Genomic DNA, 72,089 nt, shown 5'->3' with positions numbered 1-72,089 from the left:
TCACTTGCAGCAGAAGGAAAGTTAACTGTAGATCTTGAGTGGATGAAGAACAGGAGGAAACCAAGACATGCAGAAGAACCCAAAGAAATGAACGAGTTCTCACGTCCACACCCTGAGACTGGAACATCAGACCGGTACTCATTGTATGACAGATTTCATTAAAAAAAACAGAGGCGACCTGAAGAGAAACTACGCAGCCTAAAGCTGATCCCAGACCTGAGATCTCTGATTAATTCTGCAGCAGCAGAACAAATAAACAGAGAGCTTTCTTCAAGCTGCTACTCACTGTGCCAAATGAAGGACATCCACTACATGTTCTCACTACATCTGTATTTTCACCTCCACAATGAAAGACTCAATATCTCCTTCATGAAGGAAATGGAAAAACAGAACACATCAGAGGCCATGCGTATCGGATTAAATGGCAAACTGATATGTGGCAGAACAGGTAAGAATTGGCACTTACCTCTGGTTTTAAAGACAAGGCATGTTTGAGCTGTCTTAACTAAAAATGACTTGCACTTACCAGAGATGGAAAGTCTGCGACTTGGACTCGAGTCTGCACTTAAGTCGCAAATGACTTGCGACTTGACTTGGACTCACAAACAATTGATCTGAGACTTGACTCGAGACTTGACATGGACTTGAGGACTGAGACTTGTGGAAAAAATGCAAGTCTTTTGGCACGGCATTCCCGATTACGTTCTCTATTTACTACCACACGACAGCACAAAGCACCACCTTTTACAATTCATTCATTCACAAATACGTGCTGCAGCAGCGAATATCACAAAACATTTCACCAAGCCAGCGCGCTTGACGCATCTGAAGGCACGCAAATTCATCACCCATTAGAAAACTGCTGTTAAATAAATTGGCAACAAATAGTAACAATTTAGTCAAGCCTTACCTTACAAAACTCTCATTTATTTTGAAAAGCAATCAATTCATCAAAAGGGAAGCTGCTGTGTTGCACAGCAGTAGAGGCTTGCTTGCGGTCCATTTTCAGGAAGTACACATTTCCATGTCTTTTTCATGTTTTTCCCCAAAGTAGGCATGCTAACACATGCATATAATCCAGATTTACAGAGTTAATTTGCATCTGGATTGCAAAAACACTTTCATACGCAATTTATGACCCTATCCAACTCATTTCTACAAACGAGACCCGCAGATGGAAATGTTGTTCTTTGTGTTGTTTACTGTAACACTTGTCTATACACAGGTTCTGTTACCACCAGCGCTCACTGGAAGACTACATTATCCAGCATTGCTTGAGATCTACAGCAAACTACAGCAACTCAAATAGCTCAAAATACACAACTCTTTTCCCCCCTTGTGGTGGTTCCAAATGGTATAATTGTGTACGAAGTTGGAAAGTAATAATGATTTAAGTTGTATTTTGTGTGCTTTATTATGCAATTTTAAAGTAAAAGTAATCCGTTTTAATAGTTAAAAACACTGTTAATTATAACAACTAGCTGAAAAAAATATGACTTGAAACTTGACTTGGACCGCAGGGACTTTTGAACATGTCTGGCACTTACAGATCTTAAAATATGTCAGTGCCATTGTTTTGTCTCAACATCACACCAGTTATGTTTTTTTCTAAGGCATTTTTCCTCTTCAAGGCATTTTTTTTAATAAAATCTGCTTGATTATCATTATTTAACAAAGACCTAGTCCTGGCTTAAGTTAAGCCCTATCTGCGAAACTGGGCCATTATGCAACTATTTCAAATTAATTACAGAAATACACACAAGAAAAACTGTCCAGAAGTCCTTAGGATACAGCAATAGTTTTCAGTGTCAATGTTACCAATTAATAAACAAAATAAGGTAACAAGTGTGCTGGTTACCACATCTGAACAGTAATACTAATAATATATACTTTCAATAGGAATATAAAAATATTAACACAACTTTTCCATCATTAGGACAAAATCTCACATCTCTATTCTGTTGAGAAGAGATAGTGCAATGCCATTGCTAGAATCTCTCACTACACCTCATTGGAACTACGTGACCTGAAAGTCTTTGCCCACCTGATCTCTTGAAAGACACCAGTATGAATTTGATGCCATGGCTACCCGATAATGTAAGTGCCAATTATGCTTACAAAATGTTTGTATTATTAGGTTAATTTAATTAACTGTCACATAACATGCAATGTATAACTTTAATGTAAATATTGCAATACACATCATAACACATATTGAATACATTTTCCTACAATGCATCTTCTTATTGTGCTTTAAAGGCTGTAAACCGTCGGCTGCAAAAATTGCAGCAGAGACCCGAGATGTAAGTAATTGCTTCAGAACATATACTTTTTTTTATGCTAATTGTCACTGTAATTTTCATAAACATGCAAACAAGAATTATGAGCAATGGGATGTAGTAGATTTCTTTTATGCTAAATGTAATTTTGTTCTATCCTCAGGTTATAGCTTATAGCATTGCGTGGTACAGAGACTGACTTGCTTCAAGAACAATTTCAGATTCACATTTGAAAATTCTTGATGTACTGTACAATTTTTAAAACAAAATGTATTAAAGCTATCCTGTTTCTACATCCCATGAATGCATCTAATGACACAGGATAATATGTTCCCTATTTTAATGATTTCAGAATGATGCACAGAAAATACTGTTTGCAAGAATTATTGGTGGTCAGGCACCAGAGAGAGAATGCCACTTCATTCTTTGGGTTAGTACAACTCGGGCAGTGATAATTACATAAGGAAGAAATTAGATAGTAGAGAGAAGCCAACATTTTACATTTGTGAGTGTTTTGAATTGGATCATTATTGAATTTCTTGTACAGGTTTTTGACTAGACAGAAAAAGAAATAAGAATGTACGACAACACAGCACAACAATAACATTTCACCGTCAGACATGGACATTAATTAACATTTATATAATACATACTATGATGAGACTTTAATCAAAATCTGTTTACAAGTAAAGACAGTACATTATTGTACCGAACCCATAGCTGGAGGCGGATTAGAATCCATGTTACAGAGGTACTTTGCCAAAGAACAATAAACTGATCAAACAATCCAAGACGACAGGGGAAAGACGAGGCAAAGTCCAGGCAAGTTTCAGAAACACAACTAGGCAGCCAGACAGCAAACAAAATCCAAACGATAGACAAAGAGAAAATCCTACAAACAGGCAAGAGGGTCAAAACAGTAAAGACAGTAGCAAAAGAAAACTGGAATAAACTGGCAATACTTTGCAATGTGTTCTTCTTCTTCATCTTGTAGGGTTTAATGGTGGTTGACAAGCCAACTTATGGTGTATTACTGCCACCAATTGGACTGGAGTGTGAAGCATCAATGTGAGAAAAAATAAATAAAAATTACGCCATGTGATTTAAATTCTACTATCCAATCCTGTTATCTTTAGATACCCAAGTATTTCTCTCTGTATACTTGATTGTCCTGAGGCACAACTTAAAATATTTTATATATTGAAGAAATTGACTAAACCTATACCTTTTAATTTCTTAAAAAAACACTTATCTTCCCCTGACAAATCCTGCACAATGTAAAATGACATGCTCAATAGTCTCTGCTTCACTACATGATGTACATAATCCAGTTTGAGGTTTCCCTATTGTAATCAATGAATGATTTAAACCAGAATGTCCAATACTGAGTCTTGAAATAAATGTCTTCTTTCCTACTATTAAAACATTCCTTTACCAACTTCTTTTTGATTTTTTTTTTTCAAATATATTTTATTAAAGGAAGAACAGTGACATGTTACATATAGATAAAATGAACAATTTTCCTTTTGATTTTACAATTTTCCCCTTACCCTCAACCCACCCCAGACCATTTTAAAAACAAAACAAAAAAAAAAAAATCTCAAAAGTTCTGATATTACAAACATCGAGGAAATTTACCTGGTTTTTTGTCCATTGTGTCTGATTGTTTGTTTGTTCAAAAGTGCATAGCTTTTTGAATTTTATATAGATGCCCTTCATTTTCCTGTCCCCCACTTCTTGCCACTTTTTATTCATGTGTTCTTATTACTTTTATTTCTACTCTACTCAGTGGAATTTGCATTTCAACAGTCCTATGCTGTAATGCCTGTTTAGCCAGTTTATCGACTATTTCATTACCCTGTACTCCCACATGTACAGATAGCAGATTTATAAGCATGTCTTGTTATTGACTGTCCACTTACTAAACTATTTAATGCTGACAGAGAGTGCAATGTGTTCAGTGAAGCACATGGCTTATAAAGCTACAAACAGGAAGTGTCACTAGAACTCAGTTTTAGCTCCCTCTGGTGGAGGGATGAACCGTTCATGGGCTGAGGTGTTACAATTATACAATCCTCTTCACATTTTCGTAGGTTGCAGAGATGGAAGCAAAAGATTTCAACATGTCTTCAGAGTTACTCCACACTGAAAGGCTGATTCACCTTTGAGCTTACCATGCCTCCTGTTTGGTTCAAATATACAAACTGAGGTTAAACAGTCTCAAGCTCTTAATTGAATAATAGTGGCTTTTTCTCTAATACACTGTAAAAAAAAAAAAAAAAACTTAAACATTTTTTTTTTAATTAATTGATAATTACAAATTGGCCCAATAAATGACTTCCAAATAATTATCCCCATGTAAAAAGATGCATTGGACTAATCATAGCTTAAGGTCTTCAAAAAATGTTTTCATGTATATTTAATTGTGCTCAGTCAATTTATGAAGTGGAAGTGAAAAATCCATGTTGGATGAACAAGTCCTACGTCCAGAAAACTGTAATAATATATTATACCTAATGGTACGCCTACGCAAAATGCGCCTGAGGAAACCCGTTCATATGGAGATTTCAAATTTCGAATGCACAGGAGAGCGAGCAGAGCCAAACCAGCCGGTGCTGAAAACCAAAACAAACATTCCCAAGAGAATAGAGATATTCATAGCCACAAGACATTGGGGAGTATTGAGCACTGAAAATAAGTTTTGCTTCATGACCCGCGATGAAGTTTAAAAAACATTTTGTATAATCACAAGTTCATATGCATTCATTGGTTTACATGAGTGTGTTCTCGGTTACCACATAATACCAAATGGTAGTCAATAGTTTTATTTTCCTCATGTCTTATATGTCTAAAATAATAAGTAATAAGTAAATGAAGTCATTTGTGTGATATGTGCGCCATGCGACCGTTGAACACGGTGCTGTTAGATTGCCGCTAGCCTCTTTCAGGGCTTATTGCCTCTTAACATCAAACACATCAAGCTCGTGATTTTCTTATTCGTCCATTCATTCGTCTCATCCTCATTCTATAATGAAGAACTTCTGTTCTGTCACTTGCCAGATGTGATGCAGGGGAACTTTTTCATTAATGCTAGTTTTTATTTTTATTTGCAGGTTTTTAGCCTATGCAGTGCTGCGTTTTCTTCACCACATTAAAGGATTAGTTCACTTTTAAATAAACTGATAATTTACTCACCCCCATGTCATCCAAGATGTCCGTGTCTTTCTTTCTGCAGACGAAAAGAAATTAAGTTTGAGGAAATTATTCCAGGGGTTTCCTCCATATAATCCACTTCAATGGGCCCCAAACGGTTCAAGGTCCAAATGACAGTCTCAGTACAGCTTCAAAGGGCTTTAAACAATACCAAACTATGAATAAGGGTTTCATCTAGCGAAACGATCAGTTTCTGCGAGAAACCGAGCTGTATTTATGCTATTATTTTACCTCTTATCAGACGAACGTGATTATCTCTGAGCTCAACCATAACTTCCGCTAAGTGAGGTCAAATACGAGCGTGGTCATAGAATTATCGATCATAGATGCCTCATTAGCGCCTGCACGGATCAGTAGAATGAGGCATCTACGATCGATATATCTATGACCACGATCATGGTACCCATAGGAAAAATGTGTTGTTCATCTGTTGTTCAATCTCATCTCTTGAGATCAATTTGAGCTTCTCATATTCATATCATTCTGTGATCATTTGTTTCTGAGTTACTTCTCCTAAGGGTCCCTTAGGAGCAAGACATAAGCTAAAAAGAGACAAGACACCAGTAAGACAAAGGAGGTTAAATTGAGAAAACCATTTGAGCAATACTTGAGAAGTGTGATAAACAGCGGAGATCTCATAATTGTATACCCCTGATCTCAATTATGTCTTGGTTATTTGAAAGAGAATTAAAGAGAATAACATGAGATGAATCCGAGACTTTTATGAGACAAATCTGAGAATTATGAGCCTTAAAAGAGATCTTATTATTGTGTGTCCAACGTCTCTTCCATCTCTTGATTATTTCTCTTTAATGTCTTACTGAAGCTATATATGAAAATGATATCTGAGGTATATTTGAGAAATACAAGAACAAATTGAGAATGCAATTTAAAGATTAATTATCTTTATCAATTAGAAATAACTGTAAAAACAATACTCAATATTGAAAAGTTGAAAACTGTATTTGTGTAACACCAGTACAACACTTCAAGACCAAAAACACTGACCAGCAAGTGGAACATGGGATACGTGGAACAACAATGTTAGGCTCACACATGAAAAGTATGGTGGCCTGGAGGTGCAAACCAACATGAAAATATTACAGGGTTTGGTTAGAATGCTAACTATAGTAAGGCACACTTGTACCAACTCAGCTCACTCCTCAGATGTAGGTGCAAGAGTGTGGGGACATCACTAGTACAGTACATCACTTCCAGATTGTAAAAATAAAACACTGACTAGCACATGGAACAATAATGTTTGGGTCACACTTTTACAGAGCTTGAGACCAATTTAAATTTTAGAAAACATTTTTAAATATCATAAAACAAATTACATTACCACAACACATTTACAAGTCCTGAAACAAATTTAAATTTCAGAAAACAAATTACCAAGAACACGGTCCCGTTGCCTACTACTACTAACTATATTAACATATTACCATGAAAATTAATAAGAAAACTAAAAGAAGGGGTAGAGAGAGAGAGATAGCGGTCCACATAGGACAGGCTATATCAGTGGCCTACTCCTTGGAGCCTGCTCTGGCCCTACATTTGTTCACAAAGGCTTTCTTGAGGTTGGCCTCCTCAATTGGTTCCCAGTCCGGTAGAGTTGCACATCTCAGGACATAAGCTGTAAGACAAGAGCATTAAAATCTGTCATGAGTAATTTGACAAAAAAAAAATACCACATAGACCATATACAACTGCACTTCAGGTTAAAAGGAAATAACACCGTGAGACGTCCATTTCAGTTCAGAGAATTGCAAATCAGCAAGTAAGATTTTTTTGGCCAATCATGAATATAAATAAAACAACAGTGTTATCCTTAAAGGTGCTATAAAGTGATACTGGATAAAACTTCATTTCTGGTTTTAAACTTCTAATCTGACAGTTTAGTCAGACAACTCTGAAATAAGAACAAATAATTTATAAGCATTGCAAGCTGAAGCACAGCATCCTTGAGCATGGATGCAGCAGGTTTGGCATCAGGCTCTGACTCAGTAATTTGTTCCCTGAATGATCTGCTTTGCAAGACATTACAGGGAATGAAGCAGACCCCCTGCAGGGGATCATGAAGACAGAGCTCAAAGGTGGATGCTGGGGAGGAGGTGGGTTTGCAAAACCTAATCAGTCCCTCCAGTATTTTGCGATGTCGCGAACGCAAGTATTAATGCAAATTCAACAAATCCCTGTGAATTCAGTGCGATTTGCAATTTGGACCAATCACCGCAACGTTTCTGCAACTTTGACCAATCATTGCGGTCTCCTGCAAAGGGCGTTGTCATACGTCAGCAAACTCACTTCCTTGTTTTGTTCAGAAGACGCCGCAGACATGTATGTGTGCTACCAATGTCTCACATTTGCCTACAAAAATAACAGCAAAAGGCGGTGAAAAACAGTATCCAGGGGGCTATTGCACAAAAGTAGAATTTAACAAATCCAGGATAACTGAAAAAGCGAGGCTTGACCAAGTCTAGTATGTGCATCTTGGCTTGGTCACAACTTTAAATAGTAATAGTGCTTAACTGAACATCAATTATGCACCTATTGTATTTTAATACAGGCTGATAACAATAAGATAAAACTACTGCTGAGTGAACAGAAAAGGCCCCAGGATTAATAAATCCTGGCTGTTAGCCTGGTCTGGAGCAGGCTAGCTGCAGAGAATAAATCTCCATGGTAACTAAGGTGCCTCTGCTTTTGTGCAAACAAGTCAAGATTAAATTCATCCAGGATAACTGGAAAATCCCAGCTTAATCCCTTATCCTAGTTTTGTGCAATACCCCCCAGGTGTTCTTTACGAAAGCAGGGGTAAACTGTTTTGAAAGATGTGCAATATAGTTGTCAAACATAAACAGAAATCGACAATTAAAAAACACTTTGCCACGACTAAATATACACGGAGAATTCAGTGTGGGGGTTAAATAGCCCGCCCTATTTGGATGAGGAGGGCATGTGACTGATCAGCTGATCAGCATGGGCGCAGCTTGAGTTGTCTGCCAGAAATAGTTTCGCAAACTTTGCATCAATCATTGCTACACTGTCATGATTGGATATAATCATTCCCACTACCCTGGCCTAAAAACACACAGAGCCTAATTTTGAAAAAACTTACTTAGGATTCCGTCAACTTTTTTACGGTCAAGGACCTGCTTTCCTTCCTTTCCTGAGGGGTTGTTGCCAGGGCGACCAAAGGGCACTGCATTTTGACACTCCTCAACAGTGAAGAAATGATCAAAAAGTGCATGAAACAGACGTATGCAATTTGGTTTTGATGTGACGCCACAGTGACGCTTATCTGGTTATCTTTGGCGATTAGGGCATCCAGGACATGCACACTTATGCACCATTTAAAAAAAATATAGCATTACAAACAATGTAGAACAGCTTGTTTACAGCGTGTGTCTCCCTCAGACTACAAACGAAGCTCTGTCGCACCAGATAACACGTCACAGCGTCTTACGTCAGCAGCGTCATTGTGGCGTCGTGAAACAAAGCCGGAAGAGAAGACAATGCTTAATAAAGTCTTAGTTTTTGTTATTGTTATTTTTGGACCAAAATGTATTGTCGACGCTTCAAAAGAGTCTAACTAACCAAATGATGTCACATATGGACTACTTTGATGATGTTTTCATTACCTTTCTGGACGTGGACAGCAAAGTGTGCTTACACTTACATTCAAAGAACTGAAAGCCCTCGGACTAAATCTAAAATATCTTAAACTTTGTTCCGAGGATGAACGGAGGTCTTACGGGTGTGGAACAACATTGGGGTGAGTCATTAATGGAAGAAATTTCATTTTTGGGTGAACTAACCCTTTAAGATGAGAACTTGTGAGGCTGAAAACAAATGTTTGGCCCAGGAGATTGGTGTTTGAGTATTTAAACAAATTTGGTGACCATACTGCATTTTAACATGTTATACTATATACATATTGATTGAGCCATCATATAAATATGCATCTTTTTCCTCTGCAGAACATGCATCCAGATGTCAAGACACTGCAATGGATTCAGTGTGACATTTGTAATAATTGGCTGCACTATGACTGTGCTGGCATCAATCCAGCAATGGTCCCAAAGGACATGCCATTCAGCTGTGGATGTGACATTGAAAAGTCATATCCTTATGAGAAGCATGCAGTTTACATTTTCAAACAAACTTCATTCACTATATTACAAATACCTGTACATTGAATGCATTTGCAACCCTCCCGTTTCTTTTTACAGAACACGATCAGTGTTGAAGCAGGGATTGGTGGTGAACCTAGTAATGGCAGATCAGGACATTATGGTAAACAAGATGAATACATCACATCAATAACTGAATAAATGTATCCAGTCTCTGTGACATTCACATGCATGATTGTTGGACGTTTTTGGAAGTGAACAATTCGAAAAATATGATATACTTGTTACACTTGTATAAAAATACTGCATGATTTTTTTCAAAAAGTTTTTATAACTTATTTTGAATTAACCATTTCCTTCACATTGTAGGAACTACACAATGGTTTGACAAGTGACACAATAAGATCTGTTTTTGCATCCAACATTTCCCCCAAGCTGAAGATGACACTTAATGAAAGGATTTCTGTTTTTGATGAACAACAGGTAAAACAATTTTGTACTAAACAAACAAAAAAATAAGTAACTTTTGTAGAAAAACAACAAACATGAACATATTTACTAGCATTTGGAAATAAGCTACACCTATATATATAACCAATATACTGTAACAATGTTGAATGCAATGCCTTTTGCCAACAAACAGACTTTGATAGAGTTCAAAGAGTCACACAGATGGACATGACAGAATTAATAATTCATCCTACATTTTGGAAGTTCTAACTCCTGAGGTACATTTTTTGTTTACTTAAAAACGCACATAGGGCAATACAAAATTAAATGCATTTTAAATGGTCATCCTTCTTGGTCTTTCAAAGGTAACCCTCTTAATCTTAAAAAAGACAGAAGGCTTCCACAGATTACAGGCAGAAATTACTATGCGAATAAAGGTAATTTTTTTAAATTCCCCTTTTCCTGATTTTAGTATTCGCTCTAGGCATATGTATTCTATGTGTTTTATAAATCATTTTTACAGCGCATCCACAGATTCTGAACCTAAATGGTTTTGATGACAAAGGGATGCCTCCTGTTGCTGTGCCAGGACTTTCTTCTATGTGCCTCCTTCCCTGTTAAAGCCTTTTGAGTTTGCTTTGATGTCACAATGTGTAGCCGTACCTACCTTCCAATCATATTTTTGCCAGTGTTGCAGTGTTTTTGTCTCCAAAAGGTGTCTGAGCCCTGTATACAAAATAAATAAATAATTAATAACTAAAGCTGTTTTAATGTTGTTAAATAACACAAACATTTAAAGAAATGTTTTTTTATAATGCCTGTATAAATCTTATTAACTCACCAAACTAGTACTTAAAAAGGTCCTTAAAGGGTAACTTCAGTGATTTAGCATTAAGCTTTGTATCAGTAGAAACCCCGTAGTATATTTGAATTATGGTACTTTCCCCCCTCATATCCCCCTGAGACGAGAGAATTATGCATTTTAATTCTGGAAAAAATCCTCCGATGATGCAAATATCGTCATTTTGCGTCATCTGAGAATTTTTTTCTCCCCCACAGGGGAGGGATCTCACTCACAGAATGTAAATGTGCTCGGTTTGGCCTCGGGCATTCATAACGGAGCGGTGCAGAGCAAAGTGAGTGTTTCAACTTTTCAATGAATTCCTATGAAAGTTAACTTCCATATGCGATCTGAAAACGTGCCAGACTGGACACGCACCGAGAATGACTGTCGCACTTACCTCAGCTCTGCTCAGATCTTACTTCGTTCTCGTGATGAATGAAATCTGACTCCTGCTGTGTTTGTCCCGTGACTTTCATTCGGCTCACTCACACTTTATTGAAAAGACACGTTCAGTTTTTAATTGTAGTGTTTATTCTCTAACTGGACAAAATTATTGTATTATTATGAAGATCAAAACGATGTTGGGAGTGGCCTCGTAGGGCAGCGAAGCAAGTGCATTCTGGGAGTTGTTGTCTTTCATCCACATGAGACAAAAATAAATGTTCTGTCTTTTCTCGGTCTAGAAGGCACCAAATTCAAAAATAATTGTACATTTCTACTACATAAATGACACAGAATGTTTAAATACACATTCATCTTCCCAGCGCTGAAGTGCCCCTTTAAACAATATTTCACATATTTATTTACTCACCTTGGCTATGGCATGTTCTTTAACAGCTGTGCCCAGATCTGAAGGGCTTGTTTACATTAAAAAATTTGCATAGTACACTACTGAATGCCAAAGTTGCAAGTTAAATGAGATGTTTTTAAGAATTTTTTTTTTATTGTAATTAGTCGATCGATTAATCGATAAATTAGTTTATAAAAATAGTCATTAGATACAGCCCTAGTTAATAGTAGGGTAGAGGTCTACACGGGTCCAAAAATTCGTCTGATCTCCCCCTGCCACGCAAAGATTTTACTCCCTCTCTGCGGTTGTATCGGGGTAGTTTTACGAGTACGTCAGTACGAGTATATGAGCACAGTGTCGAACAGAAACCAAGTGGTATCGGTGCATCCCTAATTTTAAATACACTTGCAAAACTAGATAATTTATCTTACATCCTCCTTTAGAACATTTGGCCTAGATAAATGCATACTTAAATCCCACTATTACAAATAGTGAACATTGTGATGATATAAAAGACAAGCGTTTCACTGAAATGTGAGTAATCATTGAGATATTGTAACTTTAACAACTGCAATGCAACAACCCATGTTATGCAGTAAGATTAGCAGTTTTGCCAATTATGCTAATCAGATCAAAATCGGGAAAAAAAAGACAGCTCACCAAGATAGACAGATAAGTCGTTCTCTGAGTAGGAGAAATAACGCTTTTCTTGGCGTTGAGTCTCAACCCGAGAGAAACTAGATGAGCTAGCACGATGTCTCTGTGCTGAAGCACCATCTCTCGCGATTGTGCTAGTATTAACCAATCGTCGATGTAATTCAAAATGCGGATGCCTTGGAGTCGCAATGGAGCCAGTGTGGCATCCATGCATTTTGTGCGGGGTGATGAGGCTAGGCAGAGTGGAAGAACCAAAAATTGGTCAGCTTCGCCCCTGAAAGCGAACCTCAGGAACTTCCTGTTGTTGCCTGCTTCCTGTGATCCCCATATTCTTGTGACAGCCCGTGAATAGTGATTCTGTGTGTCCCATGTGTTGTGTGTACAGGCTGGTGTACCGTATTTCTGTGTTTGGGTAGTTAGTGTAGGTCAGGTAGTGCGTTGAAGATGTGAAGACTCTTTTGTTTTATAATTTCTTTTGGCAGTTAGGTTAGAGACTGGGCTAGTCCGGGATATTAACATAATATGCCCGAATTATAGTAGAGAATCCATATATGCAGATGTTGACATTTCTGGTTGTTGGTGTCTACGTTTCAGGGCACATGTAGGTTGTATTGGGTGGTGATTTAGTGTAAATATGACAACATTTAATTTAAAAGCATTTGTGCTCAATCCCAGTTGGGAACAAATTGAGAAGTGTAGGAAGGTTAGTTGCGAGTTAGTCACTATCAGTTGTTGTGTAAAAGCAGGCGTTAAAAAAGGAGATTAACCTCTTAACAAGCGCCCCATTTTTTAGGAATTCTTTGAAAACGATATACCCAAATGAAAATGTCTGCAGCTCTTAAACCCTATGGTCTATATTCATAAACCTGGTCTTATTTTAAACTAGACACTTGAAATATTGCTACCCAAGAGTCATAATAACTCAAAGTAATTTGGGAACAGAGTAATATACATGTAAATATACATGTACACTGTTAGACATTTATAAGAGATTTTACAGTAACTTACTGGCAACACTGTTGCCAGTAAGTTACTGTATTTGAGATTTACAGTACAAGAACCGCATTTCAGTTTACAGTAACTACATGTTACTGTAATTTTGTAATACAGTACCGTTACTGTAAACCTTGGTTAACAGTGCATTAATCCTAATCCTATTCAATCATTAATACTTACTGAATTACATTAATTCTTACATTAATCTATCCTACAGAAGTAATCCAAACAGACAATTATTATGAAATATAAAATTCTTTATTTAAAACATTTTAAGTGCTTTAACTTAAACATTTAAATGTGTGGAAAAAGTTCACTTTAAAACATCCTCGAATCAAATCTTATTTTCAGAAAATCATGTATAAAAGTAATCAGATTGCATTCAATATCACTTATTATTTAAATTTACATTTATGCATTTGGCAGACGACTTGCATTGCATTCAAGATACACATTTTACATTTTGTCAGTTCTTGCTTTCCCTGGGAATTGAACCCATGACCTTGCTAGTGCCACACACTATTGTTTGAGCTACAATTTTAAAAACTCTGCAGAAAATAGTTGGTAGAATACTGTAAATAGTTGGTTGAAGAATACTGTAACTTTGGTGCAAAATACACATATACATGAATAAAATATAAACAAAGAGCAAATTAATTCTGAAACAAGTTATCACAACACAACACAACACAACACAAACACAAGTTTCATGTCTGTACCGATCTGTGCCATCTTCCACATTGGATGATTTCAAACAGGAACCAGGATTCTGCTCCATTATGGCAAGAAGTCCCTCTAGATAAGAATGATATGAAGTTAGTCATACAATTTGAGTATACACAAACTTTTTACACTGTTGGAATTTAATAAAAAATAATAATCCCATTACAATTCATCATAATGGTAAAATACTATTTTATAGACAGTTAACACTTTGAGGTGCACCTAGCTCAACGTATGCTGTCTAGTCTAATCCAGTCCTGCAATGCCTTCATGAAGATGTGAAATGAAATGTTCAGTTTTTTTTTAGCTGGTGATTCAATGTAATGAATATTTTGAAGAATGTACTTTGTAGTGATGCTGAACCTGATTGCATATTAGAGAGGTGTCTGTTATTTAGCTTAACAAAATTGATATTGAGTAAAAAACTAAAGAAAACTGTCAGTACATAATAGTAGCAGCAGCACAAACTACATGCTCCAAAAAAGTAATATTACTAAATCACCTCAACATGATTTCACAAACTATTTAATCAAAAACAACAATGTAACCTTTTATTGCAGGATGGATTACATGTATACTGCATTAGCTTTAGTAAGGTATCCTCAAACTTAATGCTGCATTCACACGGGGCGCCGGCGTTAACGCTTCTCATTTACTTTGAATGGTTGACGTCATGCGTTGCTGAACTGAATTGTGGGTTCCGTCGCGTCGCTTTACTCACGTTGCAAGCAGCAGAAGTTGAAAGGTGTGTTGGACATCAGCTGTGGCCGGATGCAACCAATCGGCGAGAGTAGCCACATGCAGGCGAGGAGGAGCTGCAAACACAGACGTGAAGTCGGACACTTTCTGCTTCCCGCAGTGACGCTCGCGCGGTGTTTGCACACTTTATCAGCTGAAGTGAAATAAATGCAATATTTGTCAATACACAGATGTTTCAGAGACATTTTTTGTCATGTAATACTTTATGCACTGATTAATACAGCGTGTGTTTGTACAAGAATAAAGTTAACATACAAGCCTAAACTATCAATGAAGTGGGGGTCTACATTTTTCATCTATTTTATTTTGATAAACATGACAATATAACAACGCAACTACATGAAAAGAGGTTTAACTGTTATAAAAAACAGATTTGTGCACATTAGAGGAACTGAAGGTTTTAGAATAAACACGAAACACAAGTGATCGCTGTCATGCGGAGAATCTGGCCAATCGTGGAACAGCTGTGTCATCATCAAAGTCTGTGCAGTCGCTCTAGAGAAACTGCACCGGCTGTATTAACCGACTGCTCTCGAATCGCTCTCGAATCGCTCTCGCGGTGCTTTGATGCCATACGTCACTGTCACGTGGCGTCGGCGCTGTGTCAGGTCAGACAAAATTTCTAACCGGCATGACGCCCTGTGTGAATGCAGCGTAAGTGTCTGTGTACATTACATATCCTATTAAAAAAGTGTCTCACCTAGTCCAAGTTTTTCCATTCAAACTCCATTAGGTGGCGAAGGAAGGATGACACTCTGTTGTTGATTACAGTTGTCTTCCTGTTCACAACTTCCCCGGTCTTCCGACTCACTCCGGTTTAGGTGGTGCATCTTGTTCCCACCTCTGGGTTTTTCCTCACGAAAAAAACTTAAAGCAAGAGAAAATTAAGAGAATAAAGATATTTTAAATTTCATCACCCTTAGTGCCTTTGCTTTAAATGTTTTTGGTAACACTTTAGAATAATGGTCTGTCATTAAACGGATAGTTCACACAAAAAAAAAAAAGTAAATTCTGTCATTTACTCGCCCTGTAGTTCTAAACCTTTTAAAGAATGTTTGTAACCAGATAATTTTGAGGCACCATTCACTTCCATAGTAGGAAAAAATTACTATAGAAGTGAATGGTGCCTCAATCTGTTAGGTTACAAACATTCTTCATCTTCTTTTGTGTTCAGAAATGTATTCAGGTTTGCACTTGAGCAACATTATTCTAAAGTTTTGCCATGTTTTTTTCATAAATTATATTTCATCTGCCAAAATCATCCAAAAATTGTCCAGGACTGCTTAAATTCCAGAAAATAAAATTATAATCTGTCAGTCCTGGACAAACACAGTCTTGGATTATTTTAGTATAATATAATTTATGAAAAAAAAAAACATGGTACATGGCTAGTTACAGCTAAAAAGAGGTGGAAAAACTAAATAATTTTGTGATTCAGTTAAACAGACCCGACTAAAACATACAAGAAAAACTTTGAATTATCAGTAATATGTGGAGAAACAAAGAGGAGTAACGTTACTTACCGTTGTATGAGTTCCAGTGTCGCACAGCACAGGCAGGCTCCTGGTATTCTTATCTAAAATGTTAAATAAATAATGTCAATCCAAATGTAAACTTTGCTTGTTAACGACATTATTTTTTGCAACTAGTGGCCAACGTTAATTTACTAACTAACGTCGTCCTAATGTACGCTTAATATGCTCGATAAACAACATCTTCATTGTATTGGTAAAGTTAATTCAATAAACTCACTAACGTTAAGTCTTTTTAAAAATAAAACGTTAGGTTTATGTTACCTCAGTTTTAGTACCAAAGCTGAAGCAAATGATAACCTAACGTTATGTAAAGTATGTTGTCCGGGCCGTGAGCTCTCTCCTCGGGCAGTAACGTTACACACGACGCTGGCTGCACTGGTTCTTAATCTAATTCAATAAACTCATTTTTTTAAAAAGAAAACGTTAGGTTTACCTCAGTTTTTAGCAGCAAAGTTTAAGGCGAGACACTACAGGTGAATAGGGATTTTTTTTTAATTACAAGATATCACTGTGAAACTTCTCCAGTTTATTACTGGCATAAACATAAGAAAAAAATGTATTACAAGTTTTGTGTAAATTAATGTTTTAATATGCAAATGAGGCCTTATATACTTAAATATACGCTCATTTGCATACTTTTCCAAAAACAAAATCTGGAAATTGGAAAGGACCATGTTTAAAATTATTGGTTCTATTTGTTGACATGTTAGATGAGAGGGCTTTTACAGAGGGGATTCTGGATATCTTATTTTGTGCTTTAGTAAATTAGAGAATACTGACAATAGCCTTAAAAAATCAATTTTCGCCATGTTTTTTGGAGTTAAAGGACCTATAACTCAGGATTGGAATGATATATCAACAAATCCCTCTGTAAAAGCCTTCAGAATATAGTTCAGCATAAGACTGCTAAAGTTGGTGCTTGTAGGTGCTCTTGAAGTGGATATATCTGACTCTGAGTGTGAGAAAAAACTAATTCTGAGAAAACGGCCTTTAAAGTTTTATACTGTATAACTGCATACATTTCTATAAAACCCCCAACCTACAAACAAAATATATATTCAGTTAATTAATATCAGTAGTGTATAATATTTAAAACACGTGGAAATTGATAAATGAATAAATTATTAATAGCAATAGCTATTAGAGAACTACCTTAAGAGAACTACCTTAACAAACACCAGTCACAAAAACTGCAGACGAACTGTCCCTGTTTGTTGCATATGTCCATCTATAACTATTTGAATCTAATTCTGACGGGGTTTCGTCGTCTAATCTGTTGTTGTTTACTTTCTTTTTACTTGCTCTTGCTACTTGGTCTTTTCTGTGAGCGTTTATGAGCCGATTTCAGCGTTGTCTGCACTTTCTCTCAAGCAGAGAATACACAAGCAAGCGGCAGCGCGTGAGAAATTCACATCGACCAATCAGATGTGGTGTTCGGCTGCAAACTTTCGCGGTTGGTTAGTTCTACAAAGGAAATGTCCATATTTGGATTAGACAGTGCTGTGTGTGAGACTGCGAGCTTTATAATGAGACCAAGCATGACATGTTTCTGTGAATGGAGACGGCACGAGAGATCGCGCTAGAATAACGTTTGATGATTTCGGGTAGAAATCTAAAGGCGCACGGTGACAAAATATAATGAAATAACCAACTTAATGTGTAATGTTGACATTTTTTTTATTTTGACATGAAAGCTTACATGTTAAGGGAGCAAACTGGCCCAAAATCTCAAAATTGACCACTGCATGAAAAAACGATGTTTTCACCTGCCGTGTCTCGCCTTAAGCAAATGATAACCTAACGTTATAAAGTATGTTGTCCGGGCCGTGAGCTCTCTCCTCGGGCAGTAACGTTACACACGACGCTGGCTGCACTGGTTCCTAATCTAATTCAATATACTCATTTTTTAAAAATAAAACGTTAGGTTTACCTCAGTTTTAGCAGCAAATTTTAAGCAAATGATAACCTAACGTTATGTAAAGTATGTTGTCCGGACTGTGAGCTCTCTCCTCGGGCAAAACTTACAACGCTGCACCGGTTCCTAATCTAATTCAATAAATTCATAAAACGTTAGGTTTACCTCAGTTTTTAGCACCAATGCTGACAAGCTAAAATTGGGGTGCAGACAACCGCGGATAGTACAAATCACACTTACCTTGCTTGTTTGCCGTTCTCACGGGGGATGAAAAAATCTTCGCAGGGTGTCCGGACACAGCTCATATGTTCTCTGGAACCGTGAGCTCTCTCCTCGGGTGAAACTTTCAACGCTGCACTGATGGTTCCTAATATAAATCTCAAGCAAATCCTGTCGATCCCAATTGTGCCAAATAGGCCGTTGTGGTAAATACAGTATTATACTTTATTTTTTAAAAATACAGGAAATCACTGTATATGGTGTTTGACGTCATAGAAAATACCCATGATGCAACGGGAATTACAGTTATTTACTGTAAAGAGAATTTACAGTATTATACTGGGTGATATATAGTAAATAACTGTACAAATTACAGAAATGTCTAACAGTGTAAGTGACTCACGTTTTTTGTTTTTTGTTTTCACTTAGGGAAAAAAATATTATAATTTAATGTTAAGAGCCTGAAAATAACTTAAATATAAAACTGAATGTCTAATCATGTCATGATTCAAATATGAGGATGATTCTCTCAGTAATGTAGCTTCTGTGAGCTTTTATGTCAAGAAAAGTCTAGGCGTCATTTCAAAAAGGCCATTTATTTCAGAACATTTGCTATTGTAAAGAGTAGTTTTTCATTCAAATAAATCTGCAATAAACTGCAATATACTACTAATTATAATGGATAAACAGTTACTGAAAAACTAAAGCAACTATTTACAGAGATTACAAAGTGTAAAAAACTCATTTAGCTGATGGGAAGCGTCAGTGAGAGACAGCGCGCTCCACTGCAGTTGCGCCATGGAGAACGCGCAGCCAGCGCAAAAACAGTATTCACCAAAGCCTACTTACGCAAACTGCGCAAGATAATGCCTTTTGATTGGTTACTAAGTCCATCAATCAAACCTTTGTTGGAAAGGCATTGGCTGGGCACCGAGTGCCTTTATCCAACGAAAACCATGGGCGCAATGATTGACAGCTCACTAAGCCTGTAAGGCACTTCCTCTATATGATGCATCCCAGAAGAGACTCTGATTGAAGGAGAGAGACGGGGGAGGGTTTAAAATACGTGGGAGAAGCTATTCTAGCAGGGGGAGTTTGCCAGACACGGAATAGAATCGATATTTCATTGAAAATGGACATGATTGATCATGCTAACTCAAAACTCTCTTGCAAACAACGGAGGATTTTTAGTTTTTTCCCTATTTTTTCGTTGTTTTGGATTAAAAAGTGGGATGCATTTTGAAGAATGGACTCTTACACAGAGATGTATGCGGGTGTTTATTGGATTCGTCCGATCTGATCTGAACGACAGGAGATGAAAGATGAGTAACGCTGATATTATGCTAATGTTTACATGGACGGTCCTTTAGCGTTTCATTTAACCCTTTCCTCTCTGGTGTATTTATTGCAAAAACAAGTTCAGAACATGAATCTTGAGTGTTTTAGCTTTCAAATGATGCATAGTTTGTGATAGTTGATTGAATATTTTGTATAAAACAAAAGTAAATAAAAGTACACACCCCCCCACTTCCGTCAACCCCCCCGTCCACGATCCGATGCGGGTTAAGAAGATAAAAAGCGGGTTGTAGATCATTTGTTGGAGCTAAATGTTCTGGACTGAGGTGGCGATGATGGTGGTGTGGGTTTAAGACAACTCTGTGCTGATGTGCAGCCTGGCATCCCTGCGAGTGAGCGAGGCGAAGGGCAGATGGAAGTTTTGGCTGAGACTGAGCCCGAGGTTAAAGCTGCTCTTCCGCACTTTGAATCCATTCTCTCCTATTTCCTCTGGGTCCAGAGCAAGGTTATTATAGTTTTGCATTTTTCATTAGTTTTTATTTTTATTTCATTTTGAATTTTTGTTTTCAAATTCAGTTTAGTTTGAATTAGTTTTTAAAGTGGGTTTGCTAGTTTAAGTTTAGTTTTTATTAGTTTTAGTGTTATTTTGAGTCTTTTTTTGCAATTTGGGTTATTTGTCAGGGGCAAGATTCAAAAAGGTCAGAAAAAGTATTGTGTAATAATAACTCAACAAAAACATCATACAATTTTAGAAAATATTCATTCAAAAACAAAACCAGTACATAAAATGTACATATGGGCACAAATACGTAAACAGTCACAACACTCCACAGTGCAAAATGTGTAAGTGACGTGTGCCAGTAAAAAACCTAAAGAGCCAACAGACTTTTAAAAAAAAAAGTTGTGTGTGTGTGCCGTGGGTGTGTGCGTGAGTGAGTGTGCATGGGTGAGAAAGAGAGAGATGGCTTTACTTCAGTCTACAGTACACATTTAACACCCTATACAAAACACCCCATTGAAATTCCTTTACCTCTTGCAAAATCCACACGCCGTATCAAAAATGTACACATCTTCTATACAGAATTCACACCCTGTACAAATACCACAGCTGTACAATTTTCACACCCTATACTAAATTTACCCTATACAATAGCCTTCTCATCTGGACTGAAGCCGCAAACATTCAGTGTAAGAGTAAACACATGACATAACATTATTTCATATTTGAATCACAGCTTATATAGTGTTTTGACATCGACAACCCAAGTGCATTTTACCTCAAGCTTGCGACTAGTTAACTTTCTAAAGTAGCAATCGCTTCTCGGGTCAACATTAACACACCGACAAAATTATATTCAGAATTAAAAATATTTGTATACCACTTTTTAATGTGTGATTGTGTAAAGGTGTTCACGAGATACCAACCTTTCGCGAACTTGCTTTCACTCGTTCTCATGGAGACGGCTGTGTGCACGGAGGGGAGGGGCTGTGTGTGTGTGTGTGTGTGTGTGTGTGTGTGTGTGTGTGTGTGTGTGTGTGTGTGTGTGTGCGTGCTGCGAGAGAGACACGTGAGTGAGAGACGCAGGGAAAGGAAATGCAGCTGAACGTTATTTGCTCTATGAAAGACATTGACAAAGACGAAAACTAAGGACATTTAATCTATAATTTAATTTTATTTTAGTTTGTTTTGCCAAACTCACATTACAGTTTTGGTTAGTTATCGTTTTTTTTATAATGCCTCGTTTTTATTTTTATTTCAGTTAACGACAATGTTTTTTCCCACCTAGTTTTCGTTTTTTCGTTCGTTTTCATTAACGATTATAACCTTGGTCCAGAGAAGATGTATGGCTGAAAGTACGTCTGGCCCGGCTGCAAATGGAAGCGCAGGATAAGATGCAGACGCGGTAAGCAGAGTTTGATCTGGGGTTGCAGGTTCACAGAATGGAAGTAGAGGCAGATAAACAGGTAAAACTGCGACAGCTTGAGCTGGAAGCGGCGAAGGCTACTGCCAGAGCAGCTGTGCAGCCGAGCCCTGTCCTATGTTTCCCCGTCGTCTAACCCACCTCCCCTTGCCTTTGATGTCAGTCGACATGTACCTCTTGTGCCTCAATTCAGAGAAGCTGAGATTCGTATTTTGGCTCCTTTGAGCACCTTGTCTCCGCTCTTAAGTGGCCGAAAGAGGTCTGGGCCCTTATTCTTCAATGCAAATTAGTGGGAAAGGCTCAGAAAGTGTGTGCTACCCTGTCATTAGAAGAGCGTTTTCAATATGAGACCATAAAGTTGGCAGTCCTCCGTGCTTATAAACTCGACCCCGAAGCCTATAGAGAGCGATTCAGGAATCACAAGAAAAACGGCCATCAAACATTCGTTCAATTTGCATTCGAAAAATGTTATATGATATGTGTCAGGTAAATGATTTCAGCTCATTGAGGGAATTGTTGTTATAAGAGGAGTTTAAACCATGTTTGCCTGAAAGAGTGGTAGTTTATCTGAATGAACAGAAGGTGTCCGCGGTGTCTCAAGCAGCCATGCTGGCAGATTAGTTTGTTTTAACGCACAAGAATGTATTTGCACCTGAGCATACTGAAAAGCGTTTGTCTGGCGTGCCGTCTCAGTCATAGCCCTCTCGTCCAAAACCTATCCCACCATCACTTAAAAGTGAACGTGAATGTTTTTATACATTGTGCACACGCAGGATTCACTCTGTATTAAATATACTAGTTTAGGGGCGAGTTCCAACCGTTGTATTTCTGCGTTTGGGTAGTTAGTGTAGGTTTTGTTCTCTTTTGTTTTATAATTTCTTTTGGAAGTTAGGTTAGAGACTGGGCCATAAGTTAGCGTTGAGGGTTTTTTTTAATAACTTTTCATTTGGAAGCCGTCCACGTTCCTTCTCCAATTATCTCGCTTTGTCTCACCTTTTGTGGCTTTTGGTTGACATTTGTTCTTTTAATTTGTTTCATCATGTGTGTAAATATATTACTATTATTCACCTTTCTTTTTTTCTGTAAATAAACACATTTGGCAATTCAGTTTAGTGTTGTCTCCGTGCCTTTGCACCTCATCTGGTTGTGTTATATGCCTGTAGATATGGGACTCTCTTAAATTAATGTTACTCCCCTTTACCCCTTTATTTGACCATCTTAGGAGTCGTAACATCCGCAAATGGAAGAAGTTTGAAACCACCAGGACTCTTCCTAGAGCTGCCCGCCCGGCCAAACTGAGCGATCGGGGGAGAAGGGCCTTCGTCAGGAAGGTGACCAAGAACCCGATGGTCACTCTGACAGAGCTCCAGCGTTTCTCTGTGGAGAGAGGAGAACCTTCCAGAAGAACAACCATCTCTGCAGCTCTCCATCAGGCCTGTGTGGTAGAGTGGACAGACGACACACAACATCCCGTCTGGAGTTTGCTAAAAGGCACCTGAAGGACTGTCAGACCATGATAAACAAAATTCTCTGGTCTGAAGAAACAAAGATTGAACTCTTTGCCTGAATGGCAAGCGTAATTTCTGGAGTAAACCAGGCTCTTCTCATCACCTGGCCAATCCCATCCCTACAGTGAAGCATGGTGGTGGCAGCATCATGCTGTGGGGATGTTTTTCAGTGGCAGGAACTGGGGGACTAGTCAGGATCGAGGGAAAAATGAATGCAGAAATGTACAGAAACATCCTTGATGAAAACCTGCTCCAGAGCACTCTAGACCTCAGACTGGAGTTAAGGTTCATCTTCCAACAGGACAACGACCCTAAGCACACAGCCAAGATAACAAGGGAGTGGCTACAAAGTTTTGGCATCAAACTCAAAAAGACTTGAGGCTGTAATTGGTGCCAAAGGTGCTTCAACAAAGTATTGAGCAAAGGCTGTGAAGACTTACAAACGTGATTTTTGGCGTTGTGTATTTTTAATAAATTAGCAAAGATTTAAAACAAACTTCTTTCACGTTGCCATTATGGGGTATTGTTTGTAGAATTGACCCCCCCCCCCCCCCCCCCCCCTTAGTTACTGTTGCTAACTTGGACAAACAAAAAGAGTTGCTAACTCTCTTACAATGACAGCTGTCAGTGTGAAAACCAAGTTGTTTTTGGACACAGAATATAGCAGACCCCCTCTGATTGATGGCCAAACTTAACTGCTGGTTTATGAAGTTTATTGCATCCTTTTCCCCCAAAAAAAATCACAGTAAGAGTTGAATAAACAAAGCATAAGAAGTGCGCATTTATGTCACATTCATAAACTCTCTCTCTACGTTACATTATCATTAACATGAAACTGAAAACAACTCCGATAAGCTGCGAATGCAAGCTCTCCCTTTCCCTACCCGTATTGCGACGTAGACTACAATACCAATCAAAATAGGAGTCCCAACATCTTTTGTAAGACATAATGCAGACCTTAAACATATCTAAACAGAAATGTAAAAAATTAGAAGATAAATCACAACAAAGTCTGTGACACAGAAGGACCACCTCTCGTCGAGGAACATTCAAGTGGGACTTAAATATGCCATTGAGGGATATATAAAATATTTTTAAATAAATATGGTGGGAGATTAATTTGGAAGCGAGGGTTTATCACAATGCAAACGGGAGAAGCCTCATGTAACGCTCGTCACGATCGCAGATGATCAATATCCAGGATCAACACTGTTCATGTACCGCAGGGAAAGGTTAAATTTATTTACCTATAACCATCTTAATATGGAGAAATGCAGACCTTCGTTTATGTGTTTTTGACCTACACTGTTAACGTTACAGGACGGCAGAATAGTTATTTATTTCGGTTTGTATGTTAGTGTGACGGAGCGGTACAATTAAGAAACCAACCTTTTACCAGTAAAGAAATCCGACTACGCCACCCTAGAATTTAACTCTAGGGAACAATGCTCAAAACCCAAAAATGGAGTACATTAAGCACACAGGTTCGGTTCCCTCATAGAAGTAAGCAGGAGACGTGGGTGGAGTATAAAAAATACAAAATATTTATTAATGCAAAAATGTTTTTAAAAGTAGACACTAAAAGGTCAGAGAAACAGCATGAGACCCCACTTTAAATGGAGGAAAGCAACATTACAAAAAGAATAAATGTGGGCAATGACAAAATCAATTTTAAATATGAAAACAAAATAAAGTAAATATCAGCAGGGCTGAGGCTCCCATCCAGCGGGAACAAAATGAGGTCTGGTTGTACAAGAGCACACTTTCACGCACATACACCAAGGTGCACTCAGATCACACACTACCACACACTCGAAGTGGTACACAGCACGCAATAAGGACCCACCACCAGAAGGAAGATCCGTTCACCCGTGGGACCCCCAGCTCCTGCAGACAAACAAAAATAGTAAATAACTATAACAAATTCACAAGTAAACACAATTAGCTCCACATACAATATAAACAAATGATAATAACTGATGAAGCAAAAACAAAAGTATTAATATCACATGAAACAAAGAAAAACACTAAAGGAATCAAATAAATTCAGGAGAAATTACAAAAGCAACTTGAAGTCAGATGTAAACAGAAAACAAATCAAGTTGCGTCAATAAAGGAAAAACAACACAAAATAGACAACACAATATTTCTGTGTTGTCTGCAAAAGAAAAATCACCCACAAAAAAATATAAAGGAAACAGAAACTAATCAAAAGAAAAGAAACAAAAAAGAACAATTATTTTCCCTCAATAAGAGGAGATCGTCATATTCTCCAGGCTGATCTCAAACCAAAAGCAGCCACTACACAGTCGGAACCAAACGAACAGTCCCCCTTGTGGCGTCTGCACAACAGTAGGCTATACACAGCAGGACTGCAGGAATGTGAGCCAAACGTCCGCAGCGCAAAGCGGAAGACAGCAGCAACACAGCAAATCCGATATAATATGATACAATTACGGGAGGAACAGAGAGTGAACGAGAGGGAGAACCCTATAACGAACACAAAGAAAGACGTTACGAGTAATGAAACTTGCCCTTCATGACTTACATTTTTCTAATTACATTTAAACACTTACCGTCAAGGTGTCACCACAATAGTAAATATACAGGCACAGGTCTATTAATCAGCCCCGCGATCACAATGGGGTACAGGAAACCATACCTAGACAGCATGCGGTAATGTCAACAGCACAACAACGATAGTGCAATATGCGTTCATTCAAATGCACACACACATACCTGAGAGGCAATCGGTCACTAGACCCACTAAAGCAGCGCCGGAAACACACTGACACCCGGACAAACGACACTGTAACATTACGAAAAAAATGCTTTAACAGACCAACCAGTTTTAAAATTACTCCCATTACAGCACTGCACGCTTACCTGTAACCACCGTAAACACGGGCACAAAAGGGGAAAGTCGGACGTGACGCACCACGGCCAACAACAAACCAGCCCTTATATCACGGATACTGATTGCTGATAGGCAAATCCGGCTGTCAATCACCTAATCTCATTACATTCCACCCCCAGTTTCTGCAACGTCGCCCCGACGGTGACCTACACTGCAGCCACCTTCAGAACTTAATTCCACGGCCGAAACAGGGTACCAACTGTACTACCAACTATGCGAGACACTGAACCAGCACCTACTGCTCGAGGGAGGTGGTGCATGTTAGGGTGGTGACCAGCAGTTCTCCTCCCAGTTCTTCTCACTCCACTCTCAACCACCTCCAATGGATTTGGAGGCAATGCAACCGGCTGCAAACCCACCTCAACCTCCGGACCATCTGTTAACCTACAGGCTTCTACAGATAGCGCACCACCAGATGTCTGAGGGACAGAGTGAACAACAGCATCCTGTGGCCGCAACCGACCTCTATCTTGTGGTGTCTCTGGCACCAAGACAAACAAATCCTCCTCATAATCATGCTCCTCTTCCAGGGGTTGCAGAGGTTCAATAGCCAAAGGGTCAGATAATTCAGGAGATAGATCCTGGCCGATCAAAGCCTTCAGCAGAGATCGGTGCACATGCTTTACTTTACCCAAGTCTGTGGTGGGAGCAATGGTGTATACCGGCCCGCTCCCCTTAGGTGCCCTAAGGACCTGGTACACCACTGAGCTCCACAGGTCCTGGATTTTGTGTCTACCCCTCACGCTATGATCGCGGAGGTATACCAGCTGACCCTCCTTCAGTGGTGCTTCCTTTACCTGCAGGTCATGCCGGGCCTTTCGCCTATCGGCTGCGGAACCCAACCGTTCCCGGGCACCCTTGAAAGCCACTTGCAACCGACCCTGCTGCTCCAGAATCCATCTATGAACACTGCCCGCCAATGGCTCTTGAACTCTGCCCAACAGGAAATCAACAGGGAGTCTGGGCTCCTGCCCAAACATTAAAAAATGCGGAGATTCCCCAGTTGACTGATGAGGGGTGGTGTTATAAGCGAAGAGTACCTGGGGGAGACAGAGCGGCCAATCACACTTTTTAGCAAGCGGCAGGGTACGCAACAAGTCATGCAACGTCCTATTGAAGCGTTCGCATTGACCGTTTCCAGCCGGGTGATATGGGGTGGTCCGTGACTTCTCAACCCCATACAAACTACAAAGTTGCTGGATGAGAGTGGATTCGAAATTACGGCCTTGGTCAGAGTGGACACGACCTGGCACACCAAATTTGCAAAACCACTCTACCACCAGAACCTGAGCTACGGTCTCTGCCCGTTGGTCTCTAGTGGGTATGGCCAAGGTGTATTTTGTAAAAATATCAGTCATCACTAACACGTTCTCAAGCCCGGACCTTGAGGGCTCTAGCACAGTGAAGTCCAAAGCCAAAACTTCATTAGGACGGGCAGCTAGCAAGTGTCCCATAAAGCTACCAGAAGCAGTGGGGACACCTTTAGCACACTGGCACCGCTCGCACTCCTGGCACCAGCGGGCAATGTCCGCAGACATCCCAGGCCAGTAGCATCGCTGCCGCACGAGATGGGATGTACGCTCCACCCCCTGATGCCCATGCTGTTGGTGAAGCTGGGTCAGGACTTCGTGTTTCATGACTGCTGGCAATAACACCTGGAAGACCTCCTCACCACCGTCTGGGCGAAACACACGCCGATAGAGCACACCATCAGTCTCGACCAGGCGGTCCCACTGCCGAAGTAGGATAACTACAGACTTTGAAAGTTTCCTACGTTCTTCAGGAGTTGGGGGCAACTTACGCCTCCAAAACACCAGCAACTCCCCTATGACGGAGTCCATTACCTGCTGAGCACCCATGTCACTAAGTGAGGAACAAGGAAAGGAGGTAACCCGATTTACCTGGGCCACCTGTTCAACTCGGGCAGCTCGCTGTAACGCCACAGGAACAACCACACCTGGACACAACTCTTGCACTATTTCTGTACCCAAAAAGCTTTGTCGTGACAAGGCATCAGCATTACGATTGCTTTTCCCTGACCTATATTTGACCTCAAAGTCGAATGCTGCCACTTGGGCAGCCCAACGCTGCTCCATGGCGCCCAACTTTGCGGAAGTCAGGTAGCTAAGGGGGTTGTTGTCAGTAAATACCACACATTTTTGGCCCAGCAAGTACTCCCTAAATTTTTCAGTCATGGCCCACTTGAGCGCTAAAAACTCCAGTTTCATAGAACTGTAGTTAGATGTATTGCGCTCAGTGGGCCTAAGACTGCGACTGCCATACGCTATAGGGCGCACTTTACCTCGCTGCTCCTGTGAAAGGACTGCCCCTAGTCCCCCATGACTGGCATCTACCTCTAAAATAAACGGTAGTGAGAAGTCAGCATAGGCAAGTACTGGGGCTGTGGTCAATTTACCTTTCAACCCCTCAAAGCCACACTGACATTCCGCAGACCAGGCTTCAGCAAACTCCTGAGCACTGCGCTTTACATGTTTTGGGCCTGCCAGCTGAGCCACCAACCTGTGAAGAGGGGCAGCCAATTTGGCAAACCCCTCCACAAAGCGCCGGTAGTAGCTAGCAAACCCCAAAAAGGAGCGCAACTCTGAAACATTAGCAGGCTGAGGCCATTGTGTAACTGCCTCCACTTTACCTGGGTCAGTAGAAACACCCTCAGAAGAGATGACATGCCCCAAATAATGGACTTTCTTCTGAAAGAAGGCACACTTGGACAATTTGGCCTTCAGGCCTTCTCTCTGCAAGCGGTTCAAGACAACCTCCATCCGAACAAGATGCTGGTCTATGGAGGAGGAGAAGACAATTATATCATCAAGATACAAGAGGAGGGACTGGCATTGCTGATCCCCAAACAACCGTTCCATCAAACGTTGGAAGGTGCTTGGGGCGTTGCATAACCCAAAGGGCATTCTGTTCCACTCGAAGAGGCCAAATGGGGTGCAAAAAGCAGTCTTGGGTTTGTCCCCCTCAGCTACAGGTACTTGATTGTACCCGCTGGCCAGGTCCATGGTAGAAAACCAACGGGCCCCAGCCAGCGAGTCCAAAGTCTCCTCAATACGTGGTAGAGGGAACGCATCCTTCCTAGTTTTTGAATTCAAGCGACGGTAGTCTACACACATACGCAGACTACCGTCCTTCTTTTTGACCAACACGATGGGTGAAGCATAAGGACTGCAGCTCTCTCTTATTACCTGGGATTCCAATAACTGATTGATATGTGCCTTTACCACATCATACTCCGATGGAGGAATGCGCCTGAACCGCTGCCTGACAGGGATGTCGTCCAACAAGGGGATGTCGTGGGAAATCAGGTTTGTGCATCCCAAGTCCCCATCGTGTGTAGAGAACACGGGTAAATACTTCTCCAACAATACTCTGACCTTACCCTGTTCTTCCTCCGACAATACCGATAGATCTAACGCAGCTATCTGTTCCTGTACAGTAGGAGAGCCCTGCACAACCTGTGTACTTACCTTAGCCGTAGCGGTCTTAACTTCTACAACTTCTGGGGGTAAACTAACCACATCTACCTCGTTCACAGTGCCAATAACAGTGCTGGCATACAGCACTACGTCCATAATACCAACATTTACTATTGGCACATAGACGGTACCACTGTCCACCCTCAGAAGAGCAGGAGAGGCCAACAAACCTGCCGGTAGACCAGAAGTAGGTGGTTCAAACAATACAGTACCACTCGAATATTGCACAGAACAGGTTGCAGCAACAAACTTCATGGTGCCACCCGTGATGCGACACGCCCGACGTCCGCGCGCTTTGACTCGCCCCTCACAACCCACAGCTGGCTGAGCGTCAACCTGGTGGCAATGTTGTAATGCCTGAAAAACAAAACTGGGGGCTTGTGACACCACCGGTAAATCGAAAAGAGCTGTACCATGCTGGCCAAAGAGCTCCTGGTAGCAGCGGCTGAGGACGTTCATGCCTAACACCCCAGGAACTTGCGCACACACACCACCAGGAGGATCTCTGACCACCAACACGCCACAGCCTAAAACTTCTCGCCCACAAAGCTCCACGTCCAATTCCAAATAACCAATATAGGGAATCGCGAGGCCGTTTGCAGCTTGAAGCTGTAGCCAATTACACGATCTAAGCTGTTCCTGACCCCACAACCCAAAACTGGTCATAAAGTAACTCTCTGTCATAGTGGACACCATTGAACCAGTGTCCACCAGGCAAGGTACCTGAACCCCACCCATAGATACAACGAGCTGTGGACAAGAAGACATGAAACGTGACATAAAATCAATGCCAGTGACATTTGAGCCTATCCTTTTCCCAACCAAGTTGCGGCCCTGCAACTCGGTGGGAACTAGTTTTCCGACGGCTGCTCACCCCTCATTAAAGCCGAATTCACACGAGTCGACGGTGGACGGACGAGCATCCGCTCTCCCTCGCAATCTCTAGCAAAATGGCCAGGTTTCTGACACCTTCTACAAATTAAATTAGCCCTAGATGGTCGTAGATGTGACTGAGGATTTTGAAGCTGAGCCATACTTTGAGTTAACTGATTTAATTGTTGTTGCTGCTTCCGCAGCATGTCCCGAAGTTCACTCATTTCTGACACTGCTGAACCACCGCTCCTACTGCCACCACTAAGGTTCTGATGTCCCTGTACCCCATATTGAATGCCATACGCAGATGGAACAGACTGACTTCGACCACGCGCCCCCCCAGGCATACCCTCTCTTTCCCAACGAAGGGCTTCGCTGCGGACATCAAATAACGTGACAGTGGGTTGACGTCGCACTAACTGCTTCAGCTCACGTCGAAGGGCACAATCATTAACATATTCGACAAACTGATCTCTTATCAAAATTTCACCATTAGGGATGCCATGAGGGGATTGATTTTTAACCTTCTCCAGAAGACTCATCAGGGCCAAAGAAAACTCTACCAAAGTTTCCCCCTCCTGTTGTCTTCTGGAAAAGAACGACTCTTGAAGCGCTACGTAAGACTTTGTGCACCCGTATAATTCACGCAACACTCGAATGATTTGTTTCGGGTCCTCCCTCTCGTCCATCGACCGATAACGAATTTCCTCCCTCGCCTCTCCCTCCAGATGATCAACCAAGAAAAATGCCTGATCAGCCGTAGACAGACGACGAAGCCGTATACAAGCCTGAGCCTCCTCTACCCACTCGTCGACGCCAATGCCCAACCGACCACTAAACTTTGGGCATTTACGATCTCGAGGAACAAATACAAACCGTTCCGCGGTCGATGCACCGGCATCAACGAGTGGGGGAGGCGGAACTGCAGGAATAGAAACATTAGATGGGCCCGGCTGCGCAACAGACACTTGCTCTTGTCTCAGTCGTTCATTATCTGACTTTAATTGAGCTACCAACTCTCTTAGCTCACGCATTTCATCCTCCATAACTGTAGATGCGCAAGCACTTACCACGAATATGTAAACTGAATTTTACTTGTGCCAATCCACCACAGCAAGGGACTGCTACCGTCTGGTTCCTAAAAAAAACACAAAAGAAAAAAAAGAACAGAACAAATACCCAAACAAACCAACATCCACGTCTCTGCACTAAATAAGAGGGAATCCTGCCGACTGCGCCAGAATGTGACGGAGCGGTACAATTAAGAAACCAACCTTTTACCAGTAAAGAAATCCGACTACGCCACCCTAGAATTTAACTCTAGGGAACAATGCTCAAAACCCAAAAATGGAGTACATTAAGCACACAGGTTCGGTTCCCTCATAGAAGTAAGCAGGAGACGTGGGTGGAGTATAAAAAATACAAAATATTTATTAATGCAAAAATGTTTTTAAAAGTAGACACTAAAAGGTCAGAGAAACAGCATGAGACCCCACTTTAAATGGAGGAAAGCAACATTACAAAAAGAATAAATGTGGGCAATGACAAAATCAATTTTAAATATGAAAACAAAATAAAGTAAATATCAGCAGGGCTGAGGCTCCCATCCAGCGGGAACAAAATGAGGTCTGGTTGTACAAGAGCACACTTTCACGCACATACACCAAGGTGCACTCAGATCACACACTACCACACACTCGAAGTGGTACACAGCACGCAATAAGGACCCACCACCAGAAGGAAGATCCGTTCACCCGTGGGACCCCCAGCTCCTGCAGACAAACAAAAATAGTAAATAACTATAACAAATTCACAAGTAAACACAATTAGCTCCACATACAATATAAACAAATGATAATAACTGATGAAGCAAAAACAAAAGTATTAATATCACATGAAACAAAGAAAAACACTAAAGGAATCAAATAAATTCAGGAGAAATTACAAAAGCAACTTGAAGTCAGATGTAAACAGAAAACAAATCAAGTTGCGTCAATAAAGGAAAAACAACACAAAATAGACAACACAATATTTCTGTGTTGTCTGCAAAAGAAAAATCACCCACAAAAAAATATAAAGGAAACAGAAACTAATCAAAAGAAAAGAAACAAAAAAGAACAATTATTTTCCCTCAATAAGAGGAGATCGTCATATTCTCCAGGCTGATCTCAAACCAAAAGCAGCCACTACACAGTCGGAACCAAACGAACAGTCCCCCTTGTGGCGTCTGCACAACAGTAGGCTATACACAGCAGGACTGCAGGAATGTGAGCCAAACGTCCGCAGCGCAAAGCGGAAGACAGCAGCAACACAGCAAATCCGATATAATATGATACAATTACGGGAGGAACAGAGAGTGAACGAGAGGGAGAACCCTATAACGAACACAAAGAAAGACGTTACGAGTAATGAAACTTGCCCTTCATGACTTACATTTTTCTAATTACATTTAAACACTTACCGTCAAGGTGTCACCACAATAGTAAATATACAGGCACAGGTCTATTAATCAGCCCCGCGATCACAATGGGGTACAGGAAACCATACCTAGACAGCATGCGGTAATGTCAACAGCACAACAACGATAGTGCAATATGCGTTCATTCAAATGCACACACACATACCTGAGAGGCAATCGGTCACTAGACCCACTAAAGCAGCGCCGGAAACACACTGACACCCGGACAAACGACACTGTAACATTACGAAAAAAATGCTTTAACAGACCAACCAGTTTTAAAATTACTCCCATTACAGCACTGCACGCTTACCTGTAACCACCGTAAACACGGGCACAAAAGGGGAAAGTCGGACGTGACGCACCACGGCGAGACACGACCAACTGCAGAACCGCAGAACCATATACGTCACTCACAACAGTCTGAGAGCAACAGCACCACGCCACGGTCTCATGCCGGAAGTGGGCGGAGCTGATTTATCTTCGTATCCATTGCTCAATGCTCATGGAGCAATCATACATTGGAGCGTTTCAAACCCAAGTTTCAAACCATGTTAATAATGTCAAGTATTTTATTAATACGTTCTAATTGTAGAGAGATATAGATAGATAGATATACTCACTTTCCATTAATAGTACATAGTTAAATCATAAAAATACACACATTACACATTGAATATATATATAACGCAAGTTATATATGTAATGTAAATTAATATATATATATATAAAATGTAAGTTTATATATATATATATATATATATATATATATATATATATATATATATATATATATATAAACCCCATTGCAACGTTTTGTTAAGGATTTTTAAAGTAAAAAGTTTCTATTTATATTATGTCTTTAAAGATTATATTAGATCAATTGAACATAAAGCTTAAAACACTAAAAATGAAAACAAAGATTGAGCATTTGAACATTTATTTATATGACAAAATATTTTTTACTCAAGCATTTCAGAATGAACCTTTTTTCATAGTACATAAAACACATTACACAATTCTACACTGGAATGCATAATTCAAGCAGATTCAGATTAATCAAATCCTAAAACAACACACAAATTATTTACTTCCCCAAAGGCATCATATACTAGCTGGGGTTTGCTTTAAAAAAATACACAATCAGACCAAAGAGAATATATTGAACTAGGTTCAAAGTTATTGCACAGCAGGTACATGACAAATTAAATCAAATGAAATCTCCATAAATATACAATTAATTCTGAGACTCCTTTAGTCCAAACACTTAAAAAATACTAAAGGCTCTTTGGCAAGTTGTTGGTCAACCATTTCAGCCTGTGAAAGTTGAAGGGCTTTTTCCTGGTCTTCCTCTTTCAATTTCAGAAAGCACGGCTCCTCCACGAAACCTCTGAAAACGTTTGGTAGTTCGCCTGCAGTGCAGAGGTCTTCTGTCATCCGTGGCTCCTTCATGAGAGAAGGGTACAAAAAATGGGATAAAATGTTGGAAGTTTTTTAACAATCTCGTGTGTTGAAGGATGTAGCATGTATAATAGTTTGTAAAAAAGTTTTGAAATTCAATTTTCCTCATGTCTATATTTGTGACAAATCATACCCTGTCACAAATCAAATTAATTAACCATTTTCAGTTCAAAATGTATACAGAAATCAAAGGCAAGCTTTCACACTGTGCTTATCGTCGTTCTAAACACACTTTTAACCCCGGGTAAAGTAACATTTCACACTTTTATATTTACGTGCTTTGGACAGTCACTGAAACACTGTGCATTCTATATAAATAATAAATTCACCGTTGGAGGAAAAACGTCAAATGCTGACAGAAAACGCAACAATTGCAGTGAAGAAGAGACCATTTTAATTATTTTATAGTCTGAAATGTCCATTCAGGATAAACTTGTAATACGAGGACATGCAAAGCTTGAGCATTTATGTAAACATATTGTGTGCAGTGTTCGTCCAATCAGTGACACTGCAAATAAGGACGTTATCCTATGGCTTAGTACAGTACAGTGTGGAACGGCAGTGTATGAATACCCAGGATTAATTGTTCATCTCAGGTAAATGATGATCAGTGTGAAACAAGATAACCCAGGATTCTGTATACCCGGGGTTTACTATTTCAAGTGTGAAAAGCCCTCATGTTTTTCATCCTAATGAAGAGAAGCTCTTATTTTTAAAAAAATGTCTTACTATTAACATGAATATCCCACAGTCAATAGAGCCGACCAACTGTTGTGGAACAGTCTAAAACAATAGAACATTATTAAGTTATTCCTGGAAAAGATGTGACAGATATAACAACACACTATCTGTATAAGTAGCTTATGTCTTTATGAGAGCCTTTTAAAACTAACCTTGTTTTTGATCAGCCTCCATTGTCCTGTGCTGGGGTGAGTCTGCTTGTCAATTTACTGCAACATAATCAAACAGAAATATTATATATAATGTAACCATAAAAATTGTACAAGAGAGACAAGTTTCATTGTTCTCAAGCAAAAATGACCACTTACTGAAAATTCAGAATATAAAAGAAACTTTCAGAACGTCATCCAAATGAACAATATCTATATTTGGCAATTCATATCACATGTTTGGTTGTGTATTTGATTTGATTTTAATAGGACATATTCAGACACATGAAATATTGTTTGTATTTTGTTAGCTTAAGCACATTGTGCTTATATATAAATATATCTACTTGAAACTTTGAAGATGAGATGACACTTTTGACCAAATCATGCAGAAAACCAACTAATTCTAAAGGGATAATAAATAAATACTATTTCTTGCCACTCAAAACATTCATACCTTCATGGACAGCTGCTTTTTGAAGTGAATTTGAAGGTGTGCATTCAACTAGTGCCATCTGGTCAGTTTAAAAACACTGGGCAGTGAAAACTGTTGCAGAATGTCTTGCATTGATGAAAATGAAGTAAAGCTGAGCCTCTCCAAATCGTAATGTGCCTCTATAAATTCGAAAAAAAATCCACATAAAACACATTGGTCAGTATCAGAAAAGGTAATTAAATAAAAAATACAGCGCCAACAACAAAGTAAAATCACAAACAATAAATATGTAACTTAAAGCAAGACCATATCAACAGATGCGATCGAGACATCGTAAAGCTCGTTTAAAAAAAGATTAGAGCCACGTGCTGTATAAAGTGTTAATACAACAACTATGGATCAAAAATAAAACACAAATAAACTTGATAGATTAAAACAACAACACAAAAACAACTGTTTACCGTATTCTCTTTTTCCGCCATGCCGATTGTTTAGTTTTCGTTAACTCCGCCCACTTCCGGTCCTCAGACTGTTGTGAGTGACGTCACTGTGGCATGGCGCTGTTGCTCTCAGACTGTTGTGAGTGACGTATATGGGTTCTGCGGTTCTGCAGTTGGTTATTATTGACCACGGCCAACAACAAACCAGCCCTTATATCACGGATACTGATTGCTGATAGGCAAATCCGGCTGTCAATCACCTAATCTCATTACATTCGCAAGGACTCACTTACTTTAATTGTAACTTAATGAGAGTATGACACCCAGAAAATCCTCTGTTTTACCATTTTTTTTTGCATAAACACCATCAAACCGATGAGAGCTTCAGATTTTCCAATGTTTCTCTATGGCACTGAAACCTAAAGATGTCCAAGTTCCGGTCCCAGTGCATACTCAACTGCCATTGGCTCATCTGTGTTCAAGGGGAGGGGCTTACCGATAGATTTTGTTATAAGGCTGTGACATAACAAAATGTGTAAAAAGTGAAGCGCTGTAAATACTTTCCGGATGCACTGTAAATAAGACTAAAGTTGGATGTATGTAGCTGCTGAAGTGGAGATTTTGAGTTTAAATCTGCAGACTCATAGATAAAAGTGCAATAAAATAAACACTTAAAAGTGTATTTTGGATTTTCTTTAGCCCAAAATTGACCAGTGCATAAAAAATGGGTTTGTCCGTAGTGTCTTGTCTTAAAGGCAAATGCAGCATGTCACTTTAGCATTTATGTTCATGTGTTTTGATGCATAAATATGTCTGTTGTGTGTCTGGTTTCTCTCCAGTGACTGGTCTGGAGTACCAATGCTGCATGTGTGTTTTAGCTGGTAGAAACAGATTTCTCCCTGTAGGCGTGACCATGTGGACAGACTGTATATCAGCCCTACTGGCTCTTAAACATGATTGATCGCAGTGATCAAGCTGTTACGCTGTTCCTCTGTCCACGTGCGCAGGAGATACACTTGACCTTGAACTAAACTATACGCATTTTTACTCTGGCTGTTGGGCTTTTTGGCAAAAAGGGAATAAACTATGAATGCCATAGTTTTGTTGTTAAAGTCTGCACAAAAAAAATAATCTTATCTTTTTTCTAAATGCATAAGGGTGAACAATTCACCCTTGCACATGTTTCACTTTGTAATGTTTAAAGGGGTCAGGACATGTTTTTAATATGTTCACTTATAACTTTAATAAAGTACAGGTGCTGGTCACATAATTAGAATATCATCAAAAAGTTGAAAAGTTGAATTCCATTCAAAAAGTGAAACTTGCATATTATATTCATTCATTACACACAGATATATTTCAAATGTTTATTTCTTTAATTTTGATGATTATAAATGACAGGAAAATCCCAAATTCAGTATCTCAGAAAATTAGAATATTACTTAAGACCAATACAAAGAAAGGATTTTTTGAAATCTTGGCCAACTGAAAAGTATGAACATGAAAAGTATGAGCATGTACAGCACTCAATACTTGGTAGTAGTTAAAGTTGGGGCTCCTTTTGCCTGAATTACTGCAGCAATGCGGCGTGGCATGGAGTCGATCAGTCTGTGGCACTGCTCAGGTGTTATGAGAGCCCAGGTTGCTCTGATAGTGGCCTTCAGCTCTTCTGCATTGTTGGGTCTGGCATATCGCATCTTCCTCTTCACAATTTTCTATGGGGTTAAGGTCAGGCGAGTTTGCTGGCCAATTAAGAACAGGCATACCATGGTCCTTAAACCAGGCACTGGTTGCTTTGGCACTGTGTGCAGGTGCCAAGTCCGGTTGGAAAATGAAATCTGCATCTACATAAAGTTGGTCAGCAGCAGGAAGCATGAAGTGCTCTAAAACTTCCTGGTATATGGCTGCGTTGACCTTGGACCTCAGAAAACACAGCGGACCAACACCAGCAGATGACATGGCACCCCAAACCATCACTGACTGTGGAAACTTTACACTGGACCTCAAGCAACGTGGATTGTGTGCCTCTCCTCTCTTCCTCCAGACTCTGGGACCCTGATTTCCAAAGGAAACGCAACATTTACTTTCATCAGAGAACATAACTTTGGACCACTCAGCAGCAGTACAGTCCTTTTTGTCTTTAGCCCAGCCGAGACGCTTCTGACGCTGTCTGTTGTTCAAGAGTGGCTTGACACAAGGAATGCGACAGCTGAAACCCATGTCTTGCATACGTCTGTGCGTAGTGGTTCTTGAAGCACTGACTCCAGCTGCAGTCCACTCTTTGTGAATCTCCCCCACATTTTTGAATGGGTTTTGTTTCACAATCCTCTCCAGGGTGCGGTTATCCCTATTGCTTGTACACTTTTTTCTACCACATCTTTTCCTTCCCTTCGCCTCTCTGTTAATGTGCTTAAGAGCTCTGTGAACAGCCAGCCTCTTTTGCAATGACCTTTTGTGTCTTACCCTCCTTGTGCAAGGTGTCAATGGTCGTCTTTTGGACAACTGTCAAGTCAGCAGTCTTCCCCGCAGGGCCGGCTCTGTAAATCTGGGGGCCCTAAGCAGGATAATTTTGGGGCCCTGTCTTGCAGTGAATAATGGAGTATTGCCACCGCAAACCAGCAACTGTATACAATCTAACCCTTACACATTTCATCTGTACCTCTTTTAACATGATTGCCTACAAATATTGTACTGCTTATTAAAGTACACTCACTGAAACAGTAAAAGTAAAGATTACATATTTGCCACATTTCTACAGCTTTATTACAGTCTGAATGCCTTGTAAATTTTAAAACAGCACTAACTGTTTTTGTCCACTAGGCGGCTTAAAACCTTTAGTATTAAAAAATTTTTTTTTTTTAAAGTTATTGCATATATACTACATGTGTTGCTGGAGTCTCGATCTTTGGACTTCTTTTCCCTTTTCCACACTTTAAAAAGAGGGAGAAGTTGGACCAGTAATTTCACTGCTTCCTTCTAAAGTGATTTAAAGCTACACTGTGTGATATTTTCCCCCATCTAGTGGTGAACTTGTATATGACCATCCAGTGAATTTTAGTTTCTGTTCTGTTCAATTCCGATTTCGTTTTAACTCCTACGGTGGCCGATTTAGTCCAAGATTAATATGGCTTCCAGTTCGACCTCGTCCACATTCGACACGGTGCCTGTGGGATATTCTGTGCGCAGTGGGATGGTTGGAACTCAACTGGCCTAATTATTCGGCTAGAAAGAACTGCAGCTAATCCAGAGTGAACTTTGATGATAGTAATGTTTATTCAGTCATCCAATTGCAAGGCATAAACAGGTTTGCGTGGATATGTACATAAATGTGGTTTCTGTGAGATAACAAATAAGGATGGTAAATATACATACACAGTTAAGAACTGTATAACTACTTATAAGTTACATTTGTATAATGTAACCGTAAACCAGAGCTTATTGTACCATATATAGGCGCTAAATGCAGCTGCATTAAAAGGAGCGGAGCTGCCGCTGCTAACAAGCGGTGTCCGGTTACAAAAGTGTGTGCGGCGCTTTAACGTTAGCACTGCAGTGCGCTCTGTATAACAATTGTTACTATGCCGATCAGACCTGATACATATTTCCATCAACATACATTACAAGCAAATATTTTCTATAAACGAATAAACATTGTTGATAACAAAATAACTGAATGATTATTCAAATAGGTGAGCATTACGCTATTGTATGTTGACACAAAAATACTTCTGAGGTGACATCAACTGAATTACGCGATGACACACTCTGAAACACATCTACAATGACAATAACTATTATTACTTATGGAGTTATTAACGCACAGAAATACCACACAAGGAAAAACAGACTTTTGAGGAATAAACAAGCCAGGAAAACGCCGTATAACTCTGTTACTGGAGCTGCTGAGATGAAAACTCTCTGCGCATGCACCAGACAAGTCTGAACAAGTTGACGCGCACATGCGGCAGAGAATTTTGTACAGTGCCATCAGTATTAAAACAACGCGAAAGGCGAAGCTTGAATTTACGGGTATGTCCCTCTTTGGCTAATGTACTTTCAAGATGGAGGGGCAACATGGCGACCACCGTTAGATCCCATTACCTTATGTATTTTCAATGGCATATTATAAACTTACGAGAATACTTTATTACTTGAAAGAAGTAAATATACATTAATGAGCACATATATTTTTGAAAGAACTAAGTGTTTTTAGCTAAGAACAGACAAAAAAAGTTACACAGTGTAGCTTTAAACATATTCTTCTATTGATGTATCAAAGAGACAAAAAATTCTACAAAAGATTCTATTTTGAGATGGTATTTATTTTTTATATATTCCAACAAAAATACTACTTCAGCAAACAATCATTAGCCAAATGTGTATATAAAATATATACGTAAATCTAATAAAAACTCTAGGTAACACTTTTTACATTTTACAGTGGCATTGTTACCCGTTACATGTAGTTACTATAGCAATAACAGTATATTATGCATAATTACATTTAAGTTAACTAACCCTAAACCACACACTAATCCTACCTTAACCCTAACTACATGTAAGTACATGTAGTTACTTAGTATTGCCCGGTATTTAAATGTATAATTACACTGTTACACGGACACCTAAAAATAAAGTGTAACCAAACTCTAATACCCTTTTCACACATTTAGTACACATTCAAACCCCAAAACAGTAAACAACAAAACAATTAACAGGGTTTAATATGCAATGAATGATAAATAAATTAATCAAATAAATAAGCAAATAATATAAATAAGAAAAAAAGGGAAGAAAATAAGTCTAAAACCCTAAAAAACCCCACAAACTTTCACTTCACCCCATCTCCTTTTTATTCCCTGTTCCTTCTAATGACTTTTTCTCAGAATGTGTGTCTTCTTGCTTTTTGAGATGCAAAGTCCTCTATAATGTCATCATAGCACATCTTGCTTCCAACCTGGTGGTTGACACTGATGATTGACAGACCACTGAGGCGTTCTTGTGCCATGGAGGACCTTAAGTAAGTTTTTATAAGCTTCAGCTTTGAGAAACTCCTTTCTGCAGAGGCTACTGTCACTGGTAGCGTGCAGGCTATTCTCAATGCAACCCAAAGGTTTGGATAAAGCCCAGTCAGCCCTTTTTGGTGGAGAAAATTGAGAAGTTCAAATGCTGTCATTGCCTTTGGTAAGTTTGGAACTGGAAGACTCTGGATTTCTGCGGTCAGTTCTTGCCAGTCAAGGTCAGTTTCCTCCCCGTCAGTCAGTGTGTTGCCAAGTAGCTCACAGTGCTCTCTGAGTGCCTCGTCATCCATGTCAGTGAAACTGACCAAAACACTGAATTTATCTCTTACATTCTTTAGTGACTTGAAGCGATCTTCCAGTGACTGGATGGCAGTGTCAACAACAACATTAAAGAATGTTACCTCCATTCTCTTTACTGCATCATTCACAGTCTCATCTGCTGCCTCATAGCTAAACTGCCTTTTTGAGCTTCGAATCCTCTTCTGTGCCAGCACTGCCTCAACATTCATGTTCTCACATGACTCTCTTGCCTTTGACAGGGCATCAGAGAAACCGGTGTCTCTGTAGTTCAACAGAGATTCTTTTGTTTTGTCAATAAGATTGACAGCAACATCAAGCTGCATGTTGGAAGATTGCAGGAGTTTACTGGTAATGTTGATTTTGGATAGGATATCAAACCAGGTCACTGTACAGATTTGAAATCTGAATGATCCTATTTCTTTTGCCAATGACTGGGCCTCAATTCTTGCAACAGCATCATTTGTTTGGTCTCTAACTTCAGTCAAGGCCTCTCTGACTTTGTCAGTTTGGTACCGTAAAGGCTCAATGCTGTTGACTCTACTCTCCCATCTTGTCTCACTCCATGACTTCAGTGTGATCTGGACATGCTTCTTAAGAATGGCCCACCTCTGAGGAGCAGCAGAGAACAAGTTGTAAAGCTTCTGGACTATGCCAAAGAAGCTGATGGCATCTACTGACTGCTTTGCTGAATCTGCAACCATTAGATTGAGGGTGTGTGTTCCACATGGAACATATAGAGCACGAGCATTTCTTTCAAGCAGCCTGGCCTGCACTCCTTTATTTTTCCCCTTCATGTTGGAGCCATTATCATAAGACTGACCCCTGCAATCTTGAAAACAGATGCCCAGCTCCTCCAGCTTGTTCAAAATCAATGCAGATAGGCCAAGGCCAGTGGACTCTGGAGCAGGTAGGAAACCCAGAAAGTGCTCTTTAATCTCTGGGGGTGTTGACGTGGTGACAATTCTGACAACAACCGACATTTGTTCCTGGTGACTGATGTCTGGGGTGCAGTCTAAAATTATAGCAAAATACTTTGACTGCTTTATTTCTGCCACCATAGTGCTAAGTATTTTCCCACTAATACAAGCAATGAGTTCATTTTGGATAATTTTCCCCAAGTAGGTAGTGTGATTTTCACCAGAGCTGATGCGTCTGACGTGGTCATTTAAAACTGGATCATACTTTGCAAGAAGTTCTACCTCTTTCAGAAAATTGCCATTGTTCGGACTGTTGATGGTGTCTGCTGATCCTCTGAGAGCAAGGTTTCTTTCAGCCAATGATTGAATAATGCTGATCAGACGTTTGAGTACCTCTCTCCAGCGATTCTGCTCTGTTTGCAAGAGAGCTATCGCAGTGTGGTCAATTGTTTTTCCTGCTTTAAGTCGACGCTCTAAATCCTTCCATGCTAACAAATTTTTAACATGATCTGGGCTGGTTTCATGGGACTTTAATATTCCACTGATATTGACCCAGTCATTTTGACCCTCTGTGGCAAGCTTTGATGACTTTCTTGAAAACAACTTGCAGCAAAAGCAGTAGACTGCATCACTTTGCTTCGAGTATGTTAACCAGTCACGTTTAACTTTCTCACCATTTGCAAGGTTTCGAAACATATGATGGTAGTGAAAGCTTCTGTGCAAATGGGACTTGGGGAATTCAAAGTCTCTGTCTACATTCGCAGGACCTCTGTAAACTAAGTCATCCCTTACTTGGTCAGACAGTTTTGATGGCCACTGAGCAGGATCAGTTGGTGGTGGAGCAGGGATCCGAGCAACCGAAGAGGTCGGTTGGCTTAGATCAGCAGTTGCAGATGGAGCTGTGGGAAGATTAGATGGGAAATGTTTAGCTACTTGTAATAATAATAATAATAATAATAATAATAATAATAATAATAATAATAATAATAATAATAATAATACGCTGTTTGTTAATTGGCCAGAGGAGAACTGGCACCCCGACTGAGTCTGGTTTCTCCCAAGGTTTATTTTTCTCCATTAGGTCACCTAATGGGGTTTTGGTTTTCTTGCCACTGTTGCCTCTGGCTTGGCTTGCTCAGTTGGGGACACTAAATTTTTCAACTAAACATCGAAATAAATCGAATTAATAAACTAAATTAACCATTTAAACTAAATTACTGATCTAATTATTGATCTAAAGCCCACACTGTCACTGTATGATAATTGAAATTAACTGATGACATCAGCGTTTTTTCCAGAATGGCTATACAGCTGAATAAAATTATGCTGCATTATTTTCCTGTTTAACACTGTAAAGCTGCTTTGAAACAATCTGCATTGTTAAAAGCGCTATATAAATAAAATTGACTTGACTTGACTTGACTTGTGTACAAAACATTTGAGCTAATAACAGAGGTAGAAACATATTGTGGGAATGAACAAAACTTACCAACTGTATCACTGGAACCAGCAGCAGCAGGGATAAACACCGGTCGGGATGAAGATGTTGTATCACCTTTAGTGTGGCATGATAATGATGAGCCTGACATGAAAAAAAAAATCAACATCATTGTGATTAGGCCTAGTTGTTTTCTTTGTTTTTAAGTGTGTTAGTATTAATCATTATATCAACATCATTAGGTACATTTGCTGCAAACAAATAAATATTAATAATTTAGCATTAACAATATATAGCTAACTTACCAGCAACATTAGCCATAGTGGTATGCGGCTCGCTATGCTCTACTGAAGCAGCAGTAGAGTCTCCTCCTCCAGCTGTTTAGATTATAATATAATCATAAATACAGTATGCAGAGTAGATTAAACACATTAATTTTAAATTAATATTAAAGTACAATAAGACAGCATAGTGAATTATGATTATAAAACAATTTTTTTTTATTGGCAAGAGGAAAATAAGCTACGTTGAAGTTGCGCACAAAACTATTCAAAAGAAAGGCAGTGGGAAATATTTACTTGTGTCATCTCTGGTGTCAGCCTCCTGAAATGTTTCTCCACGACCACCAAAATATTTAAGAATGGCTCCTCCTGAGAAAGTGACATTTTGTTTTTTACAATTAGTGTGAGCAGAAAACAATGTTAGGGGTAAATTAAAAGAAATCCAATGTTAAATTGTATTATTTAATTAATGGTTGATTAACTCTTGCATAATGTTCATATTTTAAACCTTCACAGCATGGAGAGAGACATTTTTTTCACCTTTTTGATTACATACAGTAATACATTCTTTACTAAAATTTACCCCAAATCCATTTTGCTTTTAGGTGTCTTGAATCGATCATCATTCAATAATGTTTCAGAGAGGACACAGTGTTTTCTTTAGGTTTAAATGGTCTGGGTTAACTTAACTTGATTTAGCTTAACAATATATACAATATTTCATAATCAGGGCCGGCTCTGTAAATCTGGGGGCCCTAAGCAGGATAATTTTGGGGCCCTGCCTTGCAGTGAATAATGGAGTATTGCACTGCAAACCAGCAACTGTATACAATCTAACACTTACATATTTCATCTGTATATCTTTTAACATGATTGCCTACAATTATTTTACTGCTTATTAAAGTACACTCACTGAAACAGTAAAAGTAAAGATTATAGATTTGCAAATTTAAGGTCAATTTGTTGTAAACAAATAAATATTAATAATTTAGCATTAACAATATATAGCTAACTTACAACATTAGCCATAGTGGTATGCGGCTCGCTATGCTCTACTGAAGCAGCAGTAGAGTCTCCTCCTCCAGCTGTTGAGATTACAATATAATTAATAATAAATACAGTATGCAGAGTAGATAAAACACATTAATTTTAAATTAATATTAAAGTACAATTAGACAACATAGTGAATTATGATTATAAAACTAAATTTTTTATTGGCAAGAGGAAAATTAGCTATGTTGAAGTTGTGCACAAAACTATTCAAAAGAAAGGCAGTGGGAAATATTTACTTGTGTCAGCCTCCTGAAATGTTTCTCCACGACCACCAAAATATTTAAGAATGGCTCCTCCTGAGAAAGTGACATTTAGTTTTTTACAATTATGTTAAGGGTAAATTAAAAGAAATCCAATGTTAAATTATATTATTTAATTATTGGTTGATTAACTCTTACATACTGTTCATATCATTTCAAATTTTTACCTTTAATGATTACATACAGTAATACATTCACTGTAAAAAAAAAATCTGGTGCCCAATTGAAAATTTTCTAGTGAGCGATCACATCTAAAATTTTCAGTTGGCCAAATTTAATTTCTTGAAATTTAATTGAATTAAAATGCATCAATTCACATTAATTCAATTTGGCCAACTGAAAAATGTAGATGTGATCGCTCACTAGAAAATTTTCAATTGGGGACCTGCTTTTTTTTACAGTGTTCTTTACTAAAATTTACCACAAATCCATTTTGCTTTTAGGTGTCTTGTATCGATCATCATTCAATAATGTTTCAGAGAGGACACTGTGTTTTCTTTAGGTTTAAATGGTCTGGGCGATTTAGCTTAACAATAGCCTATATAAAATATTTCATAATAGTAGCTATATAGATTAATATTTATTAATAATCTTTAATTGCCTATTCAATTAAGACCATTAGAAAAAGCTTGTATTTAACCGCTTTATTTTAAACTTCATTTTGATTTTGACTGTCAAATGATTGCTCTTTCTCTTCCTATTACTTTCTTTCTCTCGAATGTTCTTAAACTATTTTTTTATTGTAATAAGCGTCTATTGAGACAAAGATTTTTAGTTTTTTTCTTTCCCAGAACTAGTGTAGGTCATGTAACGTTAACTGTTAAAAAGAAAATACATTCATAGGAGGTGGGTCTGTCTCTACGCGGTCTGTAGCCCAGAGCTGGGGCCGACGGCTGGACCATAGCGCAAGCAATGTTGATTCAGCATAATCGACGGACAGCTAACGTTATGCTGCGTTCACACCAAACGCAAATAGAGTGTCTGGCGCGAGTGATTTGATTTCAATGTTAAGTCAATGGAAAGGCGCGTTGACGCGCGTCTAGAGGTCCCGCGGCGCGGAAGGCGGTTTTCGCGCGGTGCGAATGACGCGAATTGAGCGTCTTGCGTGATAAACTGCGGCGACGCTGGCGAGTGCAATCTGAAGTTAGGGGGCCCCCTAGTGGCGGCGGGGCCCTAAGCAGCCGCTTAGTTCGCTTATAGGGAGAGCCGGCTCTGCTTCCCCGTGATTGTGTAGCCTACAGAGCACGACTGAGAGACCATTTAAAGGCCTTTGCAGGTGTTTTGAGTTAATTAGCTGATTAGAGTGTGGCACCAGGTGTCTTCAATATTGCACCTTTTCACAATATTCAAATTTTCTGATACTGAAATTGGGATTTTCCTTAGTTGTCAGTTATAATCATCAAAATTAAAAGAAATAAACATTTAAAATATATCAGTCTGTGTGTAATGAATTAATATAATATACAAGTTTCACTTTTTGAATGGAATTAGTAAAATAAATCAACTCTTTGATGATATTTTAATTATATGACCAGCACCTGCATATTTGCACAAAATGCACAGATTGAATGTCCTGGTTAAAATTGCTTATTTCTCTGGATTTAAACATTCTTGGAAACATCTGGGATAATGTAAGTACACAAGTCAAAAAAATATATAACTGTTCTAGCGTTTTTTGGATATTTTAATCCAAAAATCTTACATATTGTGCCTTTAAAGTGGCATAACTGCACTAGTCAACAGATGAGCAGAGCGCGCCAAATACATATAGATAGCGCTTTATATTTGGTGTGAATTTATATGATGGTGAAGAACAGCTAACATTACTTTTTTTATGTAATTTGCTATTATTGCTTTAACCTTTTTTTATATTAACCAGCTTAAATCACTGTGTGTAGCTAATTTGACAAGATTTTAAAAAGTCCTTAACACCTACAACTGTGGCCTAAAACAATGACTGACTGATGAGTTCTGGCTGTTACAATAATTAATAGCTCACATTTAATAGCTCATTTCAGAGGTGGAGCAAGTTATTACATTATGATGATGGATTATGAAGTCAAACCATTTTATTTGGAATAATGTGCACGGATGAATCATTTACAATAAGACCAAGAATGTATTAAGGAAGTAATAAAAAGGGTCAAATTTTGATTTCATGATGACCTCAACATACAGCACAGCAATAAAAGCTTTGTGCTTTTGTTTCTCAGCATTTTCTCACCTCTGTGCTTCTATTTTTCCCCACCAAGGGGCAGCTGTGTTCAAGGAAACCGATTTCACATGTGATGCCAGCGATGGCGTTCAGCAGCGTCTCATGGCAGTTCACAGGGTGCAGAAACCAGCTGAGCTGTTTCATTTCGCCTCTGCAGTATCGCTTTCAAGTCAGCTTTCCTGCTCATTTTTATGTCTCCAACTGTTATTTTTACCCTCTGCTTTTGACAATGTAAGAGTTAAAATAAAACCCATGTGAGCCTTACCCCTCAAGTCTGTGAGAACCAATGATATATGACTGTTATCATGATATTTTTCGTGGTCACATGCCAAGCCCCCCCGCTTTTTGACTATGTATTGCTTTTGATTTTAAATGAAAAGGGGACAATAAAAGACCACTTTTTTGAATTGACATACATACACTATATTGCCAAAAGTTTTGGGACGCCTGCCTTTACATGCACATGAACTTTAATGACATCTCATTCTTAATCCGTTGGGTTTAATATGGAGTCGGCCCACCCTTTGCAGCTGTAACAGCTTCAGCTCTTCTGGGAAGGCTTTCCTCAAGGTTTTATGAGTTTGTTTATGGGAATTTTTGACCATTCTTCTAGAAGCGCATTTGTGAGGTCAGGCACTGATGTTGGACAAGAAGGCCTGGCTCTCAGTCTCCGCTCTAATTCATCCCAAAGGTGTTCTATCGGGTTGAGGTCAGGACTCTGTGCAGGCCAGTCAAGTTCCTCCACACCAAACTCGCTCATCCATGTCTTTATGGAGCGACGCTTTGTGCACTGGAGCGCAGTCATGCTGGGACAGGAAGGGGCCGTCCCCAAACTGTTCCAACAACGCTGGGAGCATGAAATTGTCCAAAATGTCTTGGTGAAGCATTAACAAAGGGAACAAAGGGGCCAAGCCCAACCCCTGAAAAACAACCCTACACCATAATCCCCCCTCCACCAAACTTTACACTTGGCACAATGCAGTCAGGCAAGTACCGTTCTCCTGGCAACCGCCAAACCCAGACTCGTCCATGGGATTGCCAGACAGAGAAGCGTGATTGGTCACTCCAGAGAACACGTCTCCTCTGCTGTAGAGTCCAGTGGTGGCGCGCTTTACCCCACTGCATCCCACGCTTTGCATTGCACTTGGTGATGTAAGGCTTGGATGAGCAGCTCGGCCATGGAAACCCATTCCATGAAGCTCTACACACTGTTCTTGATCTGAAGGCCACATGAAGTTTGGAGGTCTGGAGCTATTGACTCTGCAGAAAGTTGCAGACTTCTGTGCACTGTGCACCTCAGCATGCGCTGACCCTGCTCTGTTATTTTATGTGGCCTACCACTTCGTGGCTGAGTTGCTGTTGTTCCCAATTGCTTCCACTTTGTTAAAACACCACTAACAGTTGAGCGTGGAATATTTATTAGTTAGTAAATGTCCCGAATGGACTTATTGCACAGGTGGCAACCGATCACGGTACCGCTCTTGAGTTCACTGAGCTCCTGAGAGTGGCCCATTCTTTCACTAATGTGTGTAGAAGTGTCTGCATGGAGGGGTGTCCCAATACTTTTGACAATATAGTGTATATCCTGTACTGAAGTATGGGACATATCAAAAAGCGTATAGCCAAGAGTATTGAATTCTTGAATTGGCCAATAACCTCCAGTTTACAGTATATTGGATGTTCGGATGTTTGGATGTTCGACCAAGATGGCGGCGCGAGTAGATCGCGAGGCTCAGCGTCTCTCCAGATTCTGCAATTTTGCGGTATTTTTCCTGTTCATCTCGGGTCTGTTCCTACAGAACAGTTGTGCTTTTACATCGTACACCCGTTGTGAGCTTTTGGATATTGGTTTGCGAATTTCCGACAGTTTTATGGACAATCTTCAACTCCTTCCTGAGATCGCTAGGACGCCCGAGGCGATGCGCTCTGCCCGGCCGGGCGGAAGTGCTAGAAGGCGGCGCTGTGATCGTAAACAAAGGCGGGGTAAGCGTGGAGGTCTAAGAGCTAAGCTAAGGCTAACTCCTTACCGGCTCTCTTTACCCAGCATTTTCCTTGCCAATGTACGATCGCTAGTGAACAAAATGGAGGAGATTCGACTCAGCATTACACACAGTAAGAAACTTTTGAACTGTAACGTCCTAATCTTCACTGAAACCTGGTTAAACAGCGGAATACCGGACACCGCTATTGAGCTAGCAGGACGCCACACACTCCGGGCGGATAGAACACTAGATGGCTCCGGGAAGAGCAGAGGGGGTGGATTGTGCATTTATATTAACAAAGCTTGGTGCACAAACTCTGCTATTGTTGGGAGTCATTGTTCAGCTAACCTGGAGTTTCTCATGGTTAAATGTAGACCGTTTTATCTACCGCGGGAGTTCACCTCCACTATTATCACTGCAGCCTATATTCCCCCGGATGCTGATGCCAAGCTTGCTATGAAAGAACTTCACGCAGCCATCAGTAAACAACAGACTGATCACCCGGAAGCTGCGTTTATTGTTGCAGGTGACTTTAATCATTCAAACCTAAAGTCAGTGCTACCCAAGTTTCACCAGCATGTTTCCTGCCACACCAGAGGAAACAAAACCTTAGACCATGTATATACAAACATGGCTGGCGCTTACGTTGCGACACCCCTCCCCCACCTGGGACAGTCAGACCACCTCTCTTTGTTTCTATCACCCAAATATTCACCCCTCATCAACCGTGTGAAGCCATCAGTAAAGACCATCAAGGTGTGGCCTGCGGGGGCAGACTCCACACTCCAGGAAAGGTTTCTAAACACAGACTGGAGTATGTTTGCTTCTCAAGCCACCAGTGGCGCTCACACGGACATTGACTCATTCACTTCCTCTGTATTGGATCATATCAATACCACCATCGACAGTGTTACAACCCAGAAACAGATCACCACATACCCTAATCAGAAGCCTTGGATGAACAGGGAAGTTCGACTCCTGCTGAAGTCACGCAACACTGCCTTCAGATCAGGTGATGCACAAGCCTACAGTACGTCCAGGGCAAACCTGAAGAGGGGCATCAAAAAGGCCAAGCACTGCTACAAGCTAAAGATAGAGGGTCACTTTTCCAACTCTGACCCTCGACGCATGTGGCAGGGCATTCAGGCTATCAGTGACTACAAACCCACCCACTCCACCCCCGCAGCCACTGATGTCAACTTCCTGAACGAGCTAAATTACTTTTATGCTCGTTTTGAAAGAGACAACAGAGAAACTGCCACCAAGCTCAAACCCTCAGCTGACCACCCACCAATCACACTCTCCTCCACAGATGTCTGCAAGGCACTGAGCCGGATCAGCGCACACAAGGCTGCTGGACCAGACAACATCCCTGGACGTGTGCTCAGGGCATGTGCGGAGCAGCTCGCTGGGGTTTTTACAGACATTTTCAACCTGTCTCTTGCCCAAGCAGCTGTACCTTCATGCTTTAAACGCACTTCCATTGTGCCAGTGCCAAAACACTCTAACCCGAGGTGCCCTAATGACTACCGCCCTGTAGCACTCACACCCATCGTCATGAAGTGCTTTGAGCGGCTGGTCCTGGAACACCTAAAAGACTCTATACCATCCACATTGGACTCACACCAGTTTGCCTACCGCAGCAATAGGAGCACAGAGGATGCCGTTTCCATGGCACTGCACTCTGTGCTCACCCATCTGGACCATAAGAACACGTATGCACGCATGCTGTTTGTTGACTTCAGCTCCGCATTCAACACTGTCATCCCATCCAAGTTAATAGCCAAACTTGGAGACCTGGGCATCAACACTTCAATGTGTAACTGGATTTTGGACTTCCTAACTGACAGACCCCAGAATGTTCGTTCAGGATTCACCTGCTCCACATCCATCACACTCAACACTGGTGTACCACAGGGCTGTGTGCTAAGCCCGTTTCTCTACTCCCTCTACTCCCTCCCTGCAAGCCTGTGTATGGATCTAATTCTATCGTCAAGTTTGCGGACGACACTACGGTGATTGGGCTCATCAGCAACAACGATGAGACTGCCTATAGGGAGGAGATCCAGCACCTGGCCACATGGTGCGCTGATAATAACCTGCTCCTCAACACCACCAAAACGAAGGAGCTCATCGTGGACTTCAGGAAAGAGTCAAGAGGCACACACGACACCATCCACATCAATGGAATAGCTGTTGAGCGTGTCTCCAGTTTCAAGTTCCTGGGGACCCACATCTCGGCGGACATGTCGTGGACGACCAACACCTCCAGCCTGGTCAAGAAGGCTCACCAGCGCCTCTTCTTCCTGAGGACACTGAGGAAGAATCAGCTCTCCTCGGCTATCCTGGTGAACTTCTATCGCTGCGCAATAGAAAGCATCCTGACCAACTGTGTGGCAGTGTGGTATGGGAGCTGCTCTGTTGCGGAGCGCAAGGCACTGCAGCGGGTGGTGAAAACTGCCCAGCGCATCACAGGGACTCCACTGCCTGCCATCGAGCACATCCAGAGGAAACGCTGCCTGCATCGAGCTCGCAGCATCCTCAAGGACTCCTCTCACCCAGCCCACAGACTGTTTTCTCTCCTGCCCTCCGGCAGGCGTTTCAGGATCCACCGGACCAGGACCAGCAGACTAAAGAACAGTTTTTTCCCCAGAGCTGTCTCTTTATTGAACTCAAACCCCCGTTGATCCACTTCCCTCATAAACTGATAACTCTCCTACCTCACATCTTCCTTCACTTTGTTATTTGCACTACCGACTGTTTATCACAGTAACAACTGTTTACATATGCATCTTGCACTGCCATATCTTAACTGGATTATGCTCATTTGCACTGCCGACTGTATTTATAGTACCAATGTTTACATTTGCATTTTTGCACTGTACTTCTAAATGTAATATGCAACCACTTTCCACTGCACTTTACACTTTTTTTCCGGATAGCTCTGTCCATAATTTATTGCACTACCCTAATCCACTGCTATTCCTCATATTAGCCTAACATATTATTGTATACCTCTATCTGTAAAATTCTGTTTATAGTAATAGCCATCTGTATATTGTATTCATAGTACATATTCACCTGTAAATTCTGTTTATAGTAATAGCCATCTGTATATTTATTCACTGTACATATTCACCTGTAAATTCAGTTCTGTTTATAGTAATAACGTCTCTCTATTTATACATATTTATACATATTCAGTACATATCCATGTCCTGCACTTACGCATCCATTGTATATCCTGCACTTGCTGCTATTGCACTTCTGGTTAGACCTAAACTGCATTTCGTTGCCTTGTACTTGTACTTGTGTAATGACAATAAAGTTGAATCTAATCTAATATTACAGACTGACAAATTGAAAAATCGTTTTTTTTTTTTTTTTTTGAAATATTGCCGAATTTATTATAATTAATTTATCTGTGCACATAATATTTTTTTAAAATTCATGTGCCTCATTATCTTGAATCAGAATAACTTCCCCTCCCTCTTGAAGCGACATCTCTTCTCTGATGACGAGGGGAAACCTGTCACTCACATGCGATCCACCAATAGCAAACCACAAGCCATTTCACTCTGATATACAACAGTGAAGAAAAGACAACGGCACCTGCTTTAAAAACCAGTGAAGCTAATTATCACACCACATTCTTAATTACTGCTAAATACAAAAGAAAGTTTGAGAAGTTATTTCTGTTTCCTCTCTAGCCATCTGAAGTAGGTTATTAGAAGTTATATGCACAAATCCTGAATTAGACTTTGGGCCTGTCCCAAATGGCACCCTAAACACTGGCAGTCTTGCTCCAAGTCCGCACTTTCATGACGTAACACTGCTTTGACTGTCGGATAGAAACCTGCTGTGGAGCTCACATTAGTGCAGGCTTGGCAAAGGCGTGCATCGAGGACGCATATTGGCCCATATCGTGTGCATCGAGGACGTATATTGGGCGCATGATGCGAGAACCCTTTTGAAACCTAAAAGAAAAGTGCACACGAGTGCCCCCTTTGCGGCCGATTTCTTTGCGTTTGCTGAGCCCACAAGCTCCACAGCAGACTTCTACCCGACAGTCAAAGTTTACGTCACGAAAGTGTGGACTCAGACTTAGGGTACCATTTGGGACATGGCCTTTGTCAAGTCTGGTTTTGGCTGTGTGAGGGAGCACTGCAATGCAGCTCTGAGTGTGTGCCTCTGAAAAGCAGCTCTGAGTGTTTGTGTGTGAGACAGAGTGCTAATATTTTGCATTGTGTTGTATCCAAAACAAAAAGTCCCCACCTCTCTCTTTTTCTCTGTGTTCTCGCACAACATTTGCAGCTCCCATGATCCTTATTTTGGCTTGCTTGTGGATTTATATTGAAGACATACAGTACAAACTTGTCAGGAGAACCAAGGATACACTGGAGACGTCCTATCTGGAACCTTTCCAGAGTCCTGGTTATCTGCAGGTCACTTTTGACCGCTGTGATGCAGATGGCTTGATAGATGGCAGTACTGGTGTTGAAGCGACACAGTCGAGGGATATTTTGGATGACTGGGCATTTCCGCTTGCCAAAGGCAATTGATGCTTGTTCAATTCTGTGTTCAAATTTGATCTTGTATTGAATGTTGGGTTATTGTCAATTCAGTTAAGTCAGTAGGTGACCTTGTTTGTTGGCAGACCGCTCCATTGTGTTGAGGTGTTAAAGAGTCCCAGGACACACTCATGTCGAGATTGCTAGTTCAAACCGCATATGAAATGACAATCATAGCTAAGATCAGGTTGCTCTAAGGTGCCTGTGCTGTATATCACTTAGGATAAAAGTGTATGCTAAATAACTACTTGCCTGTGTAAACGGTTGACGGTTTAGCAATATCACATGAGTAGCCATGCGATATCGCTCTATATCAGCACGGCCCAGTTGTGCTAATATACAGCCATAACGCACAGCTACAAGTGTCTTTAACATCTCTTTGGTGCGGAACTACTTACTACAGTTTATCAGACGAGCCCGAGCCTCCATTACTAATTCTAAAACATCACTTTAGTACTAGTAATGAAGGACCATTGAGTCGCTTCATTGAAGCTTATTGTATTATGTAGAGCAGAGTGTTAAGAGAGAGAGATCGACTAAACGAGTGCATTACCTGCATCTAGCTGATATTCATCAGGTCAGTCTTATAATAAATTTTTTTTTTTTGAATGTCCACTGAGGAAATTCAAAGAGCGATATCTTTGTCTTTGTCCTTTTAACAGTTAAGGAGATTTCCCATTGCGCTAGTCAATGCATTTGTCAGTTATGTCTTAACTTGTTATAAGTTGTTGTTTAAATCTACACTGTGTAACTTTTTTAGTTTATTCTTAGCTAAAAACACTTAGTTCTTTCAAAAATATATGTGCTCATTAATGTATATTTACTTCTTTCAAGTAATAAAGTATTCTCGTAAGTTTATAATATGCCATTGAAAATACATACGGGTGAGGGTTCGAATGCCGGTCGCCATGTTGCCCCGCCATCTTGAAAGTACATTAGCCAAAGAGGGACATACCCGTAAATTCAAGCTTCGCCTTTCTCATGGCACCGTGTCGAATGTGAAGAGGGGGATTGCTTGAGACTGCTATATGAAACCCTGAAAGCCTTTTTGAAAGTCTGTTGCTGATGGAGGATCACTCTTATTCTCGAGGATATGTATCAGAGTCGCACCTCCGTCACATCAACTGATCTCTGCTCCCGGAGAAAATGATATAGCCTACAATGTAAACTTTGCCTTACGCTAGTGATGTCATACAATATACAGAATAACGATAGCACTGATAAAAGTTACTTTACTAAGATTAGCTTGCATTCGTCTGGGAACCTGATAGCTGATGTTAGCAATGAAATGGTAAAAAAAATAACGAAAACGTAAAACTATTATTCATTTTACATAGATGTCATAACCTACATGTTAACTGACAAATTAAATAACTGCAAATTATAATAGTTTTCTAAAGTCACTCATGGACGAGGTCGAACTGGAAGCCATGTTAATCTTGGACTAAATCGGCCACCGTAGGAGTTAAAACGAAATCGGAATTGAGAGGAACATAAACTAATATTCACTGGATGGTCATATACCTTTTCACCGCTAGATGGGGGAAAATATCACACAGTGTAGCTTTAAAGTAAAAATAATGTCCAGGGGGCGTATTACAGAAACTTTCCATCTTAGGTCTTAACTTAAGATATGATAGGCCTAAGTTAATTTAGGATTTTTCACAATTTCGTATTACAGAAGCAAATCTTAACTTGATTTAGGATTCTTATCCTATCTTACAAAATCTCATCTTATTTGTAGTTAGGAAATCTTAAACCCCTCAATCGAGTTCGGTAATCAACTGTCAGGTCTGTTACCAAACAACCAACAACGTGCAAATGTAAACCTAAAATCAAAATGGAGAAAAAACGGCGTGCTTTTAATTCCAGTGCGGCAGAAATTGAAGCTCCGTTGAAAAGTTAAAGCCTGTTTTATAAATCGCCTTTTGCAAAAAAGAAAAGTAGAAGGCGTTATTCACTTGAAGAATGAACTGGCATAAAGTTGGTTTGACGTTTGATATGCACAAATTTAGGGACCGTCTCTAAAGTTACATACGACATTGGTATACACATTTCTAACTTCAATAGCATTTGAACAGAATGACTTACAGTATCAAAACCAACTGTAAAGTCTTCATCTAGGTGTTTGATGCACACATTTGACATATTCTGTTCAAATGCTATTGAAGTTAGAAATGTGTATACAAATGTCGTATGTACTTTAGAGACGGTCCTTAAAGGGATAGTTCACCCAAAAATGAAAATTAGCCCATAATTTACTCACCCTAAAGTCATCCTAGGTATATATGACATTCTTCTTTCAGACGAATAAAATCTGAGTTATATTGCAAAAGTCCAGGCTAATCCAAGCATTAGAATTGGATTCATAGTTGCTCTGTTTTTGAAGTCCATAAAAAGTGCATCTGTCCGTCATATAACTGCTCCAGGGGTGTTAATAAGGCCTTCTGAAGCGAATCGACGCGTTTGTGTAAGAAAAATATTTTCGACCGGCCGCCTTCTCTGTTCAATTTATGGAAAAATTGTTGAAAGTTACCCTGCCGATCGAAAGACTAACGTGACCAGGTCCGCTCGTCATGACGTCACGTATGTTTCCACAGCAGAGTTCAAGATAAATCTTTTCATTATTACTGGAGCTGCCGGTTTGCTACGTTTCAAATAAACAGCAAGCACAAACTGCAAAAGCGGCAGCCTTTCCGGCTCAGTCAGTGTCCGAATTCACTCACTCGTTTCCATTCCCTCCCTCAAGTGGACTATATCAGTGGACCAATGTAGGTAATAGTGAATGAGTGTATAGGGGCACAGCCTTCATGTTTGCCTTGTTCCCTTGTCGAGTATTGTTTCCTGTAAACCGCTGTAGGTGAGGTCTTTGTCAAGTCTGTTTCAAGTCAACTATTGTTTGCGTTTGTTTAATGGATGGTTCACGCACCTTATTCAAATAAAACTGCACTTGGGTTCATAAAGCTTGCTACCAACGGATCATTACGTTACACCTTGTTTCAGTCCCTTTCAATATAAAAGTCTTTGCTACTGACTCACTCAATAAAGACAGTCTTTGCTGCCATCTAATGGTGTAATATGTAGATAACTTTCCCTAAAGTTGAAATCATAATCACTAACGGACCCTTTCTCAATACCAAATACTGCATTTTAAAATAATATTTATTGAAAAATAATTTTTAAATAAACAACATTAGCCATTATAAAAGTATAAGAAGTTTGTACAATAGGAAATAAAAATATAAAGTTATGAAACTTAATGTTGACTTATGCCAAATCAATTTGCTCTGAAACAAGTAGATTAATAAGACCAAAGATTGCCTGTATTATATACCCAAAATTAATTATACTACATGTTTAAACAGTATCTACATAAGAGCCAGCGGTAAATTCCCAAAGGACTGGTCAAAGATAAAACGTTTCTCTGTGGGTTCATGAGTTCTGAGCGGCCACTGGCGATCTGGAGATCAATCTTAGAGAACATCTGAACAAATTGTCAAATATGCGCTATGTTTATATATAAGTCACATATTTGAGGTCTAAATAACTAAATTCTTGCCAAAAAAAAGTGCTGTGACACAATAACAGTAGTATTTGTAAAATGATGGTGGTTTGCTTGTCTGTCATGACACTCTCTGTTAGAAATGCGGAGTGATACAAACGGCTGATGATACTGGTAGAATATCGCACAGCTTGAAGAATCGAGAACCAGAATGAAGTTAAATTTAGACATAAATTAAGATAAACTAATAATGTGATGTATATTTGTCAGTCATGCATAAACAGGTAAACATTTTGCACAAAAAAAAAATCATAGTTCATTATTAACTATTTGCTACTATTTGACTTTATTTAAATAATCAGATTTTAAAAATGCATTTAATCAAATTGCTTAGAATCTGTTCATTATGAAAACAATTTACTTAGTTAAAAAAGTGTGAATATGGACAAAATATGACAAGCAATATTCAATTAAGTTACAGTGTATGCGACTGAAACAAACAGACTGGATTTATTGATGATAAATATACTGTATAAACCTTTTGAGTATTTAAAACACATTCAGTTTATTAGTACTATTACAGAAATCTGACCTGTTTCATTTACGTATGGCTGACAAATATGCATAACATTAACTAACGTATCAGTCTCTTTATGTTAAAAGCGTGTAATCCAAATGGATAGAAATGTTATATGCATAAATCTTAAATTAGGCCTAAATATGTTTTTGACCTAGTCCTAAGTCCTAAGTGCTGCATTTATGTGCATTTAAGTGATTCCATTCAGAACAAAATGGAAGTGTTCCTAATTCATATTTCTTTCCTCCTTTGTGCCTATATGCGAACAGTATCTACGTAATTATAAAGCTGGATAAAAACCAGCTAAATTACAATGATCAACGATAACAAAGAACAATGATCTTCATCAACGCTGTCATAACGGATTTGTGCTCTCACGCGTGACACAGATCTCTTGGGTGATTCATCGCTTTGAATCTGACATTTTCAGTTCAAATCTGTGTCACTTTCATATGTGGAAATAAGTGAGATGCATATACTTGCATTCAAGCGTTTGAGGTCAGTACGATTTTTCCACACCTTTTTTTTCCTGCTCACCGAGGCTGCATTTTATCAGTGACATTGTGAAATATTATTACAATAAAAAAATACTTTTTCTTTTTTTCTCTATTCGAATATATTTTCAAGTCTAATTTAGACGGCGCATGATAATGAAAAAGTTAGAAATGTCAATGTGATAAGTCAAGTCACATGTATTTCTATAGCAGCTTTACATTAATTGAAAAAGCCATAAATTTTTTTTAAATGACTTCGATTTCAGCTGTAAAGCAGCTCTACCGAAGACAATAGCATCATTATTCAGCTCGATTCAGTTCAATGTTGATTAAATTCAGATTCAAAAAAGTTTCGACATTACAAGGGTTTGCCTGTCCTTTTGTTAGGTTTTTTAATCTTGTTTGGCATTGATTTCAGTGTTGCATGTGTAAATTAGACTGCTTTACAAACCTGTGGAGACAGAATGTATACAATTTTCTGTGAGTATATATGTAAATACATTTATTATGCTGCGTTTCTGACTCCCCCACATTCCTACAGAGGATAATGTGGGTAAAGAAGATGGATGGATGGATGGATTTTTCAAAATTCCACAGGGAACATGTAATGCAGAATATGGAATTACGCTGCCACATTGTATGGAGAAAATCACAATTTAGGAAATGTAATACTTTCCAGAATTGGATTATGTGTGTCTACTGTGCCGGTGAAGGTACAGAGAGTTTTAGATGCAGTGGAGATTACTCCATGTCCTAGAAAGCTAGTAAATTATTCAGTCAGAGGACAGTTACATGACAAACGGTAATTCATAGAAGCTGATACTTTGGTTTGGCGGGTTTGATGGTGTTCCACTGCCCTGATGCGCTTCATAGTATTGAATGTGCACTAGGAGTGAACTTCAAATTCTTAATAGTATATATATATATAGACAGTATACAGATAATATCAATGAAATAAAAGGGAATACTTAAAGGAACTGTATGTAAGAAATGTATTTCAATTAATCAATTAATTACTAAATTGCAACTTTATCAGTGCATATGTGTAATTACAAATAGGGGTTAATTCAGGGTGATTGGGACACTTTTTCCAAGTCATCTCAATGGCAAAAAGTGTCCCAATCATCCTGAATTCACCCCTACATTTAAATACATAGAAATTACATCAAATATGTCATATATTTTAGTTTACCATAAACATCAGTATATTCAGCTGTATATTTTAACCATATTTCAAAGTCAGTTTCAATAAAAGTAATTATTAAATTAACTTGTATGTTCTGTTTAGGTTTAGTTATAGTTTGCTTGTGTTTGTGTTAATTTTTTTCTTGAAAATGACTGATGGTTCAGCTATAAGACCCTAATTCTCTTCTGGGATTCTGCAGAGCCTCTGAAGCCCTTCCTTTGAAACTGCATTGATTTGGACCTTCAACATTTTGGTTGCCATTCAAGTTCATTATGTGGAGAAAAATCCTGGAATGTTTTCCTCAAAAAAAATTATTTCTTTTCGACTGAAGAAAGAAAGACATGAACATCTTAGATGAGATGGGGGTGAGGAAATTATCAGGAAATTCTCATTTTGAAGTGAACTAATCCTTTAACACCTGTTCTGTTTTCCCTTGATTTCTCCCTGTGTTTATAAACCCTTTGATTGTGTGATATAAACTCGCAATTGTGAGAAAAAAATTCAGAATTGCGAGTTTATATATAACTTTATAACATGCAATTGCGACTTTATGGTCCGGTTTCACAGACAGGGTTTAGATTAAGCCAGGATTAGGCTTTAGTTCAATTCGATCATTTAAATATCTTTTATAAGCGTGCCTTAAACACACACACACACACACACACACACACACACACACACACACACACACACACACACACACACACACACACACACACACACACACACACACACACACACACACACACACACACACACACACACACACACACAAAAACATTACACTGTACACAGCCAACTCAAATAAAAAAAATGGTTAAATCAAATTAACTTTTATTTAGAACTTTCGTTTTCTTTTGAGTTAACAAAACTGACACGTTTGAAGTAATCTGAATTGCTTCATTGTTTTAAGTTTTATAGACTTGGTCATTTTAATTTAGACTAACTTAAATGTATTTTTTTTATATAAAGAACAAAACAGTGAATTACATTCTAGGTCTAAATCTAGTTGGGAAATAATACTTTTGGGACTATTTGCATTAATTTGTGTCAAATATATTGTTAGTCCCAAGATTCTTAATGTAGTGAATAAATACGTAGATCCAATTTTTGTAAACGGTGTCAAAGGTCTCAGGTTCTAATGCGTCCTCATATAGCTTTTTGGATCAATGAGTGTATATTAAGAGCTTTGACACATTTGTGTGCAGTTTGTTTTGTGATTTCACCAGAAAGAATAGAGTCTCCGCAATGGCATTAAGCGATAGATTGGCGCGCTCATCTGTGTGAAGACTGTACTTACTCACTGCCCATTATGCCTTTGGCAAGTAGGGCAGCAACGAATGTTCTCCACTCTGGTCGATTCTGGGCTTTTTTCTGGACATCTCCCCATGTCAGGTTCATAGATTTGATTTCTTCCTCTACTGTGCGACATCAGGTGATCTTGGGTCATCCTCTCTTTCTTCTCCCTTCGGGTTTCCAATGACGGGCTACTCTTGGGATGCTGTCTTACTCCCTTCTCAAAACATGCCCTTTCCAATTCCAGCGCCACTTTATGTTGCTATCCATGCTGTCTTGTGAAGACTGTGCACGAGCCAAAAGAGAAAGTAAACCCAGCCTACTTTGATTTGATTGGCCATATCAATCATTTTGACATTGACGAGCGCTTTTAGACCTGAGGCAGACCAGACTAAAAATTTAACTTTTAAACGTTTTTGTCATCCTAACATACAGAGTGCTGCATAATGAAGTGCAGCAGAGCAGTGCAAGAATTTCAGATATTAGTGGGGACAATTTGGCCCCATTTCTAATTAGTGGAGGGAACTTGTCCCCCTCAATGTCTATGGTGGTTACGGCCCTGCTATACATCACTAGATTACGTAATGTGCCGACTGTTCCCGACATCTGTTTTATCTCCTAATTTTAATACATTATGTAGCCGAATGTCAAATAAAGCAGTTCTCATTTACATATTATCTGTCCGACAACAGAACAAGTATAATATAGTGACGGACTATATGTTAATCCAAAAAGTCACTAGATTTGTCGTCCATCGCTATAGGGGTCTTAAAAAATTATCTAGTGACAAAGTCGATAAATTGGCAACATTGAGATCTGGTGTATCTCATTCTCTGTTGCAACCTGGGTGAGATGGGTTGTACCTATACAGTGTTGGGGAAAGTTACTTTGAAAAATAATGCATCACAATATTGCGTTACTCCCTTAAAAAGTAACTAAATGAGTTACTTAGTTACTTTTTAAGAAAAGTAATGCGTTACGTTACTTTTGCGTTACTTTTTCTCACCTGGGCTGGGCTTGTTTTTGTTTTTTTTATAACAAAAAAGTTAAATTTTTGTGCAATGATAAAGACCTCTTCATACCAAAATTGAAATAATAAGCCCCAGGCTGAGGTAAAAATGCAAATTCACGCATGAACAGTAGAGGGCGCAGCTCTGCTGCCATTCTGGAAAATGGTAGAATAGGATGCAGGAGAAAAAAGTTTTACCAATAAAAATAAAAAATCTAGTAATTTTCATCATCAAAGGTCAGCAGCAAGACAATGGTAAATTCAATATAAAGGTAGATTATGCATAAAAATAGTTGCTTTATTTAACATTTAATTATTGGAGGTTTGCATAGTACTCTGATTTTGCATTTGACTGATTTTATTAATTTTGAGGAGTACAGAATCTTTATTGTGCAAGTGAGACAAATAAATGCTCACATTTAGTCTAGAACTACAATAACCATCATGTTTTACACACACGCCTCTGGACTTATTTTTCTCAACATGAGGACAGGAGAGCTGTCAGTCAAATTAATGTGAAAAAGTAACTCAGATATTTTTGTTGTAAATTTGAAAAGTAATGCGTTACTTTACTAGTTACTTGGAAAAAGTAATATCATTACGTAACTGAAGTAACTTGTAATGCGTTACCCCCAACACTGCCTATACACTCACCTAATGGATTATTAGGAACACCTGTTCAATTTCTCATTAATGCAAATATCTAATCAACCAATCACATGACAGTTGCTTCAATGCATTTAGGGGTGTGGTCCTGGTCAAGACAATCTCCTGAACTCCAAATTGAATGTCAGAATGGGAAAGAAAGCTGATTTAAGCAATTTTGAGCGTGGCAAGGTTGATGGTGCCAGACGGGCCGGTCTGAGTATTTCACAATCTGCTCAGTTACTGGGATTTTCACGCACAACCATTTCTAGGGTTTACAAAGAATGGTGTGAAAAGGGAAAAACATCCAGTATGCGGCAGTCCTGTGGGCGAAAATGCCTTGTTGATACTAGAGGTCAGAGGAGAATGGGCCGACTGATTCAAGCTGATAGAAGAGCAACTTTGACTGAAATAACCACTCGTTACAACCGAGGTATGCAGCAAAGCATTTGTGAAGCCACAACACACACAACCTTGAGGCTGACGGGCTACAACAGCAGAAGACCCCACCGGGTACCACTCATCTCCACTACAAATAGGAAAAAGAGGCTACAATTTGCATGAGCTCACCAAAATTGGACAGTTGAAGACTGGAAAAATGTTGCCTGGTCTGATGAGTCTCGATTTCTGTTGAGCATGAGCTACCTGAGCATTGTTTCTGACCATGTCCATCCCTTTATGACCCCCATGTCCCCATCCTCTGATGGCTACTTCCAGCAGGATAATGCACCATGTCACAAAGCTCGAATCATTTCAAATTTGTTTCTTGAACATTACAATGAGTTCACTGGACTAAAATGGCCCCCACAGTCACCAGATCTCAACCCAATAGAGCATCTTTGGGATGTGGTGGAACGGGAGCTTCGTGCCCTGGATGTGCATCTCACAAATCTCCATCAACTGCAAGATGCTATCCTATCAATATGGGCCAACATTTCTAAAGAATGCTTTCAGCACCTTGTTGAATCAATGCCACGTAGAATTAAGGCAGTTCTGAAGGCGAAAGGGGGTCAAACACAGTATTAGTACGGTGTTCCTAATAATCCTTTAGGTGAGTGTATGTAGTACTTTTCTGACTTATTAAACTTGTTTGGCAGCTGATACAGCATTTCACTTGTATCTCATGCTTATTATCTTTGAGCTAACCATTATCGACAGGATCTTATTGCTGAATGAGATGCAAGAAAAACAATCAATCCCATCAGTTTTACATTCGTATTGCTTCGACTGTTGTGGTGTGTTGCATGGACAACCGGTCAGGCAGTGTAATTAGCTGAAGCTGTTCAGTGTGTGACTGTGAGTGTTGACTTTGAGACAGTGTCTCTCTCTGTACACATGTTCTCCTCTCACTTAGGCTTCGATCGATCGCATCCAGAGTTTCCTCCAAAGCCACCGATACTCTCAAGGTCTGCCCATCACGCCAGCTGGCTATATCGATCCATCAGTGATGAGCAACCATTAGCATCAAGGAAAATGCTGAGCAAAGAAACCCTTTTTACAAATCTGCCGTAGGCCGAAGACCAGACATGTACAGTGTGGCCCACCTCAGCACGGATGAGTTCTTTCATGGGTGTCTTTAAAAATTCATGAAGGAATGGAACAAGGCATATATTTCAAGATGTACATGTTGTAAGTTTCTTAGAAATTCAACCAAAGCCACATGAATTTTCAATAACACTTTCTATGAAACCCATGTTTATAATGAATTATAGCCACGTTTATACTTATTTATAAGTACGTATTACTATTCAATAAATATATTTATAAAGCCTCATTAAGACCTATACTGCATTATATGAACAGTTATATTTACATTTATATTATTTTTTATAATTACTTATAAGTTATGCTTTTCCTTTTTAATGCATGAATATTAAATATTAAATGCATCATCTACAAAAAAAAAATTAGCAGAAAGACCCAAGACAACATGCTACTTGTTTTCTCTCCACTAGAGCAGGAAGAACTGTCTCAGTGGTGTACATTTTATTAAATGTGGATATGAGCATGTCAACTGCAACAGGATGATTGACAGGCCAGTTTATGCATGTAACTGCAACAAAGCACAGTTTTATGATGTGGTAGTACTGTATGTCCTAAAGCTTGCTACTCTGCTACACACTTAAAAGTATATAGTATTTTGCTTCTCAAAAAGAGTACATACTTTTAGCATGTAGTGTAAGTAGGCGATTTAGGAGTTAAAGTTAATAATTAATAATAATCTGGGATAAATGACATCATGAACAGGACCCCGACCCCAGACAAAAACATCAACACTGTAAACATTCATATATAATAAAACAAATCATTTGTAATATTTATTCCAAGAAAGTTGAAGATAGTTCCAAAAAGCAATGAGGTTTATTAACCACTTGTGTTAAATGTTAAATGTCTGTGGAGGAGCTCTGACCTCATATGTGGTGCCATTTGAAAGCTTAGAGTCTCTTCTTTCTGGAGATATGCATCACTTTGGCATTTGTTTTACACACAGTAACTTTTTTACTGAATTTACTAAATTACTCTGGGACCATTTCCGCCTGGATATGGCCAACCCAAATTAAAAAGCTTCCCATACAGTGTCTCTAAATACAAACTTTTGGTGCCATTTTACAGGAAACCCTTTGAAGTGACATAAAACACTGCTAAAAGTGATAAACATGTAAGTTTATCAAAAAAGGGGGGTGGGGGGGGGTTACTACACCTTTGACAACATATTTGGGAAATCCCAAAAATGGTCCCAGAGCTTAAGAGGTTAAACACAGAACAATGATAATCCAGAAGGGAGCAAACACAAACAACACAGCGTGTAAGTCACAAACAATACCGGACAATGAGGGAGAGGAGGTGAGAAACTAACAATGTGATGAACATAATAACAACAGCCGTGATGATTGATGAGTGTCCATGTAAACTAATGTGTGCCGGGGAAATGGAACAAAGGAAACACGTGACTGAAGATAAACATTGGGCACTATCATACACCCGACACAATGCAAGCGAGTTTTCTGCTAGTTTCAGCCCTGACGCAGTTCTCATGTTCACGTCCAGCTCCACGTTGTTTAAATAGCAAATGCACAGGTGCCTCTGTTTACCCATGGGCGTCTGGTCTGAAAACCAGGTGTGTTCAGGAGCATTGTAGGAGCACTGCTATTTTGAGGAACTGAAAACGACTGCGCCATTGACCAACAAAACCTGCTCTAAAGTCAATAGCGCAGTATTTTTTGTGTTATTTAAAGTCCACGTTAGAAATGTGGATCTGTAGTTGGTGCACAACACGTGTACACTTTATTACACACAGGGACGTGGAGCAGCACACACACATTTTTAAATAATAAAAATAAAAGGATTCCTCTCTAGAGAAGCATTCAGTATTTCCACTCGCAACTGGCTTTTAAAGGGAATGGGAGATGAGATTCTGTTTATTGCACGTTACGCCCAAAACACACCCATGACAAATTTTTGTCTTTTTCTTCTCATTGTTATTTTTATTTATTTATTTGAATTAAAAAAGGTTAAACACATTAAACTGTGTCATTTGTATGTGACCAATGCCTTGATAATGTAAATCCTTTTACCATGCCAGTAGAGCTACTGAATCTGAATCTGTGTGATTTGACAGAGAAATCTCTGTTAAACCCTAAGGCGGAGAGGGAACCTCCTATAAAGTGCTGAATCAGACAAAACATCCTCTGCAATGTTTATTTATAAACCCAACAATGCTATTTTAAACCCATCTGTGTGCCATTAGTCCTTGGGCACAGTGCATCTTTTAGGACTCAGGAGTGCCATTTTTATCTCACCAGAAAGCAGTTTACAGAAAATGTGTTTACAGCCGAAACAGCCATATTTTCTTCTTCTGTAAGTGAGCTATAGCCTCACAGGCGGCTTCTTTTTGAGCAGCCTGGAGTTTGTCCTTTGAAAACGGTCAACGGGACCGATATTAAACATCAATACCATTAAAGGTTGTTAATAGGGGACTGAGCTTCAGAATGAAGCTTTGCAGTCTTTGTTTCATATGTATCTTCCATAAAAGAGAGAAATATTCGGTGAGTCCCTGACCTCTGTTATATCCATCTTCAATTTGTGTCTCTATTACCTTGCAGTGTATCTTATATCTCTGCTGAAGTTGGTGCGTCTGTCCTGGGCAGTGGCCGTGAGGGGCTGATTGATTGTTCACTTAAGGCTTGAACCCACTAACCTGGTCGGAAACTGGTCGGAAATCTGCTTTCTGCTGTATATCAGTGGAATAAAGTGTTTTTTTTCTTCTGACATTTACCTTCTCTCATAGATTCCTGACTTCTTGAATTCATGCCTCACTTGACAATGTCACATTGACAATGTCAAATTCTCAACTGGTGTTACTATACACCTTCAAACAGAACAAACCTGCAGCACTCCTGTTAAAAACTGAAGCCGACGCATCTCGTCGTCTCCAGGTGGTTGGTCCTAGTATAGTTCATAACCTCCACCCCTCCGTGTATTATAATAGACGCAAGACAAACTAAACAATAAAATTACACTTCATATAATTTTTCCCCAAAGTTGGTTCTGCCATTGTAGGCAGTTTTTATCACAATGGCTTAACTTCAAGTGTTCGTTTTTTAAATACGTTTGGTTTTAGTTAGTTATTTGATGCTATAAAAACGGGGGGTGTGACGTCATGATTGACAGCTGAGATTGACGGCTTCTCTGAGAGTGAGAGTGTGGGCGGGCTTTTGATATCGCGCCTCTACCTCCTGCTCTCTACTGCACAGACTCTGGTCCCGAGGTCACTACTGCACAGACTCTGGTCCAGAGGTCACTACTGCACAGACTCCGGTCCAGAGGTCACTACTGCACAGACTCCGGTCCAGAGGTCACTACTGCACAGACTCTGGTCCCGAGGTCACTACTGCACAGACTCTGGTCCAGAGGTCACTACTGCACAGACTCCGGTCCAGAGGTCACTACTGCACAGACTCCGGTCCAGAGGCCACAACTGCACAGACTCCGGTCCAGAGGTCACTACTGCACAGACTCCGGTCCAGAGGCCACAACTGCACAGACTCCGGTCCCGAGGCCAAAACTGCACAGACTCTGATCCAGAGGTCACTACTGCACAGACTCTGGTCCCGAGGTCACTACTGCGCAGACTCCAGTCCAGAGGTCACTACTGCACAGACTCCGGTCCCGAGGTCACTACTGCACAGATTCCGGTTCCGAGGCCACAACTGCACAGACTCTGATCCAGAGGTCACTATTGCACAGACTCTGGTCCCGAGGTCACTACTGCGCAGACTCCAGTCCAGAGGTCACAACTGCACAGACTCTGATCCAGAGGTCACTACTGCACAGACTCTGGTCCCGAGGTCACTACTGCACAGACTCCAGTCCAGAGGTCACTACTGCACAGACTCCGGTCCCGAGGTCACTACTGCACAGACTCCGGTCCCGAGGTCACTACTGCACAGACTCCGGTCCCGAGGTCACTACTGCACAGACTCCGGTCCCGAGGTCACTACTGCACAGACTCCGGTCCCGAGGTCACTACTGCACAGATTCCGGTCCCGAGGCCACAACTGCACAGACTCTGATCCAGAGGTCACTATTGCACAGACTCTGGTCCCGAGGTCACTACTGCGCAGACTCCAGTCCAGAGGTCACAACTGCACAGACTCCGGTCTCGAGGTCACTACTGCACAGACTCCGGTCCCGAGGTCACTACTGGGCAGACTCCAGTCCAGAGGTCACAACTGCACAGACTCCGGTCTCGAGGTCACTACTGCACAGACCCCGGTCCCGAGGTCACTACTGCGCAGACTCCAGTCCAGAGGTCACTACTGCACAGACTCCGGTCCCGAGGTCACTACTGCGCAGACTCCAGTCCAGAGGTCACTACTGCACAGACTCCGGTCCCAAGGTCACTACTGCGCAGACTCCGGTCCAGAGGTCACTACTGCACAGACTCCGGTCCCGAGGTCACTACTGCGCAGACTCCGGTCCAGAGGTCACTACTGCACAGACTCCGGTCCAGAGGTCACTACTGCACAGATTCCGGTCCAGAGGTCACTACTGCACAGACTCCGGTCCCGAAGTCACTACTGCGCAGACTCCGGTCCCGAGGTCACTACTGCACAGACTCCGGTCCCGAAGTCACTACTGCGCAGACTCCGGTCCCGAGGTCACTACTGCGCAGACTCCGGTCCCGAGGTCACTACTGCGCAGACTCTGGTCCCGAGGTCACTATTGCACAGACTCCGGTCTCGAGGTCACTACTGCACAGACTCCGGTCCCGAGGTCACTACTGCGCAGACTCCAGTCCAGAGGTCACTACTGCACAGACTCCGGTCCCAAGGTCACTACTGCGCAGACTCCGGTCCAGAGGTCACTACTGCACAGACTCCGGTCCCGAGGTCACTACTGCGCAGACTCCGGTCCAGAGGTCACTACTGCACAGACTCCGGTCCAGAGGTCACTACTGCGCAAACTCCGGTCCAGAGGTCACTACTGCACAGACTCCGGTCCCGAGGTCACTACTGCGCAGACTCCGGTCCAGAGGTCACTACTGCACAGACTCCGGTCCAGAGGTCACTACTGCGCAAACTCCGGTCCAGAGGTCACTACTGCACAGACTCCGGTCCAGAGGTCACTACTGCACAGACTCCGGTCCCGAGGTCACTACTGCGCAGACTCTGGTCCAGAGGTCACTACTGCACAGACTCCGGTCCAGAGGTCACTACTGCGCAAACTCCGGTCCCGAGGTCACTACTGTACAGACTCCGGTCCCGAGGTCACTACTGCGCAGACTCCGGTTCAGAGGTCACTACTGCACAGACTCTGGTCCCGAGGTCCCTACTGGTCTATGATACAGAGCAAGACTTTTTGAAAGGTGCTAAACTTCATTGTGGGCTATAATGGGTTATAACACTTAACGTGAAGCTGCGGGTTGCGTTTATATTCTGAGCTCATCTGCTCACCTGTACATAGTATGCATCATCAATAAAGTTTATATTGAAATTGGTCTTTTAATTTCACTGCCTTACTATATTAGTACTTAAGTAAACAAAAAACCTGGTAAAAATTACTGCCGGTCAATGGAGGAAAGCCATGTTTTGCCCTCCAGGTGCTTCAAAGCCTGCTACAGGCCTTTGTGATTTCGGCAATCCTATAAGATCATTACAAATCACACTGTACAACATGGATCTAATAAACCTAGGTACGACATGTATGTAGACTGTACAATGATGACACCTGTTGACTCACAGGCTAAGACAATTGTGATTTTTATGTGTGCAGGGAAAAAGAGGAGGGAGCGAAATAGAAGAATATGGATGCAGTCGTGTTAGGGAAAAGAGTTGACACACCAATTTTGCAAATGGAGCTTGAGGTAAGTAAAATTTTTGCGACATGTCACGTTGACCAATACTCCAATACTTGTTGCATTTTTATTGGCTGATCAGTAGACATAGGTCATAGCAGCAAACACACTGTGAGACAGACACTACTGCACAGACTCCGGTCCCGAAGTCACTACTGCGCAGACTCCGGTCCCGAGGTCACTACTGCGCAGACTCCGGTCCCGAGGTCACTACTGCGCAGACTCTGGTCCCGAGGTCACTATTGCACAGACTCCGGTCTCGAGGTCACTACTGCACAGACTCCGGTCCCGAGGTCACTACTGCGCAGACTCCAGTCCAGAGGTCACTACTGCACAGACTCCGGTCCCAAGGTCACTACTGCGCAGACTCCGGTCCAGAGGTCACTACTGCACAGACTCCGGTCCCGAGGTCACTACTGCGCAGACTCCGGTCCAGAGGTCACTACTGCACAGACTCTGGTCCAGAGGTCACTACTGCGCAAACTCCGGTCCAGAGGTCACTACTGCACAGACTCCGGTCCCGAGGTCACTACTGCGCAGACTCCGGTCCAGAGGTCACTACTGCACAGACTCCGGTCCAGAGGTCACTACTGCGCAAACTCCGGTCCAGAGGTCACTACTGCACAGACTCCGGTCCCGAGGTCACTACTGCGCAGACTCCGGTCCAGAGGTCACTACTGCACAGACTCCGGTCCAGAGGTCACTACTGCGCAAACTCCGGTCCAGAGGTCACTACTGCACAGACTCCGGTCCAGAGGTCACTACTGCACAGACTCCGGTCCCGAGGTCACTACTGCGCAGACTCTGGTCCAGAGGTCACTACTGCACAGACTCCGGTCCAGAGGTCACTACTGCGCAAACTCCGGTCCCGAGGTCACTACTGTACAGACTCCGGTCCCGAGGTCACTACTGCGCAGACTCCGGTTCAGAGGTCACTACTGCACAGACTCTGGTCCCGAGGTCCCTACTGGTCTATGATACAGAGCAAGACTTTTTGAAAGGTGCTAAACTTCATTGTGGGCTATAATGGGTTATAACACTTAACGTGAAGCTGCGGGTTGCGTTTATATTCTGAGCTCATCTGCTCACCTGTACATAGTATGCATCATCAATAAAGTTTATATTGAAATTGGTCTTTTAATTTCACTGCCTTACTATATTAGTACTTAAGTAAACAAAAAACCTGGTAAAAATTACTGCCGGTCAATGGAGGAAAGCCATGTTTTGCCCTCCAGGTGCTTCAAAGCCTGCTACAGGCCTTTGTGATTTCGGCAATCCTATAAGATCATTACAAATCACACTGTACAACATGGATCTAATAAACCTAGGTACGACATGTATGTAGACTGTACAATGATGACACCTGTTGACTCACAGGCTAAGACAATTGTGATTTTTATGTGTGCAGGGAAAAAGAGGAGGGAGCGAAATAGAAGAATATGGATGCAGTCGTGTTAGGGAAAAGAGTTGACACACCAATTTTGCAAATGGAGCTTGAGGTAAGTAAAATTTTTGCGACATGTCACGTTGACCAATACTCCAATACTTGTTGCATTTTTATTGGCTGATCAGTAGACATAGGTCATAGCAGCAAACACACTGTGAGACAGACACTACTGCACAGACTCCGGTCCCGAAGTCACTACTGCGCAGACTCCGGTCCCGAGGTCACTACTGCGCAGACTCCGGTCCCGAGGTCACTACTGCGCAGACTCTGGTCCCGAGGTCACTATTGCACAGACTCCGGTCTCGAGGTCACTACTGCACAGAC

At 40.3% G+C, this 72,089-nt stretch overlaps 1 protein-coding gene and 2 long non-coding RNA genes across 4 annotated transcripts; all 3 read right to left on the bottom strand.

Annotated features, from left to right (window-relative positions):
* Positions 1-24,712: 24,712 nt before the first annotated feature.
* Positions 24,713-33,230, bottom strand: LOC307135840. Its single transcript, XR_013817721.1, has 3 exons — positions 33,154-33,230; positions 31,600-32,301; positions 24,713-25,129 (listed from the first exon to the last, which is right to left on the bottom strand). It is a non-coding gene; the product is annotated as an uncharacterized lncRNA (long non-coding RNA).
* On the bottom strand, positions 24,765-30,394 carry LOC307136702 (retrovirus-related Pol polyprotein from transposon opus; the record flags this gene model as incomplete). Its single annotated transcript, XM_079833949.1, has 4 exons — positions 24,765-25,732; positions 25,819-25,904; positions 25,982-26,051; positions 26,129-30,394. The coding sequence occupies one exon, from the start codon at positions 30,392-30,394 to the stop codon at positions 26,330-26,332; it is 4,065 nt and encodes a 1,354-aa protein (XP_079690075.1). The 3' UTR covers positions 24,765-25,732; positions 25,819-25,904; positions 25,982-26,051; positions 26,129-26,329.
* A 682-nt stretch (positions 33,231-33,912) lies between the features above and the next one.
* On the bottom strand, positions 33,913-36,298 carry LOC307136120. Of its 2 annotated transcripts, XR_013817738.1 has the most exons (5): positions 36,236-36,298; positions 35,796-35,953; positions 35,342-35,398; positions 35,178-35,231; positions 33,913-34,433 (listed from the first exon to the last, which is right to left on the bottom strand). It is a non-coding gene; the product is annotated as an uncharacterized lncRNA (long non-coding RNA). The 2 variants fall into 2 exon arrangements; XR_013817739.1 differs by lacking the exon at positions 35,178-35,231.
* Between the last annotated feature and the right edge of the window lie 35,791 nt (positions 36,299-72,089).

The sequence above is a fragment of the Gobio gobio genome (assembly GCF_949357685.1).
Source record: "Gobio gobio genome assembly, chromosome: 13".
NCBI lineage: Eukaryota > Metazoa > Chordata > Actinopteri > Cypriniformes > Gobionidae > Gobio > Gobio gobio.
Note: the sequence above shows the minus strand (reverse complement) of the source record. Positions and strands in the feature narration are given on the sequence as shown.